At 26.4% G+C, this 72,089-nt stretch overlaps 2 protein-coding genes and 1 long non-coding RNA gene across 6 annotated transcripts in view; 1 reads left to right on the top strand and 2 right to left on the bottom strand.

The window, feature by feature from the left end:
• LOC135926227 (leukocyte receptor cluster member 8 homolog) overlaps positions 1–13,990 on the bottom strand; it is a 15,182-nt gene extending 1,192 nt beyond the window's left edge. For 3 of the 4 annotated variants that reach the window (XM_065462018.1, XM_065462019.1, XM_065462021.1), the window contains exons 1-16: positions 13,782–13,990; positions 13,698–13,737; positions 13,557–13,656; positions 13,473–13,511; positions 13,238–13,430; positions 13,005–13,193; positions 3,561–3,973; positions 2,666–2,854; positions 2,350–2,523; positions 1,802–1,952; positions 1,353–1,512; positions 1,065–1,181; positions 883–1,017; positions 765–833; positions 585–717; positions 1–159 (exon numbers count right to left, since the gene is read on the bottom strand). The exon at positions 1–159 is cut by the window's left edge and continues 52 nt beyond it. In XM_065462018.1, the coding sequence (XP_065318090.1) occupies positions 1–159; positions 585–717; positions 765–833; positions 883–1,017; positions 1,065–1,181; positions 1,353–1,512; positions 1,802–1,952; positions 2,350–2,523; positions 2,666–2,854; positions 3,561–3,973; positions 13,005–13,193; positions 13,238–13,430; positions 13,473–13,511; positions 13,557–13,656; positions 13,698–13,737; positions 13,782–13,942 (2,422 nt within the window). In that variant the 5' untranslated portion in view covers positions 13,943–13,990. The remainder of the gene's footprint in view (positions 160–584; positions 718–764; positions 834–882; positions 1,018–1,064; positions 1,182–1,352; positions 1,513–1,801; positions 1,953–2,349; positions 2,524–2,665; positions 2,855–3,560; positions 3,974–13,004; positions 13,194–13,237; positions 13,431–13,472; positions 13,512–13,556; positions 13,657–13,697; positions 13,738–13,781) is intronic. The other variant, XM_065462020.1, reaches the window with a different exon arrangement.
• A 20,395-nt stretch (positions 13,991–34,385) lies between these two features.
• LOC135925678 (uncharacterized) lies at positions 34,386–34,848 on the bottom strand. Its single transcript, XR_010571708.1, has 3 exons — positions 34,762–34,848; positions 34,524–34,682; positions 34,386–34,478 (listed from the first exon to the last, which is right to left on the bottom strand). It is a non-coding gene; the product is annotated as an uncharacterized LOC135925678 (long non-coding RNA).
• Positions 34,849–44,003: 9,155 nt separating this feature from the next.
• Positions 44,004–69,523, top strand: LOC135926556 (cell death abnormality protein 1-like). The gene is made up of 10 exons (XM_065462476.1): positions 44,004–44,068; positions 45,096–45,170; positions 53,125–53,220; positions 53,287–53,373; positions 56,564–56,659; positions 60,528–60,614; positions 60,670–60,765; positions 60,857–60,961; positions 61,018–61,085; positions 69,429–69,523. Exons 1-10 carry the CDS (start codon positions 44,044–44,046, stop codon positions 69,459–69,461), a joined length of 768 nt encoding a protein of 255 aa, XP_065318548.1. The 5' UTR covers positions 44,004–44,043; the 3' UTR covers positions 69,462–69,523.
• Positions 69,524–72,089: the final 2,566 nt, after the last annotated feature.

Here is a 72,089-nt window from a genome sequence, read left to right as displayed (position 1 = left end):
CTATTAAATAGGCCGACATTCTCAGCGCCTTTTTGGAGTACAACCTAAAAAACCTGTGATAATTACCTATGCTCCAAGCAGAATGCAAATGTATAACAAATTGAATCATAGGATTTTGGAGGATATCGGGAGATATAGTGCCCAGGGTTATGTTGAGATCTGAGTGTTACATTTTATATTTGAATATTAAAATTAGGTAAGGCATTTTTTTAAATATAACGAGTGGCTCAAAAAACGTCACATTTTGAAATCTCTATACTCTAAAATATGTCACTTGTTTTTTTAATGAATTTTGATAAAGAATATTAAATATTCTAAATATTTTGTGTTAACATATAATTCGTTTTTGAAAAAAAAATTGATGGTCTTGAATTTCCTGTTAAATTTTAACATTTTTTATCTTAATTTTCTAAAGTCAGACATGATTGAATTCTATAAAAAAATTGAGGATATTTATAACGCGTTTTTAGTTATATTTTATGGTCGACATTTATCTGTGACACCTGGTAAATGGTTTCAGAAAGTACTATCATGTTATTCATATTAATTATGTAAAAAGTTAAACAACTGAAAGAAAATCAAACCTATAGCACTATTTGTAAACATGTGATATATTATCTGGTAGGCAATAAATTCTTCTTTAAATTTGGACGTTTGTCCTTCTTCATATAATGCCTGTAGTTGGGTTTGGCATTGATTAAATTCTTCCCTATCGGCCTATATAAATAAAATTAAGAATTAACATTATTATAAATAAAAGTAACCATTTCTAATGCTATACGGCAATGAGTTTCATAAACTGCTACTGATAAAGAATCTCTTATGTTTTGCACCTATAAAATAAAATATGAGATTGTAAAATAAAATGAAATAAATTAAAACCATCAAATCCTGTCTTATAGATTTGAGCTGTTCACAGGCGTAATGATAATTATGTTCAGAACACCATTTGCTTTGAACTAATAACAGGGATTTGTAAAGGATACTGGCAGGTCTAATAATTTCTGGATCTGGGGCCTATAAGAATAATTATATATTTTTGTTCGTTTTTATAGGAATATTACGGATGTTAATCTAAGGTAAGGTCTTTCCAAATTTGTCGATGTACCAACCACGTGAATTTTGGTCCAATCAATAGAAATATTATCTGTAGTATCAAAACTATTCTCATTGAATTGTATCTAAGAAAAATATATAAATTAAATATTCTCTACAAAAAGTATTATAAATGGGTTTATAAAATAATGTTCAAAGCAAAATATTTATAATTGTTGAATTCAAAACTAATTTTTTTAAAAAATACCACACCAAAATGTAGTTCAAACATTACAAATGTATCGGAGTAAATTTACTCCCATTACTCCGAATCTGGCGATGAAAGCGTCGTTATTAATAGCGTCGAACTTGTTAACACGTCTACCCATCGATTCTTGTTCCTCGTTTAATTTAAAACGATTTTGCCTCTTTTCCAGTAGTTCTTTATTGGAAACGACGTCACCTTGATTCACTTTGCTAATATGAGGTATGAGAATATATTTCAGAAAGCGTAAAAAAATTATTAAAATGAATTATCATATTAGAGGCCTAAAATAATTTTATTTTAAAAAATAGCAACAATTATTTTAGCTCCTTAAAATATGTTAAATATCATCAAGACACATTATTTAAAAATTCAAGTTTTGAAAGGCTAGCCGTTTTAGTCCGTTTAGAGAAGGACTTTCTTAACTAAGTTAAACATGGTCGCATTCTGTTATATTAAATAAACAATTATAACTTATAATAAATTTTAATATCAACTTACAATGCCTCTTGCATAGCAAAACCATTAGCTACCTTCTTGTTTCTGCCTTTCCTATTTTTTTTCGATTGAATACCAGTGGTAATAATCTCAGGTTCAATAAATTGGGTTTTGTTATCATTGGAAAAATTATTAGATACCATTCTATTTTGTCCTATTAAAAAATTTACAATATATACTACTCAATGACATACAATAATTATACTACATAGACTGACGATATATTTGATTAAATGTTTATCTATATAAATCAACTGGTGACACATTATTTTGGGTTCCAGTATAAATTTGCATTAAAAAATCAGATTTTACTTTATGCATAAATTTTCTATATATAAGAAACCAAATGCATCTAGACTTAAAAATGGATTTTAATGAATTATCAGTCTAAGTATCATTAAGGTTATAAAAAAAATTTGATTTTTGATAGATTTTTTTAATAAATCATAAAATATTATGAAACAATGAGTATTTAAAATATAGCAATGACATTCGAATTTAAAACCTTTTCTATTTGATTAAATAAGAGTATAAGAAAATTCATATCATACCATTAATTTCGTTATTGTCATTTTGTATGCGGATCTTGAACTGTCCATTGTAACTGGATTTATCGTTTTCTACATTTTGACTGAAATACCGTCCCTTCTGAACGGAATTATATTTATTGAATGAATCGTCAAGATCATTTTGACGTCGACGACGATTGTTGCCAAAGCCTCTTCCTAGCATATTATTTTAGGAAAAATAAATTTGCTGCATTTTAAAACTCTGTGTATTAATAAAATTAAGTATTTATAAAATTTTTTCTCTTTTAAACAATAAAACTGGATTACATCTTGCTATGAAAAAATTATTTTAAAAAACCTTTTGAGATACGGCTCTCTCCACTTGTCTTGTTAATTTTCATTCGCTTGGATCTCACACTAGAGCTTCTTCTTCTTCCCTTCCGATTTTTTCCTTCAACAGATTTGGCACTAGCATTAGAGGAGGAATATGAAGGGGAACGAGAATCTGCGTCGAATGATCGTGATCTGGAACGAGACGATTTTGAGCCTGAAATAATTTAGTTAAATTTATATAAAAAATTTCAAATGAAGGTTTCAATTATGATAGTGAAATTTAGGCAGACAGCTTCAATTAAATTTATAAAACCATCCTAATTAATTAAAAACTGTCTTCTATGAGGAATAGACTTTAGTGAGAGTAGTATTCATGAGTTATTCCATCATAAATCGATAAAAGTCAGAGAAGGTTGTGTGTCAAACAAGATATATAATCTTCAGAACGATGGATCATTCTTTCAAAAGACGTAAAAGATGAAAATAGTTTTAAAGAGCCATCATTTCAGAAATTAGCCATATTTGTTTATAATGAATAATTATATGTGTGAATGCTATTTAAAATATTAAAAAAAACATTAAGACTTTTCCTATTCTTACTTATATATTTTTACAATGGTTGTCATTAAATTATTTACTAAAAAATATTTAAATTCGTTGTCATTTTATACCCATTATAAAATTTAAAAAAATAAATTGCTCCAATTTATTTAACTTTATACAATACATCATAATGTGTAAGAGCTAGTAGAATTTTGCCAAAATCCTAAGTCATATTTAACTTATGTACATTAAAAAATTCATCAAAATCACAAGGGGTCAGCTAAAAGGTGATTGATTTGGCATGGAATGGGCTTACTAATTTCCAATTTTATTGACGATTTTTTGTACATAAAATAATATATAAAGAATTAGTGTACCAGAAGTTTTGGACTGACTCCTAGAATGCGAGGATGGTGAACCAGATGACACGGTAGAAGTGGTCGATCCTGCTCGTCTTTCGCCTGTTGTCTTGAAAACTGGGGTGGTGGAGAGAAATGGCTTAGGGCCATCCCTTCTCCCTTTCCCTGCTTTAATACCCCGGATTCCCTTACTCCTGTCATGACTCGCTCCACCTTTGCGACGTCCTCCTCCGCCCCGTCGCCTGTCATCGTAAAAGTAGTAGTCATCACGTTGCCTCCGTTCTTCAGCATAATGGGAAGGAAGCCTTTCACCCTTGGGGGGCAAATAAAGTGCCTTTTTAACGGTAAGAGTTGCCCCTATTTGAGCATCATCGGCAAATGCAGGGTTAGAAGGCCCAAGAAGGTTAGGAGAGTCAGAGGTGCGAGGATTGCTTCATTAAATATTTTACATGAAAAAAATGTTAATCTCTTCTGCATCTATGCGCCACAAAAAGAGATTATTTGATTATGTCAAAAACCAGCTTTCTGGTGGTTGTAGCTATGGCCATGTAACAATCGGAAAAAAGTAGTATATTTTTAAAAATTATTTAGTAGCAGTTATATTTTATTACATTCAATTTATTTACCATTTTAACAAGCAAACATGTTTGTCTGAATTCAATATTCTTTGGACTTATTTTTATTGATATTTAAACACAAATGCTAACATAGAATGATTAAAATTAGGGGTGTACCGATATCAATCTATAATTTAACGATATAACTAAGTCAATTTAAATATATTATAATGATCAGTTATCGTTTATCTATAAAATAGTTTCATTGATAAATCACTTATTTATATAATAACATTAATCAATTTAGATAATAAGTAAACACATATATTATGAAATTTTAATAAATTTTTTAAAAATTAAGACGCTGTTTTATGATAGGGAAATTTTAAATTGGCCGATAACCGATATTTAAAAAAATGAAATATCGGCCCGATCCGATTCTATAAAAAATATTCGTACATCCCTAATTAATATATTTACAATTGTTTTAAAATCCACAATTAAATATAAATTTGTCATTGCAAACGTATCTTTCATTTGCATGGAAATATTTTTAACCCTTAATATTAAAAACAAACACCCTTTACAGAGAGTTTTCTATAAATTTTTTCATCATATCCAATCAAATGTTAGCTAAAAAAATCAGTTACTCTAACCTAATAAAATACATATCAATAAAATTGGGTTTATAATTACCTTTAGAGAATTTTGCATTCTACAATTATTTATGAAAGAGAGTAACAAAATATTTTTGCTGAACATTAGATTCATTCTAATCGATTTTGGCAGAGTCCCTTGTAGCTTTTACATGTTTAAAAAATGTTTCAATTTTTCTCAAACACTTTTACATGACAAGCATGTCCTCTGATAGGTGCATCAATGTACTGATACTTTTAGAAAAATCTAACATTTAATAAAGCTTATTTATTAAAAAGATAATTTTTTAATATTCATAATCTATCTTGAAATATTCTTTTCCTAAAAAGTTATATTATTAAATATAAAAAAAAGATCTGTACTGAAACATGATATAATAATCACTGATCCAATATTCATATTCAACCAATAATATACCTATGCCAATATTTAGATTGATTTATATTTACCATATCTTTGAATCAATGTCACATAACTACTTAGGCACTTATTAACCCATAAATGGTCAATGTACCATATCTGGAACAGTTGTTATTTATTGATTTTTCACATATTGTACTTTAACATAAAAAAAAATATTTATTTATGAATGTGTGAGATGCCATTGAAGTTCGACAATTTTGTACTATATTACAGTGAAACGTGTGTTAAAAATCAACTAACAATAAAAAGGGGTAAATATAATAAAGTTTTATTTTAATTTAATACATATTGAAATTAAATATGGACAAGTAATTACAAGATTAATCGTTGAAAAGAAATGTGTTGGAAATTTAATTAAAAATAAAAAATGGGTTATACATTTATTAATTTTTTCTTAAATAAGTAAAAAAATATTTATTAATTTTTTAAATTTTTCCTAAAAATAATAAAAAAAATGTTTAATATAGAATCTTTATTATCCAATAGTAATATTAATTTTTCCAATTTAAATGAAAACTCCCAATCTTCGTCGAGAATTCAAAGACCAAAAAGAATACACAAATATTGGAATAAAGAAAAAATAGGTATAGTTACTAAAATGTTATCAATGCCTGAAAGAGAACAGATGAAAATTAAAGACATTGCAAAATACGTCGAAATGTCTACAGCATCAGTTCATAAATTTAGACGGGACACATTCCCAGACATAAATGGAAATCTTTAAAAAAATATAATATTCAAAAAAGAGGAAGTAAAAAAAAAGATACTTCCATAATTGAAAGAAGCATTATAAATTTATTGATGGATAATAATAGTCTTACTATCCAGGAGATAATAGAAAATTTACCTCCTGGTAGTCCAAAAACGAAAACAACAATTAGCAAATATATAAAAAATATAGGTTGGTCGAAAAAAAGAGCTGGCAAGGAGCCTGATAGAAGAAATACTCCTGGGGCAATCAATATTCGTCAAGTCTATTGTGTAAAGATCTAAAATATCTGAAGAGAAAAATTATATTTCTTAGATGAAACTGGGATAAACTTGCACGTTGTACCAATCTACGCCTGGGCACCATACAATGTCCGTCTATAATAAAAATTCCACCCTCTAAGGGTAAAAATGTAAACATACTTTGTACAATTGGAATTGGAGGGGTATCCATTATAAAATAATCGAAGGAGCTTATAATGGGTTGTTATTCCGTGATTTTGTGACAGCTTATCAGTGTCTTACCACCAGATGGCATCTATCCATAGAAGCCATCTTATCGATGCATATAAAGATAGGATTGTATCTACCACCATATTAACCTCAGCTAAATTCCATCGAAAATTTTTTTGGAGTCTTGAAAAATAAATATCGAGCAATAAACCCCCGCCCTAATTCAAGAGATGAAATTATTGGGAATATTATTCAGCTATTACATGGATTTATTCCTTATGATTTTACTAACTTTTACAATCACATGCAAAGCTATTTGGATATCGCGGGCCATTGATTAATTAGGCAATCCTTTTAATCGATTTGTATTAATAATTTTAATAGTAACTCTTTTAATTTCGAAAAAAGTACAATCATCAAATTTGTGTAACAATAGAATATTTTGATAAATTATAATTATATTTTTTATGTATTAATTATTTTATCGAAGTTAATAAATTTATAGTATTATCATATTTTTATCGAAATAAATGGGTGCAAAATTTAAAAATAGATTACATTTAAGAAATTCTAAAATATTTTCAAATATAAAAAAGACTTTTTACAAAAAATGATTGAATTTTTGATTTACTTGAACATTCTCAAAGAAGATCAAAAAAAAAATTGTAAAAAATTCCATTTTTTATCACAAATTATATATTTACAAACATAATATCTTTTTATTAATTTAAAAACGATTAATCTTGTTAATTAATTGCTTGTCCATATTTAATTTCAATATGGATTAAATTAAAATTTTATTATATTTATTGTTAGTTGATTTTTAACACTCGTTTAAATGTAAAACACCATATGTTCTAGGCTCCCTCGTTGATAGAGTATTTATTTTATAAAATACAATTGGCATCTAATTAATTTAGGACCATCATTCTATCTTCTCGGATTTATAATCATGAGTTTTTAATGTACCATTTATGCAACGTTGACCATATAAGGGTTTTAAAAAAATCAATTTTTCTAAAAAATTTTATATAAAAAAAATTTGGCTTGTTATTCTCATTATATTTCTTCGTATAAATTGAATATAAAAATTATTTGTAAAATATTTTTTTCATCTTATTTTAACCAAATTTTTAAATAATATTAAAATATTATTATGAAAAAACAATTTCTAACGGTTGATGAAGCCTATCCATGCTTTTTGATGAAGGACCTAGTGATGTAACAGATGTTGTAATTATACCTCCTAATGCTGCTTTAGTTGGTGATAAAATTTTGATGAAAACGATCTAACCGACAGACCTAATCTTCCACTAGATAATGCAGAAGAGATCGAAATCCATAATCCAGCAAACCAGAATCCTCAAAATCAAGAAAGCAAATTGAATTTACGAAATAATTTAAAATGGAAAAAGTTGACCAGATATAAAAATTGAGATCTACAGATAATGATAAAGAATTTTTATCGAATCTTCAATTTGATTGGATTCGAAAAACTCCAATAAAAATATTTGAATTATTTTTTGATCAAGAAATGTATACATTGCTTGTGGATTAATCAAATATTTATTCACAAAACAATAGACCAAATTTTATTACAACCGAGTCAGAGATGAATTTATAGGAATTCTTTTGCTGACTGGATATCATTCTTTACCCCAAGAAAGAATATATTGGTAGAATGACAATGATATTACTATACCAATCGTTAGAAATTCAATGACAGCATACATTGGCGATATCAAAAGGAATCTACATTTATCTAATAACTCAACTCTTGATGAAGAGAATAGTTTCAACAATTCGATATATTTTTGAACAATTTATGCATAGAATGATACCATATAGAGGAAGACATTCCTGTAAAAATGTTTATCATAAATAAACCCATTCAATTAGGATATAAATTATGGACCCTTGCTTCCTCCGATGGATATATATTTGCATTTAATATATATACATCAAGGTAAAAATAAAGTGGAATGGCTTAGAATAATGGATTAGGAGGGTTGTTACAATTTTACTCAAAGCTGTCCAAGTACTTTCTTTGCATTCTATTTACTTCGATAACTTTTTTACATCTCTAAGCTTTTATTGCATCTAAGCATCTTTTGATTTTTCGCAATTGGGACTATAAGAGAAAATTCTCCCCTAGAAACAATTAAGGATATGACAAAAAAAAGAGAGGGGCTATTACGACAATCAATTTAAAAAGACATGAAATATTTGTAGTTCGATTGAATGATGATAGTTCAAGAGGTAACAGTTTCATCAATATGTAAAACTCTAGCCCTCTATGCAAAGTTATCAAGATTCTTTTGAAAGATTTTCTCAAAAATAAAATTACACAACCGAATCTTATAACTTTATATGATTCCCAAGTAACCTAGTGTCAACATATAGAATAAATTCAAGAGGTAAAAAATGGTGGAGGCCTATTTTTAGAAATTTTATTGACGTAGCAGTGTTAAATTTGTGGAGGTTATGGATTGGAGTGCTGAATCCTGATAAAAATCATTAATAACTTTTCGGCGGTAAATAACTACGAAACTTTTGAAACCTCCCTTGGTAAACAAAAAGATGAGTAGTACAGGTAGAGATTCTAGTCACCTCACTAAGTGATACACCTGAAAATTTTTAGCGTCGTTATGTAAGAACTATTATTGATAAAAAAGGCGACGTTGTAAGTTTTGCCAAAGTCAGACAAGATATATATGTAACATGTGTCCATATGCCAATACATATTGATTATTTTAAAAAATTTCATAAAATATTAAAATTACAAAATTGTATTTAATAAATGTAAAATATATCAATAAATTTTAATTTATTTATCGAATTTGATTTTACCAATAATATAATTGTAACCTATTTTTATATTCCTAATGGTCAAAGTTGCAGACATGCAACGGTTCAGATTTCCAATTTTGGATGCTTTTTTGTGCCGATTTCTTAGCTATAAAAAGGCTGGAAAAAGTGTGATGATTAATGGGTTAACAGAAGAAATAAATGAAAATAAGCCCATGGAAATTGAATCTCAATTTGAAATCGGAGAAATCGAGTCATTTAATAACACTTATAGAAGATATGATGTTGCCAAATCAATTGACGATATATTCTTTTAATATTAATGTTCAGACTTTTCCAAGCTGCTAAAATCTCTTGTTTATTAGAGTCTAAGAAATCGTAAAAAAATCCGCATCCACCCAAAAAAACATCCTAAATAAGAAAACTGTACTGTTGCATATCTGAAAAGTTAACCATTAGGGGTATAAATATAAGATATGATATTTTTGTTATAAGTAATTATTGTTAAATAAGGTCTACAATAATTTTCAGTCATTTCAATTAGTAAGGAAAATTGGCGAGGGTTGCCTATACTTATACCCCTTTTTTCGTTTACTAGAAAGTTATTAAAAGTGACAGTTATTTCCCAAAGAAATGTAATGATTTTTTCATCAGGATTAACTCGATTTGATAATTCCACATATTTACCACTGCTACCATTAATGCCAAAAAGTCTAATTTTTGTCGATTTTTATAAACTATTTTAAAATAATACATCATGTAAGCACCGAGATTTGGTCAGAGGTTCAAACCTTTCTCCCATCTATGAGCAAATCTCCAGGCTTATATAATATTATTTTGGCTAAAATCTTAAACCATTTTTAAAAATAGACCTAATCGGGGTTTTTAACAATACTAAATCTGCTAACAAAAAATTGCTAAAAATTTGCCACCATATTTTTTACGTTGAATTAGAGCCCTGTAGGGTAATTTTTCATGGCTCAAGCTAGAATTTAAAAAAATTTGGTATCCGAGCCCAACCCAAGCATAAAATTTTTCTTCCAGCCTGCTATAAAATAGGAATTTTTCCTGTTTATTAAATATAAGTTGAAATTTCTTCCATACTTCATATTTTTCATTTGTATCTTTTTTCCTCTAAATTCTTGAGTTCTTATCTTTTCAGAAATTATTTTTAATTTAGATCCATACTATAAACAATTTAAATATAAAAATCTGAGGCTATTTATTGGATAGATCTTAGATAAAACAAAAATTATCATGAAAATATTTTATAACTGTTATATAACAGATTAATATTTTATATTATATATTAGCAAAATGTGGAATATAATTAGAGCTGTGCCAATATTAAATATCAGATCGGCACCAATATTTAGCGTTTTCCAAAGATATTGGATCGTGTCGATACCTGTTAAAAACCGATCTGATCTTTTTAGTTTTCTTTTCTTTTTTTTGTTATTTTATATTATGTATATTTATTTTACATTATTAAAAATTTTTTTATCTATTATAATATAATACTTTTTTAATTATAAAAATAAAAAAATTAAATTAAATGCATAATTCGATTTTTTACATAAAAAATATTGATCTTTTAATTACATATGGTTCAAAGGGGGGTGGTGAAAAACCAATATAAATATCGGTAACAGATCGGTTTACAACCAATATCAGAAAATGTCAGATCGGATTGGTGAAAAATATGTGGATCAGCACAGCCCTAAATATAATATATATTTTCTATATGTTGGCACTATATCCATACAGATCAATACCTTAATAGAGGAATTATATTTATTTTTAAGATAAGATTATTTTGATAAAATCTTTCAAGAAAATCTTGTTTTTCACGTTTTAATTGTTTATAGGGGAGAATTTTTCAGCACAATAAGTTGAACACAATATTTCTCAAAAGCATTTTCTCCAACTTATATTTTGGAATACACGTTGTGCTATAATATATCCTTTGCATAAAATTAACTAGCTGATAGCCCGTCAAGAATTACGGGAATGAGAATTTTCTTATTATTTCAATGATGGATGATTTCTCTTATAGTCCCAGTTGTGAAAACCCTATGTTTGAAGTAAAATATTTAGAGATGTAAAAAAATTGAAGTAATGCAAAGGGGGTACTTTGGCAAGTATGTATTGTATTGTAACAACTGTGTTCAATGCCATTGGGATTTTACAAACTAAATATCCATCTGAGGTAACAAGGGTCCATGACTTATACCCTAAATCGAATGTATTTGCCAGAGTTGTTAAAGGATCTAGATACAAGTATCTAGATATAAAAATGTGGTATCTGTATCTAGATAGATTTTTGATTAAATAATATGTATCTATATATTATTTTAGACGTTGTATCTGTATCTAGATCCATTTAAAAGGTATCTTTTAACAACTCTGGTATTTAGCTTTGATATAAACATTTTACAGGAGTTTCTTCCTTGATATGGTAATATTTGCTCATCTATTTGTAAATTGTAATAAAATATATCGAATTGTCAAAACCTTTTATTTTAAATTTAACGGATTTTATATTATAAAGATTATCATCTTTATTAACTGTTAAGTTATTAAATAAATGAGATTTCTTTAAATATCGTAAAGCGCCTGTTATGTCATTGAATTCCTAATGATTAATATCATTGTGATTTGACCAAAACATTCTTTCTTGTAGTAAAGAATGATATCAGACAACGAAAGAGTTTCTAAAAATTTTCATCTCTGACTCAGTTGTAATAAACTTGGTCTATTATTTTTAAATTTTGATTGATTTACAAGCAGTGAATATATTTCTTGATCAAAAAATTCTATTTGAGTTTTTTCAATCAAATTAAAGATTAAACAATATTACTTTTTCATTATCTGTATGCCTCAATTTATATATTGCATCAGGTTTTCTCCTTTTTAATTTGTAAATATTGAAGATTCTAAGAAAATATCAATGTTGGCTAGATTATAGATTACAATCACTCCTGCAGTATCTAGTGGGAGATTAGATGTGATACATCAAAATCATTTTTATCACTACCAGCCTTAGAATTGTAATTGGGTAAAATTGAGCTGCTATCTTTTTTATAAAACCCTGAAGCCAAAGTGATAGTATTAGACAAAAAACTTGGTTCCACTAGTTAAAAAATAGTAATTACCCAACTATACTTAGGAGGCATGACCCTGACATCAGTTTTATCACAATGGCCATCATCAAAAAGCATGGATAGGGCTTCATCAACTGTTAAAAGTGGTTTTGTCATGATAATATTATTTAAAAATATAATTAAAATAAAATGACAAAAAAATTTATACCAATTTGTAAAAATTTTTTAAATAAATAACTATAAAATTATGAATGTCTGGTTTTGGTTCAGGTTTATATACACAGGCTAAGCCAGACCTAAAATAAAAAACGAGCTCACATTGTGATCCAGATGAATTTTTTTAAAATATTTTTGTCTTTCCCTAATTTTCATATTTTTTGTATATGATATCAAATTAAATATGGATAATCTAATAAATAATATAAATATTTAATTTAAAAGTAAAATTCTTTTGACAAGCTTTTGTTTTCATAGTATATTATAAAATAAAAATGAACTAAAAAAAATCACCAAAAATAACTCCTGTAAATAAAATAGTCCAATCCAATTCGAGTTTAAGATCAGTAGAACTAGACTGTTAACTTTAACTAGATGTTTTGGACAAAGCCTTAAGTAAAATAAGATAAAAAAAATTACTATCACAAATTACATTTTATTTTAAAATGGAAATATGAAATAATAAAATAATTATATCAATATTTGAAATTGCATGATATATTAAATTATGTTTGATTTATAATAATAGAAATAACTTTAGCTTTGAAGGCAGGGGCTCTTGATTCCAATCTTTTGTCCAAACTGATCCATCCTGAAATGCTTTAGCAATAATATCTTTAACTCTACTAAGCTCTTCCTGACCTTTCAATGTAGTTAAGCATTTGTTGACATATTCTCTTAATGAAGGAGGATAATTATTTGAATCATTTTTGGTGTCTTTTGTACTAAAATGAATTTTTTAGATTTTGACTAATAATTTTATATATACGTTTGTAAATTAGAAGCCATGTTTATGTTGGATGATGTATTAATTGATTCTTCATTAAGGGTAGTCTTTTCTTTTTCTTCATCTATAAAATTTTTATTTAGAGAGCTATTATATTTTACTGATGCCTTAAGCATCTTAACATTAAATTTTTTTATATTTGATCCTGAATCCTTGTTTTGTAAGTCATCTTGATCTAATTTAAAGGAATTAACATATAAATTGATTTAATATTTACTAAGATCATTCAGAGGTGTTTCAGGCAAAAACGTTGCAGCTAAAAAAATAAAAATGTATTATTTCTAAATGTATATATATTTACCTTTTCCTTTAGAATCATTATATAATGATGGTGGCTTGACCTCATTCCTTTTAATGCCACCATAAGGGTACATCATGTTTGTGTAAGGATAATAAGGATTCTAATAATGAATTATTACTTTTATAAAATATATATAATTACATAAACAGAAGCCCCTCCATATGGATTAACTCCTGGGTACCTAACATTAAAGGTAATCATATTATTATAACAAAAACATTTTACATTATTCCTGGAATGCCATAAGGTGATTGATAGATATTTAATGGGAAGGAACTGGCTGACTTCCCATCTGTATAATTGTAGGTTGGTTGAACAGGTTTGGGTTTGGTCTTTATAGCTTCTAAAGCTTTTTGTGCAGCTTCCCATTCTGGTCTGTTGTCCATTGGCAAATATTAAAATTTAGCAAAAACTATTTAATTGGGGAAACTCGGATTCTGAAATTAAAGTTCTAAAATATATTTATTATGTGATTTATTATATCAAATATTTATTATGTGATTTATTATATCAAATATTTATTATGTGATTTATTATATCAAATATTTATTATGTGATTTATTATATCAAATATTTATCAATAAGAAGATTATTGATAAAGTTAACTATGGCTAAATTTGATGAAAGATTAATGCACTATATAAATTCACAGGACTATAATGATTTTTAGAAATTGAATATATATTTGGCAAATTTTTTAGCAATCAATTGATACTAATTAATATCTTTTGCCGTGATGCCATATTGTACAACAATAATTGTAATTTGCTAAATAATAATAGTTGTAATAGTAATAGTATACACCTCTTTTTGCTAAAAATATATCTTAACCCTACTATCCAAATTTAAAGCTGGCCAGTACTGTGAATTCTTATATCAAAGATACAAGATCTTTTTGTATCTTGTACTCAGTATCTTTTTGACATATTTAATAAGATACTAGTATCTGTATCTAAGATCCTTTATTCTGAAAAGAATATTGTATCTTTTTAATCTTCTTGGCAAAAGATACAGATTCTTTTTAATATTCATGTTTAAATTTTTATATAATACAGTATATATCTTATTTTCTTCGGGAATCTTTTATTAATTTTCTTATTTATTTTCTACCAATTTTGAATATATTGACAACCAAAATTAGTTGAAAAATTTCCAACTCATATTAAGATAGATAGATAAAAAATATAAACACCAAAACGAAATAAGTAAAAATATAATTTATGCAACTCGATTTTTATGTAATATATTTAATTTGTAGGATTATGATTAACGTTCATAAGAAGAAGGTAGCGAAATATAAATTATTAAAATAAGTTCCCTTGAATAAATCCCAATTTTAAAATTTTAGTTGGAAATTTTTTTAAAATAAAAGTTATAAAAAATATAAGATAATGCACAGGATAAATGTAAAACCAGTATAAAAAATGATAAAGTTCAACAGAAATTTTGTCAAACATATTTAAGTATATCATTTATATGTAGTTAAAAGGGGCATAGGTTATCTTAAGAATTCAGGTTTACAATATTGTCTACCATTTTAAAAGCTGCCCAAGATGGTATTGACAATAAATTTTAGAAAATATTTTCCTATGATATGAATATGAGGCCTTTTTTGCATTTAAGATTTTGAGATAGAGTTGGATGATAAAAGAATACTTTCGAAATATAATGTAATGCCAGAGTATATAATCAAGCTCAAACTATAACACCAATAGATTTAACATCTAATAAAGAAAGATGATTATTTTTCTTTTTGCCGAGTTTAATATTACAAATAACATTGAATTGTAGGTTTTAAATTCTATATAGAAAGTCGAAATACATTACAAAATTCTTCCATTAAGTTAATGTTTTTAAAATATAATATTGTAATACCTTTCAGCTCCTATTGAAAGGCTATTTATTGTCACAATGTTAAGTACGCCAAAACGGCGAAGGTCTAAGGATAAATTATTTTAAAAATTTGATTATCTAATAAAATAATGAATTTATTTTAAATACCCTTTACAAATTAATATTTCAACTCCAATTAAAAATATTAGTCTATCTTCCCTATCTATACCAAGAATGGGCTAATACTAATATTAAAATGCCTGATTATTATAATTAATTCATCATTATTACGTTGTGACCGTCCAAAGTTTTTCTTATTCGATTGTTAAAATTTTACACCACAATGATTTCGAGTAATCCCAACTTTATTTCAATAAATTTATAATCAAACCAAAAAAAAACAAACAATAATTTTATAATAATCAATAACGGAAAAAATTAACTGTTAAAAAAAAATTAATTATAAAAAAATGAATTAAAAAAAAATGAATTCAAAAAAGAAATGAATTCAAAAAAGAAATGAATTCAAAAAAGAAATGAATTCAAAAAAGAAATGAATTGATTATTTACAATTTTCGCTTCCCTTTTATAGGGAAGCAATAATCATCACAAATAAATAATTAAACCCCATCATCATAATGACTTTACAATAATTAACTTTTATAAATCTAAAAATAAAATGTTAACGCGATTAAACTAAAACATAAAATTATAAAAATAACAATGACTCACCAATTTAACTAAAACATAAAATTATAAAAATAAAAATGACTCATCAAACGCAATGCATACAGACTTTACCAAAAATCAAATTTTACAAATCAAAGTCTCCCAATTATGACAATCATTAAATATTTTTTTCATTTTTATTATATTTGTATGTTATGTTCTTCACAAAAAAATAATAAAAACTGTATTTTATAAACTTGGTTTTGGTTTGGAATTTCAAAGTATCTTGTATTTAAGATAATCTAATTTAGCAAAAGATACAAATATCTTTTATCTTGTATCTTTTTGATATTTTGAAAAAGATATTAGTATGTATGTAAGATTCATTTTTATGAAGAATCTTATCTTTATATAGATTCTTTATTTCAGAGAACCTGCCAAATTCTGCCCAAATTAAATATAAATAAAAAAATATTTTTTTAAAAAATTTTAAATTTTTTAAATCATTTTTTAAATATAAACATAAATATTAACTCTGCTTGTAAAAAAAGCTCTATAACGCGTGTATTCTAAATCAAATTTTTGAAAGTAATCTAGCCATTAATTAATAATATTTTTTGAGTAATATATTATCAAAAATTAGATTATTTTTATGTTTTTTAAATTCATTTTTACTAATATTTTTTTTGAAAAAATTAAATATATTAAAAAAACGTAGTGGAATCCTTTTTTTCTATTAGCCTTTAACTAAAATTTAAGAACATCGAATAGAAATTTGATTTTCATTCATAATTCTGAATTTTTTTAAAATGGTTTTGAGGATATTGTCTGAGAAGAAATTACCAATAGATATTACTAGACTAAGTTATAGCAGTTATAAATTAAAAAAAGGAAATAAAAGAGTATGTATAGTTAATTTTATTTAAAAAAATAATAAACTTTATAAGTTCGCCATTATTTTTTTCAAAAAACTAAAAAGTATGGAAGGAAATGTTTTATAGCAAATGGAATTGCTCAGGCTTATCAAATAATTAATATTTAATAGAATAAGCAAGAATACTTCATGGCATCAGATCAGTCTTTTTACCAGATCATATACATTTAAACAAATCATGTTCCCTCATTCTATTACAGGATTTGGCCCACCTTTGTAACACCTTAATAGTTAAGGGGGGGGGGCACATCATACATTCTTTTCCACTTTTGGAGCCCGATTGATTGCCTTATAAAAACCAAACCAAGCCGTTAACTCAATTGCTATAGGTTGGGTTTTAAGAAAGATTATCTCTAAAATTATATTCAAACATATCAAAGACTCATTATGAGAATTGATAAGCATAAAAGGCGGATATGAAATAGCAGCTGCTCAGCGACTAATAATCTGACTAATCTACTTTTAGATAATGGATTTATCAACCCTGATATTAAAAAACGCATTTAATACATTAAATCGTATTTTTTTCAATTAATAACTTTTTATAATTATATTCAATTATTTTAATCTTAACTGGAAAACAAACAATTTTATCAACACGAGGGATACAACATAAAGATCCACTCAAATCACCTATATTCTATTAGTAATAAACAATATAATCCAGACAGGCGCGTACGCAGCGAGGGGAGAGGGCAGGGGGACAAACCTCCCCCCCCCCCAAAAAAAAGCTAAAAATGCAGATGCCGGATATATTTTTCAAATATATTATTGTTTATATTAATTTATATTTGTTAATATTTATTCTTATCTCATATTAAATATATATTTAATTACATTTATTGTTACATTCTTAAGTTAATTTATCAATTATTTCGATTTCATGTTTTCCGGCGTAATATTTACTTATTATTTTCAAATTTTTAGTGGCGTAATATTTATCTACCATTTTTAAATTTCTAGTCAAATAATAATTATTTCTGAAACTTCTTGTCCAACAGGGAGAAAGAAATTGCAACCTTGTCCAACGAGATAGAGTCTCCGCCATCAGGCAGTAACAGCTTTTATGGAGTTAGAAGAGCCAATTATTTGCTATTACTGAAATATCACAATGGCCTGAAAGAAATATTTCCTCAGAAGCAAGAAAATTATTGGATTCAATGCTTATTCCAATTTTTCTTTCTCGTTAGTATGTATTATTTAATTATACAACTATTTTATGTATTACTTTTCAAAAACATGACATTGACTTGATTAAGAAGATGAGAATAGCGGAGAGCATTTTATTAGAACTCAAGGAAATTAGGGCTAATGTAAGAATTTCATATTTTATATGTTATTGTTGATTCAAAAGCAGAGCTATACGTGTTTAATATTTGTCTCCCTCGACTTCAGTGGCGTAGCTACGGGGGTGGTTTTCGGGTTTATACCCCTCCCAGAACAAAATTTTTTTTTAGATTATACGTTCAAAAGAATTAAAGGTGACTTAATATCAAATAAATACCATTAATATTTATATTTCTCTGGTCTTGATGTTTGTGGAAAGATATGATATTACTATTGAAATTATTCTGGATAGTATTATTATAAAGTCATTGAGAATAACCTACTAAATTATAATAACATATTATTGATGCATTTAAAATATATATTTATTATATATTTTCGAAGATATAGTTATGATTTATAAGATAAACCCGGCCGGGCTAAAGGGCCGAAGGCCCGTTAAAAGGGGTCTGGGGGGCGAAGTCCTGCAAGCTTTTATATGTATGGACCCCCTCTAAGGAAAATTCCTAGCTACGCCACTGCTCGACTTGTAGCAAGGTAAGCTCATCGTTAAAACATTAATATAGGAATAGTAGACGAGTATATCTGGGATACAGATACATTTATAACCCAAATAAATATGGTTTTTAATTCATCATGCAGCACTTACCAATCTGCAAATATTACTTCCACAAAAGCCTTCCCAACCTTTTTCAGATTGTGATAGAAAAAAAAATAATTGTTAGATTTTTATCATGAAGATGTTAAAGTATCTTATGTTGCCTTATTAACTGAATAACTATGTTTATAAGATTAACTATGGTTAATATAGTCCCAAAAAATGTTATGGATGCTCTGCATTATTTTAAACACATTTTTGATTATATTCCCAATGTATTAAAAGGGATATATTAGCAACTCTTCCCATTAATAAACTAATGAGAGAACACTCTCTTTTTTAAGAAGAATAACAAAGCCCTGCAGAAGTACCATTTGCAGGGCACGGCTTGAATTTTTTTTAAAGATTTTTTACGGCCCGGCCCGAGTTTATTTTAAAAAATCTTCAGGCCCGGCCCTTTCCGGCCCGGCTTTTTTAAAAATAAATTATATTTATTTTTGATTATTATATCTAATAATAACGATTTCAAATATAGGCTGTTTTAAAATATACAGCCCGGCCTGGGTGTTTTTTAAAAAATTCAGGCCTGGCCAGGGTGTTTTTTTAAAAATTAAGGCCCGGTACGGGTGTTTTTTTAAAAAATTTCGGGCCCGCCCCGTTTATATTTAAAAAAAATTAAAATACGGTTTGGCTCGGGGCCAGGCCTGCGGGTCTCTGAAAAACATATGGTTTGGATCTTTTGAATATTCATAGGCATTTGACGACTAGCAAGGATGAGATAATTGGAAAATTAGCTCAATTCCAGCGAAGATTGGATTTTACATTGTAAATATATAACATACAAAATACACTTATTCCTAAGAAACTTTTTGTGTATTAATTTATATTTCCAACATTTAAATTTTTTATAATTTATATATAAATTTTAAAGGCTCAAAAAATTCAAATTTCTATTTTGAGTCATTTAACTGATTCTTATAGTGTTTATATTCACTTTTTATTTAATTATTCACATTTATTTTATAGTTTTTTATATACCGCCAGTTATATCCGTTTATTATTTTTTAATTCACATTATTTTATAGTTTATTATATGCCAGTTTATACATATAATTTTTTATAATTTAATTTAAAATTGTGTATTAGAAATAGTTATTAGTCATAATAAATTTATGCTTGATATTTAAAAAAAACAATAATATTTCTTAAAAATTTTTTTTTTCCCCCCACCCCCCAAATTAAATTCCTGCGTACGCACCTGAATCCAGATTATAAAATGAATTGTAACTCAACCTTTAATAATGATATAATTGTATAATGCCACAATATCGAATCCAGCCTTGTTAATGTAGCGAGATAATCAGATGCGATGGCTTTAGCGCGCTACTTTAAAAAAAATAGCGATAGCAGTAGCTCGCTACTTCAATTTTATATAATAAATACAAATAAAAATTATTAAAAATCATCTTTTTATAATTTAATTTTAAAATTTATATTTAAAAATCTGCATTATAAACCTAGTTTTCAAAATAACTTAAAATGTCGACGATAGAGATTGATATTTATTATATTATAATTTTCCGATGTCCTAGCAACGTCATGTTATCGTAATAGTCATTTCTTCGGTATGTTATGTCATGTACATATTTATTTTTATTATTTTTTTGTAAATAAATTTTTTTATATCAGGCCAGAGAGTTATATAAAAATGGTAGGAAAAAGACTGAAATAAAAAATAAAAGGACACATATTTTATGTTAATTATTTTAAGTATAATGATTTATTTTGTAGTATTTATTATGAAATATTTTATAATACAAGATATTTTAGGGTAATGATTATCAGTATATGGAAAGTGATATTATGTATAAATGTTAATGATGATTTAACATCTTATATTTAATTTTCTTTATTTAATTTTATTTTTTTCCTCTTTAGCTTTCACCTTTTCTGGTGGTAAGCTCCTTCAACATCTCTCTCCACTTTATGTTATTCATACAATCTCTTTTATCTAATTTATACTTCTTTATATTGGCTCTAACTTTATGGCCCCATTGAAGTTTTGGCCTTCCTCTTTTACGTTTGCTCATCACTTCCAAACTCTCAACCTTATTTCCTATGTAGTTCATAGGCCTTCTCATTGTGTGCCCATACCACCTAAGTTTGTTTACCATTAACTTAGTCTTAAAGGGCACTACCTTTAAACTACTTAGTATTCTTGTACTGCGCACTTTATTCTTTCTCTCAGCATTCTCATCTCCATAGTTTGTAGACTTCTCTCGTCTGATTCCTTGGTTGGCCATGTTTCTATATAGAATAGTTGGTTGTACTATGGAACTGTAAATTTTTCCCTTTAATTTGTGTGGGATTCTTTTGTCAAATAGCACTCCAGATAAAGATCTCCACTTTAACCACCCTTGATTAATTTTACTCTTTATCTCTTTTTCTATGCCGTTTGTTGCATAGTGGAGCCCAAATATTTGCAGCTTTCAATTGCCGATATCTGCCATTCTTTTATATCAATACTCTCTGTTTCATCTCCTCTAATCACCATACACTCCGTCTTTTCTCTATTTACTTTTAGTCCGTGCTTTTCTAGGATATTTATCCAACTCACTAATCTTTCTTTCATTTCATCCTTGGACTCGGCAAGTATCAATATCATCTGCAAATATCATATTCCACGGGACTGTTTGAGGTATATACTGTGCTAATACATCTATTACTGTAATGAAGAGAAGTGGGTTGAGAGCCGACCCTTGATGAACTCCTTCGGCTATTGCGAAGCCTGCTGAAGTACCTGTTGTGCTACGGACCATTGTATTATTCTTATATATTTTTCGGGAATCTTTTTGTGGCGTAGCGCCCTCCAGATAAGTTTTCTTGGGATTCTATCGAAGGCCTTTTCTAGATAAAGAAAGACCATGTGTAGCATTTTGTTCTTTTCCCTGTATTTTTCACTCATTTGCCTAATTGCATGGATAGCATCAGTTGTTGATCTTCCAGGTATAAAGCCAAACTGAGTCTCTCCTATTTGAATTATGTCTCTTAACCTTTTTTCTATTATTTTTTCGTAGAGTTTAAGACAGCGTGACATTAGTTTTATGCTCCTGTAATTTTGACAATTGTGTGGATCCCCTTTATTTTTGAAGATAGGAACTAGATAGCTCGGCCTCCATTTTTGATGGATCTTTTCATTTCCCAGTATTTTATTGTACAGATTTGTGAGATGTATTCCATCATCTTCTAGTGCTTTAAGGCTTTCTATTGGAATATCATTTGGACCCCTAGCTTTGTTGTTTTTATGCTTGAGGCATATGATTATTTCTTGTTTTGTTAATGATTGTACAAGAGTTTGACATGGGGAGTGTTCATCTAGATGTAGTATGTGGGGATTAAAGTTGAGAAGCTCTTGAAAATATTCTTTCCATCTATTCATTATTTCTTTTTTCTTTATTATCAATTTCCCATCTTTATTTTTGATTACTTTCGGAGCTCCGTTTATATCCCTAGAATTCTTTTCTCGCTGTTTGGCTAATCTGTATATTTTATTTTGCCCTTCTTTGGTATGTAGTTATTCATACATGTCATGGTAGGCTATAGCTTTGGCCCTAGCCACCGCCTTTGTAGCTTTTCTCTTGGATTTTTTGTAATTTGTCTTGTCATTTGGGTTTTTGGATTTGTACCATATTTTATATAAGGCTTTTTTCTCCCGTATAGGGTGTACCTCATCATTTAACCATCATAGTTCTTTGTATGATTTGTTGCCTCCCCTTGTCAAGCCTAGTGTCGATTTGGCAGTGTCTATTAATCTGGATGAAAGGTCTGTCCACATTTTTTCACTGACTTGTGAGGAATCTATTGTTTCAATGTTTGCATTGATTGCAAAGGCATCTGTCATTGTTTTTAATTTACCCCATTTGATGCATGGTTCCAGTTTTATCTTGTTTTGAGTGGATTTATTTGTGATGTGTAAATCCATGACTAGTAGCTTGTGTTGCACGGCTATATTTTCTCCTGGGATGACAGTCTATTACATCTTTTAATCTTCTACGAGAGATTAGCATGTAATCTATTTGTGTTTTCCTTGTACCACTTCATATGTTATTAAATGACTGTCTTTTTTCCTATAGTAGGTGTTGTCAGTACATGCTTACCTTCATCATTTCTTTCTCCATATCCAAAACCACCATGATGCCTTTTGTAGCTATCTCTTGCTTTTCCCATATGCGCATTTAAGTCACCACCTATTATGACTAGGTCATCCTTAGGGATTTCCATTACAGCTTCATCAAGGATAGCTCTAAATTCATCTTTCTCTTCTTCCTTGAAACCCGTTTGAGGAGCATATCTGAAAGGATGTGTAGTATTGATTGACAAATGCAGAGTTTTATCTTCATTAATCTATCAGAGATCCTGTAGACCTCTATTACTGAGGAGGTTAGATCTTGACTGAGGATGATACCTACACCGTTCCTAATACTAAGAATTCCATTATAGTACAATTTATACCCATCTCCAATCATTAAAGTTTTCTGACTTTTTCATTTTGTCTCTTGTATGCACGCTATATCAACTTATCTCTTGTTCAACATTGATGCCAATTCTCTCGTTTTACCTTTAAGTGTACCAATAAAAATGTATAATATTTTATCTTTAAAAATATGTTTTAATGAATAAAAATTTTAATTATATAATATTATTTTGAAAGTATTTTTGCCTTGTTGAAGATAATTTTGCTACAGATCATTGATAAAGTAATTTTCCTGGAAAATGATAACAATATGAAATTTTCTTTTACTGAGTTCCCAACTCAATAGAAAAATTAACACAGGGTACATATTTCATTGTAAGAAAACTGGAAAGTTTTATAACCAAACAAGACTAGTAGATTCAGCCGAAAAAACATATAAAAGTATATCAGACAAATTTGGTGGGAACAACTTGATATTTCTCTTATTTTTAGCTATTTTTAAAAAACTCAATTTAATTAAATGTTTTTCTTAGCATATATTATTTTCAATAATATTTTTAGAATTTTCTAAGGGAGATTCCCATTTTATTTAGCAATTTAGAATTTAATAAAAATAAGAAAGCTTTCTTTCTTTCTTTCTTTCTTTCTTTCTTTCTTTCTTTCTTTCTTTCTTTCTTTCTTTCTATATATTAAATTAAAAATTACAATAAATAATTATTATTACCATTTCATTTTATCATCTGTTGATAGTATTTTATAAATTATTATCGGGATGTTAGTAAACATGCTTAAAATTAATTACTCAATCTATTTATAAATTTTATCAAATACTAAAAAATAATTATTTCAATTCTTTCACATTTTAACCATTGAGAGAAATTGGTTCAATAGATAAAAAGTTAAAGGGTGGTGGCCTGGACAGCAGACAAACAACTTCTCCCTTACCTAATTTTTATTCTAACTATTACAATTATAATTTTAGACTGACCCTTACCAGATCAAAAACGCTACCTACATATAGATGATTTTTAAAAAAAATATATATTACTATTGAAAATTCTTTAGACGCATTTTTTAACTAAAAATACTCAAATGAATATTTTTGATAATTTTTCTTATATAAAAAGTATGTTATATTTAATTTGATACTGCATTGCGTGCTAATGTTGAATTTAGTCATAGCTTATACATTCTGATCGTTGCTCTAGACTTGGGGATGACATTATGAAAATGTTATTATTGAGATGCAATAAAAAATAAATAAATTATAAATATATTTGAAATTTTAGGCATATTTTTTATTTGTGGGAATAGAGATACTTAAAAAAATATTTTTAAAAAAATTCCAAAGTAGAGTAAAAAGTAGCTAACGCGTTACATTTTTTGTAAAATAACGGGAGCGATAGCACGCTACCTTTATAAGTAGCTTTTAACAATATAGATCTGATCACATCAGTAAAATAAACAAAGAAGTAGATATAACTTTTTAAAATTTCAACAGCTCAACTTAACTAAATTATAAAAAATATGAAATTTACTCAATTTTAAAATTTTCCCATCTATATGGATTTTGTTACCCATATGATTAAAGATAAAATAGTTCTAGGGTCACCAATAGGAGGATCTACAGATATTCAATCATTTTTAGAACAAAATCTGATATTTAAAGGAAAATATTCTTATATATTTGCCTCTCAGATGGCGTATCATTTAAAACTTTTTAAATATTCCTAACATTCAATTCTGCTTTTGATCAACCGGAGCCTTTTTATTTATTTCTATTCTTCAAAAATATCTAAAAATTTTCTGATCGATACTTGAGTTATAGTCAGCCTAACATTAAACTAAAATATCTGGTTACATACCCCGAAAAAGCCCATGGACTGACTTGCCATCACCATTATTCCTATCATAATATCGTCCATAATTCTTTATTTAAAACCAGCTGAATAATATCATTTATAATTCTTTCATGCTCCTTTATATCTAGATATAAACAATAAGCGACTTTATGGGCATACTGTAGGCACCTGGGATATGGGGAAACACATGTATTGGGAATATACATACATAATTTTTGCCACCCTCCAATAGTATTTATGATCCACCCGGAACTGCTGAAAAAAGAAAACCGACAAATATTCGCACTTAGTTGTACTTGTAACTAATGTATTGAAACCCATCGTGATTTCAACAAACTACTCTTTCTGAAAAGAGGCGAAATCCCTAATCATATTTATGAACCAAAAGAATCCTAATTTGACAATTTCTAGGGCCTTTCAAACAAAAAGTTAGCTTTATAATCCGATGCTGAATTTTAAATTATATAAACTTCCTCCCATAACTCGAAGAAGATGATTATTATTCATTTTAAAATATAGTTCATATTTTTAAAGTTAAAAAAAAATATAATTGCTCAATTTATGGGGCTCTCTTAGATTTATATATATTTAATAAAAAATTCGCTACAAAAATTTACCAAAAAGTGGAAATCCAAATTATCATACACATGCCCCATTCTATCCGTATCCAACCCCGATCTTACACCTATCATGCACCCCTACAATTTTCATGATTGTGTCTTACCCCATTTTTCCTCCTTAGCTGTCTAAATTTTCAAATTTTAATAGAAAATTGATTATTTTTAAGACTACACATTGCCTAGTAGCCATTTCTACACGACCTTAAGCCAATTGCAAACCTCCCCCGTGAAATTTTTATTATTTTAAATCTCCTCCCTTAAGTTTTACCCATTACTTCTTCCTGCAGAATTAAAATTAGCAAAAATGGAAATGAAATAAAAATATGAATCCAAATAAAAACTACCCCTTCCTCTACTCACCCTTCCCCCTCCTTTTTAATTTTATTCAAATAACAATACTCCTTCCCCCTCCATTTTCAAATATGTTTTTACACACTATATATCTATCTCTCTCTCCTTAAGTCAATGAGCCACTATTATATCCCTCAAAAAATTTATATCCTGCCATAGCAACATTTTTATAGTGAATTAAATTATATCATAATAAAAGTATTATAATACTGAGTTGAAATTTCTTGATTAACTTAATTTTATTTTAATATTAGATATCGAGATTACCTATGTTATATAAGGTTCTCGTTAACAAAACTCTTTATTTGTTAACTTTTTTAATTTCAACATATTATACAAAATATTTTTTTACTATAAAATAAATTTTTTTTGAATTCCAAGTTAATTATAAAATTGTATAATAATTATTAGCGAGTCAAGCAATTTTTAATTAAATTTACATTTTACTTTATTATTAGATATCTAGATTACTAATATTATTTAAGGTTCATAGGTAATCTGTACTCTATTTTTGTTAACTTTTCCAAGTTAAACAAGAAATATATTTTTTTCAAGTTAAATTTCATAACTAATATGAAAAATATCTCGATATTTCTAATGTATGCACTCTTAATTGGTAAAATATTTTTACATAAACCCCGATATATATAATTTTCTAATTTTAATTTTTGTTAAAAACTAGATAGCGGTTGTATTACTTTAAACTTATTTTAATAAGATTTGATCAAAAAAGGTTAAAGGATATTCTTTTAAATGCTAAAATTACTTACCTTAAGATAACTCCCTATATAGTGAAACTCAAATGTAATAAGGTTCTTGTATCGTTTAAAGATATCATTTTTGTAAGGATGATATATATGATATAATTATTATCATAGATAAGTTTAATCATTATTGAAAATTAAAAATTGGAAGAAAATTAGAACTTAATCGCATATCACAATGATGTAAGATAAAATAATTTTAGGCATTTAATATTTATAAATATTGCGGTAAAGAATTTAATTGTTAAAAAATTAATATTAAATATTTCTGAAAAAACTCAAGGAAAAGAATTGCACAATAAAATGTTGTTTCTCTACATTTTATGATGTATTTATTAATTTTTTTGCAAGTTCTTTTAATTATGTGGCATGGAGGGAAGGGACAGATATTTTTTGCAATTAGGCTTAATCAATGAAGCGGGGTTAATGATCTATTATAAAGCTAGGCATTCACTCTATTCTAGCCATCAGATTCACATATAAAAGGCATGAAAAAATTAATAAAATCATTCAAATATAATTATTTAAGGTCGATGTTCCTTCATACCTAGAACCTCTTGACACAAGTTATTTATATAATAATTCGCAGGATATACTTAACCTGGGACATATTTTGGGAATTCACATGCATAGACACTTCTATCCCTTCCAATAATAATTATGATCCATTTAATTGCTGAAAAGAAATCCCATAAATATTAGCACTTGGCTGAAAATAATGTATCCAAACCCATCGTGGTTTTAACAAAAAATCAATTTTTAGAAGAGGCAAAAAAATTTTTTTGAAATAATAGGCTAAAATTTTAAATTATTTTAAGTTTCCTGGTCATCACCTAAGGAGAGGAGGATGATTATTATATCAAATATGCCTCACCCTACCCACTTCCTCCCTTCCCCTTTAATCTTTAGGACAATCTTATAACTCTATTTAAATTCAGATTTTACAAAATCAAATTTTCCTAAAGAAAGTTCATTATTTTTGAATGGCCATATGGACATATATTCTTCTTTAGAGAAATGGCATGCCCTTTCCACTAATTTTATGACTACCTATGCCTAGTAAGTTTCTACATCGGGACTTCTACACTTCATAACCCAATTTCAATTTTACACCTTATACCATCTCAAATTTACCCCCCCCCCCCAATTAAATTAAATTCAGCAAACCAAATCTACCAACCCTTCCCCCACCATTTACCCCTCTTCAATTTCATTCAAATATATAGCGTTATCATAACTACTAACCCCTTCCAATTTGAATGATGATTGCGTTATAACTCCCTGGAGTAGAGGTTCCCGCTTCTACATGGACTAGGCCGAATATCGGACAAATGGGGTTTAAAATTTCAACCCCCCCCCCCATCTTATTTGAGATAGTTCTTTGTAGTACCAATGCTATTGGTATTTCTAAAAATAAATATATAGTCGACCATAAAAATCTATTAACACTAAAATACTTAAAAAGATATTTTAATGTTAAGCGAGGCATATTTATTTTCTGCAGACCCTTATTCCAAAATATTTTTTCCATAGTCTTTTATTTCCGGGATTTATAATATATCATCAATTCCATGTAAAATCGACAAATTAGTGCGTTTTCGTGAAATATTTATTTGTTCAAATTTTAGATTTTCATTTAGCATGCAGGCGAAGATCTGATCTCTTAAATTTCAAAAAATTGAAATATAAACATTTTTAATCAAAAATATTCGGGGTTAGATGTCTCATATTAGTAGCTATCAAATGATATTTCAAAATTTTTTAATAAAAGAATCATGTCATACCGTTTGAAGAAATACGATCTATCTCAATAAAGGCACTTTGAATTATTTTAAAAACTTGCAAAATTGGCTTGTTATATTATCTATGTAGGTAAATTTCTCTGGAAACTATAATTGAGAGAAATTTCCTAGGATTAGGAAAAAACGGAAAATCAGTGGAATAACGGGATAAAAAAAAATTTCCAAAAAATATTTTATAGGTCAATATTGATTTTTTTCTAGACTATTAATATAACAAGTATGATATAGTTTTAATTATTTAATTTGTTATCTTCGTATTAAGTTGAAAACGATTCCAAATCTCTAAAATTGAATTTGTCATTTATCTCGCAACATCTAAATCTAGGTATCCTGAAAGTTGATTTGTAACATCTAATCCTTTATCAACTTTATTGTCCTCAAAATCAAATCCACAATATCTTAGGTCAAGTATATGAGCAGCGTAATGTATGTCCGACAACAAAATATTGTTCCAGTTTTTTGTGATTTGTTCGATCCATATAATTTATTTCTATGGGACATCTTCCTGATATATATAAATACTTGAGAAACGTCAGTAAAATTTGATTTATCCGCTTTCACTATTTGTTTAGAAATGGCTTTATAAAATTGCATAGCTGTGCAAGATCTTAAAAAACCTTCATTATTAAGAAAAATAAGTGTCTCTTCTCTCTATCAGTAAAATATGGTATGGCTAATGCTATAAAATATTTCTATTTTTCACCAGACTATTAATTATCAAAACTATATCTATCCGAGTTGGGCTAGGCAACTTTATAGGAAATTATCCTATTTTTATCTTTAGTTGTTTTTCCTTAAACGTGTAAAAGAATGTTAAATTTTACATATAAAATACTTTGGGATATTGCTACTATTTAAATTGGCAACGATTTATGCTAAATCTTTTAAAAGCAAATGAAACTATGAGATACAGACCCAATGCATATGATAGTTGTATATTTATTCCTCACCAGTGTGACTTTTTTCATTACTTGAATTATCCGTTTATGATGTTAATTTTTGTGTTTCTTATATCTTCATAATGATGAAGTAGGTGTTAATAGATTGGGATATATAGATGTTAAAAGTTCCACGTCAATTCGGCGCGGAAAATTTGGCGCGGCGTCAATTCGGCGCGTATTAAATACAGCTACAATCTATTATAAATTTATTAGTATAAAAAAAGGATGATTAAATAGAAGTCATTTAGAATGTTAGTCCTATTAATTATTTCTTTATATTTTTTTTACAAAAATCTTAATTTTATTTACTAAATTTTGTAATATCAATAAAAAATTTAATAAAACAAAAAAAATTGACAACCAATATTTATACCGATTTCTTTGGTAGACCAATTTACCATATTATAAGGTATGTTGATTAGTAGCTAATATTATGTAACCCTGGAGAATTTGCGCATAGAAAAATGAAAGAAATAAAGAAAAAGAAAATTTTCGACCTCTATCTCTAATCTTACATATTATTTTGGCTAAATCATAATTGACCGTTTTTAAAAATAAGCCCAAATCGGCCCGACGAATTAATGCGCAATTTTTTTATTTATTTATATTATAGGTATTGAAATTATAAATATACTAATTGAAAATAAAATTATAAATTTCCAGTGTCATTAAATATGAGAAATTTGACATTCCAATTATCATGGATAAAAAAATATAAGTGACTTATCATGACATTGACTTAAAAAATCAAAAAAAGAAACTAAAAAGATTTTATCCGACTAGATTCATTGAAAGACAAGAGTCGGTGAAACTCTCTATTGAACTATATGATGTTCTATTTACAGCACTGGAATTTTATATATCAAGCAAGGAAAAAGATTCAGCAGATACCTAGAATCTTTTGCAAGCTAAGCCATAATTTTTAATATCTATTCGTTGTGTTTATTTTTTATTATATTATACATATTATTTTAGCAAAATGCTTCCAAATATTGATCTGGATTTAAGGGAGGTTATGAATAGAGCAAAGGAGGATATTGTTGAAATATTAACAAATATTAGAGAGAATGTGGATAAAAATTTTATGAAATATGAGAAAGCAAAGGAGATTGCTTATGTTTGGGATTGAAATTTTTAAACCTAGAGTAGTTTCTAGACAATCCAAATATCAAATATTGATGCATTTACGATTGAGGATTTTTATAAAATAAACATTTTTATTCATCTTATTATATAAATTAAAGGAAAGATTTATTAGTCATATTTTTATTTTAAAGAGCTTTTTTTTTCTTTTGCCGGTTGAGTCTAAACTGTTGATTACGCTTGAAGCACGAGAGGATATTAGGAAATATAGTAGGCTCATATGATAAGTTACTTTGTGATGTCTGATTTTCCTAATCATGACAGAATAGAGTATTCTTTGAGACCAAAAAAATGCTCTGCCCCTTTCCATGTGTATTTGCACTTTAGGTTTTCAATATCAAAACATTATTAATTATTTTAGCTACATTACCAATTAGTACCTGCACTAATGAAATATCTTTTTCAACTTAAAAAGGATATAAACCTATTTAAGAAATACTACCGGTGAAAAATCCTTGAATTAGCCCTATTATAATTTATAAGGAGATTATTCTTAATAAAAATTTGATTCTAGATGAATTAGCAAAATCTCAGAGAAAAGTAGATCTCTCTTTATAAATTCAAATCAAAATGTTTATCGACCGATTTGGGTCTATTTATAAAAACTTAGCCAAAATAATATGTATACATTATAATGTGATAAATTGTCCACCAAAGAAATCGGTATAAATATTGGTTGTTAATTTTTTTTGATATTATTAAATTTTTAATTGATATTGCACATTTAGTAAATAAAATTGAGATTTTTGTAAAAAAAATATAAAGATATAATTAATAGGACTAACATTTAAAATGACTTCTATTTAATCATCCTTTTTTATACTAATAAATTTATAATAAATTGCAGCTGTATTAGATATACGCCGAATTTTCCGCGCCGAATTGGATACTATGTTATATATGATAGACAATTTAATTCAAGTATGCAAATATCATACAACTAATATAAATCTAAACAAAGAAAAAGTTATATTCATTGAGCGTCACATTATTGCTGTCCGTTTGTTTCTTTTTACAACCATTTATATATGATATTTATTTAATATGTTAATATATAATAATAAAAACCAGAGATGTGAATCCGGACCCGGACCCTGAACCCTCATATTTTGACTGTACCCGAATCCGGACTCGGACCCTTTTTAAAAGTGGAGGGTCCAAGGGTTCTAGGGGTCATAAAAAAATAATATAAAAGCCTAAATAATAATCACTTTAAAACTATCATTGATAGAGAAAAGGTTGTTGCAAAATATTTAAGAACTCTCAGAATTGTAAAAATATTAACATCAATAAAAAGGTCAATGACAATATTAGATTGCACAACAAGTTGGTCCTAAATTATAATGCTAGAACGATTATTAAGTTTGAAAGATTTCTGTAATGATTTTATTATAGGGGCATGTGAAGTCATTTTGTCGGAAGATGATTGATGCCAAATAAAGGGCTTTACTAGTATATTAGTTCCTTTAAAAATAACAACATGAGATTACGATCAGAACAATTATGTTTATCTGATTTTTATGGCATATGGATTAGATGCAAATTAGATATAGAAAGACGTCCTTTTTCATACGAAATATTAGAAACATGAAAATTCGAAAGCAACAATATTTGCAAAATAGTGTTGTATACGTTTCTATATATTTAGACTCTCAATATCAAGTTGTGTTGAGTATTGAGCAAAACCAAATGGCATAAGACCATAAGGATCCATGGCATACGCCCACTGCATTATTTACAATATTTAGGCTACGACAATAATCCTACTGGTTGTAGTGATAATAATGATAATGATAGCAACATTGATGATCTTGAAATTTTACTTTTAGATAGAGAAAAACAAACAAATTATCATCAGATAGAAAGGAGGATCAAAAAAAGCCTATTGCATTTTTAATAGAAATATTCTTGGAAGTTAAGAGAATAAATAAGACAAATATTTTAAAATTCTGGGAAATTCTTTAATATATCCAGAATTATATATCTTGTCTAGAATCGTCATGGCTGTACACAAGTACAAAAATTATGTATTATAAATATAACTATCTATTATAGGTAAGCGTATAACGTGGATTTTCAAGTTTGAAACATCCCTGATAAAAACTATCATTTATCAACGTTATCAATTTTAGGTTAATCGATTAAAATATTAACAAAACTAGTAGAAAGCCCGTCAAAAATGACGGGGAATGAGATTTTTATTCATTTTTTTACTATAAATATCATGCCAGGTTCCTCACAATATTAGGAGGAATATAATTATAAAAGTTTATCCAGCACAGCTCAACCCTTAATAATTTGAAAATCCTTTTTTAGACATTTTAAAATCTGGGCGGTCGTTTGGGGTCTGATGAGGAAATAGTTTACGTATTTCATCCCATTTAGGGTTGCAGGTGAAAGTAATGAATAATGATGGCTTACCAAAGCAGCGTACAATAGCCATTGCGTCCTGATAAAGCTGATGCATATGCCTTGGGTCACCGGTAAAAGAAGAAGGCAAAATTATTCTTCTGCCAAGATTATCAGCATTAGTATCTCCCTCTAAAATAGCATCATGTATGCCTTGATAGAGTTCGGCGCGTAATTTGGATTGATTATTACGTATAAAATTTAATAGAAGCGTTTCCTGTTTGGCATAACTGTGGACGATAAATTGGTGATAAAGACGTTTGGATCTTAAAATAACATTCTCATCATCCTGCCTGACCATAAAGCGATAGGCATAGTACTCTCTGCAGGTAACATATTTATTAGTTGGGTTTCTATAATGAATGGATGGGTGGTACAATATCGCCTCGGGGAAATAGAAGAACATATTGCAAGGGATCGTATGAGGAATGGAGCTCGTTAATACGTCATAAAGGACCAGATATAGTTTTTAAGATAATATCTCTATGGGCTATATGATCACTGCCATCACCTAATAATACTGCTATTTCAGATGAGGTAGGTTTATTGCGATAACGTATGTCAAAACTTGGAGTAGATTTTAAGTTTAAGGATATGTTAGGAACGCCATTAGCGATCATAGAAGATAATCTCAAAAATTGAGAAGCAAAGAGGTTGTAGGTGTGAACAATATCCTGCAATTCCATTAAAAGACAACGATCTAAAAACGGAACCTGGTTATGTCTGTTTTCTATCTCACTTATACTATCATGTATATATAATTGGGAAAATTTAGGTGTTTCCCCTAATGTTGGTAGGAGTGAACCAATGCGATGATGAACCTGTCCATTAATTTGAAAGGTATAATTACCTGATCGCGAATTGGATACATTATTATTTATATTAACTCCTAGTGAAGTGAATGACAGTGATGAATTATATGCTCTTATGTTTGTTAAAAAGTGGGATGATGAACAATGATCCCCCGGTAAATAAACGTAATAAATTTGGTGGTAATTGGGTAATTTTAAATAAAATTACCTTCCCATTCAAGCAACATGTAGAAAACTGAATATTTTACATGAGCTTTTTGATAATTTTCTCCATATTTTAGCATTGCAGAAGGCGCATATTACTGTCATGTTTCCGATATCTAATATAGGTGAGTGGTGGTCATCAAATATATGTCAAAATATGCATGGTAGAGGTGCCATAGGGAATGTAATAGTTTTTATAGAAATATCAGTTGAAGGTATCTGGATGAATATAAAATAATCCTATATATATAAAACATTAAAAACCTGCAAGGGAGTTAATATCAGGTGTAGGTCCTTATTATCCTGCATACATGTAATTCTAGAACGGGTAAGGCGTTTGTTGAGTCGCCATTTTTTTCTTTGCTTATCTTTAATAGAAATATCATGTTTTGTAGCTATGTAAGGGATCAAGTTTGGGTTAACCTAAAAAAATAAGGAAATCAGGCAAAAATATAAAACATTATTATTGAAATAAATCGAACATTAAAATACTGTACTGAACCTGTAAAGGGGTCAATATATGCATATCTCTAGTAGTTGGGAGGCTATCATCAAAAAATAAAATTTGTCTAGTTGGGGACTTACCAAGACTATCATGTTTTTCTGAACATTTATTTTGTATTTGTTGATTATTAATGGTAGATATATCAATATTTAAACAATTATAAGGAGGAAATAAAGCAGGGTTTGTTATCTAAAATAAAAACAAATAAAAAATTTTTAAAAAATGAATGCGTTAAACTTGCAGAGGAGTCAAGATTAGGATCAACTCCCTAGAAATATTGGGAATATCATCAGAAGCTAAAATGGATGAATTCTAAAAAATAAAAAAATATAAGAACATTTATGCCTTTTTAGTATATATATATACACTAACTTTATTATGTGTTGTTAGTATATATTTTGCTGGTATTCACAATCCCTATAGCTATTCTTTTGTTGATTGACCTGCCATCTTTTTCTTTCATTAATGACGGATAAGTCACCATCTGTACAATCATTAAATGAGGTTAAGACAGGGTTTGTTATCTAAAATAAAAACAGAAGAATAATTTAAAAAATATAAATGCATTGAACCTGAAGAGGAGTCAATATAACGTTCAACTACCTAGAAATAGTGGGAATATCATCAGAAGCTAAAATAGATGTTATCAGTAAATATTCAAATAAAGTAACCCATGACCGGAAAAAAAAAATTCTAAAATATAAAAAAATATATAAACATTTATGCATTTATATATATATATAAGGCTAACTTTATTTTGCGTTATTAGTAGATTTTGTAGGGTCTCACGATCCCTATAGCGTTTCTTTTTTTGATTGACCTGCCATCTTTTTCTTTTATTAATGACGGATAAATCACCACCTGTACAATCATTAAGTGAGAGACAGGGCTTGTTATCTAAAATAAAAACAAAAGAATAATTTAAAAAAATAAATGCATTGAACCTGATGAGGAGTCAATATACCACCTGTACAATCATTAAATGAGGGTAAGACAGGGAATAATATAAAAAATATAAATGCAATGAACCTGAAGAGGAGTCAATATTAGGTTCAACTCCCTAGAAATAGTGGGAACATTATCAGAAGCTAAAATAGATGTGTTCTATAATATAAAAGAGTATTAAAAAAATATATATATAAGGCTAACTTTATTTTGCGTTGTTAGTAGATTTTGTAGGGCCTCGCTATCCCTAGTGAGTTTCTTTTTTGATTGACCTGCCATCTTTTTCTTTTATTAATGACGGATAAATCACCACCTGTACAATCATTAACTGAGGTTAGGACATGGCTTGTTATGTAAAATAAAAACAAAAGAATAAATAAAAAAAATAAATGCATTGAACCTGACGAGGAGTCAATATTTCACCTGTACAATCATTAAGTGAGGTTAGGACATGGCTTGTAATCTAAAATAAAAACAAAAGAATAAATAAAAAACATATTAATGTATTAAACCTGAAGAGGAGTCAATATTAGGTTAACCTCTCTAGAAATAGTGGGAATATCATCCATCAGAATCTAAAATAGATGTATTCTAAAATGAAAAGTATAAGCATTTTTAGTATATATAGATGAATAACTTTATTTTGCATTTGGTAGATTTTATTGGGATTCACGTCATATGACCCAGTATAATTTTTTTACTTGAATATGAGTTGAATTAAGAATTGAATTATATTTATTTTTTGATAAGCCCAGCTTTCGGCTGGAGTGTGTAGCCTGAGGTAGAGAAATAAGAGAAAATTAAATGGAAAGAAAATAGGGAAATTAAAAGGGAAAGGAAGGTAAAGATAAAGAAAAAGAAAATTAAAAAGTGAAGATAGGAAAGGGAAATGATGAGAAAGGGGAAGTTAATAAAAGAAATTAAGAGGGAAAGAAAGGAAAAGAAAATTTTAGTATTTTTTAAATTTTGATTTTTCCCATATTATTTGAGACTGTTGTTAAAATAATGAATGTTAGTGATATCTTTAGTAGGGATACATACGTTGTCGGCATAGCATAATTAGTATACATGTTGTATGTTACTGAAAACTATTCTTTGAGTTAAAATATATATCTTTATAAAAATATTAACATAAGACTAACATTCAACATTAAAAAATCCCAATATAGGTTCAAGCCTACAATATCTGGAAAAAATATCCAAGCATCCAAGATCTTAATATTTAAAAAGATTTTCTCAAGCCCACCTCAATCCCTAATAATTTTGAAACCAGATATTAAATTTATAATTAATGAAGGGGAAATATCTGATTTACCAATTAGTCTACGGGTAAAATATATTACTTTATAAAAATAATAACATTAGACTAACATTTAACATTAAAAAATCCCAATATAGGTTTAATTTTGAGAAATATTTTTTAAGCCCAGTCCAAACCATAATAATTTTGAAAAAATCTTCCCAAGCCTAGAGATATTAAATTTATTGAATTAACTCAGTTATGAATTTCTATATAAAATAATAATAATTTGTACAAAGCACTTATTAGAGAATCATGACAAAATAACGACTGCCCTTATATGTGAAGAGAAATTTAGTTTAATTTAACACAATTTAATAGACTTATAATATTTAAAATTTTCAAAACAGGGAAATGTGATTGAATAAGGCAATTTATATGAAGTAGTTTCTTGAAATTTTGTGATATTTAGTGATAGAGTGAAAGTAAGTGTTAAAGAGTAACCCAGTTTACATTGGTCATAATGTTTTTGAACCACATAAGATCAACCTGCATTCAAATTTCCTATTTTTTAATTAACACTGATTAAATTTACACAACGCTTTAACCTAATTAAAGAGTCTTATTCTTAATTTATAAAGTAGATAAAATAATTAGTATAATTAACTTAATTTAATATTCTTATTTAAATATTTAAACTTCAGAAAACAAACAGATATAAGTGAATAAGGCAATTATAAGGATAAGTTGTCTGAAAGGTTTTGTGATATTATAATGAAGAGTATGGAGTGAAAAGTGTAAGTGATATGTAAGTGATATGTAAGTGTTAAAAGAGTATATATCTTTTCTTTTTTTAAAAAAGAATTTAGCTTAATTTAATAATCTTACTTCTTCTAAAATTTAACTTATGAAATCAGTGAAAAGGAAACTTTGATTTAGTCTGTTTTAGAGTGCCCTTATTTAGAGAATTTTTTTAAATAACTGGCACTCCGATTTCAGGAATTCAAGGAAAATGATGATCTTGTTGAACCATCGTCCAATCAGTATTATTTATAGTTCTAATTCGCTAAAAGTAATAATCGCTAAAAATAATAAAAAATATAATATATTTAAAAATAAATTCAAGGAAAATGATTAACTTGTTGAACCATCGTCCAAGCAGTATTATTTATAGCTCTAAATCGCTAAAAGTAATCATCTCTAAAAATTGATAGGATCATCTGTTTGTATAAAATAAATAAATAAAATCAACAAATAAAAAAAATAAAAATAAATACGTACCGATGACATGACGTCACGATGACGTAGTTAGGACATCGGAAAATTATAATATAGATAATAAAAGAAACTATTAAGTTAATAGATAATATTATAATATAAAATAAAAGAAATAATAAAAAATCAATCGACAAAGTAATAGGTTATTTTACGGTTTGACTAAACTACAAATGCTAAGGTAAACTGCAAATGACAAGGTAAACTGCAAATGCTTAGGTAAAAATAGCGAGGTTCATTTTCTTATTCTATAAATAACTTATAAAAAATTATATTCTCAGATATATTCAATAATAAATGAATAGACATTAATAGTTGTATTTCCTTTTATCTTATAATAAAGAGTTTAAATCCTTTATTATAATATAATAAAAATAATTATAATTACATTTTAAATTTCATTAATATTAATTTTAAAATAAAATAAAATGCGAAAAAAGCAGAAAAAAATTAAAAACTAACGAAAAATTTTAATGCCACCTAATACTATAATACAATACAAATCAAAATAGGGGGTCCTAGTTCAAATACATTTAGCCTATACTAAAAAGCAATTAAGTATGATTTTTATGAGCTCGATTTTTCGAGAATCTTAAGCTTAGATAATATGATGAGATAACGGTTTTGTTGGATATTAGGAGATGGTGCGAAGTAAATTAAGAATCTATCCACTAATTATATTTTATCCATCAACGGATAAACTCTTATAGTTAGCTCAGATAATATTAATTGTAACTCTGGTAAAAGTCTTCGTCTCCATTATCGGTTTTTGTTATAATGTGACCTAAATCCTTAAAAAAGGCTATGCGTGAGTGGAAGTTAGCGTATTTGGTAAGAATACATTGATATAAGACAAAGTATAATCATATTTGGTAAATTTATTTCGTTCTGCGTCGGCTATAGCATTATCGTTTAGGTTGGAGGGTGCGAGTGGATTTGAACAGAAAACTTCTAAGTTAGGAACACATCGTTCTCTATTAGGTGTGGATGGTCCATTAAGAAGTTTACCATTTGTGTTGCAAGGTTCAGTCGACACAAGGTTAGAAGGAATTCCAGTAGATTTAAATCCCGAAATATAGTATCATTGAAATATTAAAAATAATATATTACAGTTTTGAATAATGTTTTTGATTTTTGCCGCGTTATTTTTTAAAAAAACTTACGGCTGACATAAGTTTAAGAGAAGAGATAACTATTGAAATAAAAATATAATTAATTAATTTAGAATATAATTTTTTTGTCTCGGCTATATCAACCAGATTCGAAAATAATTCGAAAATATTCTTGTAAAATTTCCTACAGTCATGTTAAGCCTTTAAAGTTATTTCCCATAAATATCTAAAAGCTGAGAAAAATGTTTTAAGGCATACTATAATTTATTTAATTTTCCTTTAATTACTTGAAACCTTTAAATTTCGAGGGATAAATTTAAATAAAAATTTCAGATTTAGATTTATTTAAGGCAGAGATGTCGGTCAGGGCAAAAAATGATATAATTTTGAAAATCCGGACCGGTCATAATTAAAAGATGAAAATATTTTCCAAAAAGGATTTAAATTAGCACTTTTGTTTTTTTGAGGAGACAGATTAAAGTGTTTTTGGTAAGATGATTCAAGCTGGGAATTGCTACCTATGATATAAATGACATTAGACGAAAAAAATGTAGGGGAGACCGGGGTAAAGCGGTTGACGGGGTAACAATGTTAACGCGAATAACTTTTTAAACATTGAGTATAAAGACCTTAAATTTGGTGTGAAGATGTATTTTTATATCTAATTTCTTACCTATGTTCATCTTTTAAAAAACTTACCTGGTTTTATATATTTTGTCAAAAAACTGTTTTTTACCCAAAAAATATAAAAATCATTCTCTAGTATATTTTGCTTTTAGTAAAATTTACATATCCTCAGGATTCAAAATTTGGCACACATGTTCCTTAATGTATTAGCTATAAAATAAAATTTATCTGACATCTTTAGCTATATTAGAAGTCACGCAATAACGATATTTATAATATATGTCACCTAGGGGTAAAGCTGTTATGGGTAAAACGGTTAAAATATAAAATTATTCACATTAATTTTTCATTAATTCATTTATTATAATTTTTATTGTATCAATCAAATAATGAGAAATTATAAAAGAAAAACCATATACAGAGATGTAAATATAATAAATGAAGCCATAAAATATAAAATAACAAATAATACTTCATTAAATTTGTCTGCTAAAAAATTATACAACGTTGAGAAGGAGATGTAAAATTGGTATTAAAAGTTCAGATCATCATAAACAAATATTTACAAATGAAGAAGAATCTAGATTGTGTGACTACATATTAGAAGCAAGTAGGTCATTTATGGGATTAACGCCTAAACAAGTAATTAAATTATATTGTTTGTATTATATTGTATTTCATATTAATAAAAATGCTCAATTGAAATTATATTGTATTTCATAATTTTAATAATGCTCAATCTAAATATCAATATTAATTTGGTAACTTTAATAAAAATGCTCAATTGAAATTATATTGTATTTCATAATTTTAATTCTAAATATTATTAATTTGGTGACTTTAATAAAAATGCTCAATTGAAATTATATTGTATTTCATAATTTTAATAATGCTCAATCTAAAAATCATGTGGGGCAACAATTTCAGATTTATGATATTCCAGGAGTGTTAAAAAATGAAATACCAAGGGCAGTGACATCAAATAATATATTAAATGGATTCTTAGCATGTGGCATATTTCCTTTAAACCCAAATATATTTACAGAACAAGATTATATCTGCTGTAATAATTCAAATGCTAACTCAAATATTGAATTTGAAAATAATGATGAAAATATTAGAGTGACTCAAAATCTTACAGTGATTCAAAATCTTACAGTGACTCAAAATCTTACAGTGACTCAAAATCTTACAGTGACTCAAAATCTTACAGTGACTCAAAATAATGATAGTGATTTATCTATATTATTGAACGAAAATGTTCCAGATGATATTGATGAACCTTATCATGATATGTTACCATCATGCTCAAAAAATTATAATAAAGTATTCAATCCTTCATCTATAATACCTATTCCAAAATTATTCAATATTTCATCGGATAAAATATCTAAAAAAAAGAATTCAGAAATATTAACATCTACACCTTATAAAAAAAAATTATTAATTCAGAGAAAAAAAAGATATCAAAAAATAATTGTTTATGTGTTATTTGTAATAAAAACTATAAAAATAGTCGCGAGGGCGATGAATGGCTAAAATGTACAATGTGCCTTGAATGGGCACATTCTAAATGTGCTAATTATGATAATTATTTTACATGTCCTTATTGTATCGATTAGTTTTTAAATAAAAATCATAAATAAATCTTAAATTTGTAATATTTGTTAAATAAAACAATAAATATGTGTCAAATATTATTTTAACCACTTTACCCTAGTGCTTATCAATTTTACCCTGTACCCAGGGTAAAATGGCGAAAATGAGTAGTTTTACATAACTAATCATAGCTCCTAAGATATTATAGGTAGAGGGCTACACTTTTTTTTATCTTGTAGAAGAGAGATGAGGCTACACATTGATCTATAATTTGTTGTGTTTGACTCTTGTTTAAAATTTTTATGGTAAATATGCAAAATGCCTATCGTTTTACCCCGGTCTCCCCTAACTAATATATAAAAGGTAGGTTAGGCTTAAGAAGGTTACATATGTTTTCAAGAATTGACCCCTACGTACAAAAATGATATTTTAAATAACAATTAATAAAATTGAGGTTTATAATTTATTTTTTTTTGTCTTTAGTATATCGTACTAAATATTACAAATTTAAGCAACTTTTTTTCAAATTTATATGATTATAATATAGCATAAATAATACCAAATAATATCCAAATACCCCTAGCAGATATCTAAACTTTTACTTAAAAAAATTATTATAATAAAATAGTATAATAATATTACTGAGTTAAGCAAATTTTTAATTAACCTTATATTTCTTGATAATAGATATCTATATTATTTAAGGGTTAGTAGTTTGAACTTACCCTTGTTAACTTTTCTAATTAAGATTAGCATAGATTTTTTTTTTAATTTCAACAAATTATCAAAAAAAAATTTTTTAAATCTCAATTTAATTTCCAAAACTAACATGAAGAATATCTCGATTTTTCTGATGTATACAATTGGTAAGATACTTTTAATTCACATAAACCCTCTATATAATAATTTATCTAATTTTAATATTTTTAAAACTAGATATAAATGTATTTATTTAATTATTTACCTTAAAATATCGCCCTTTATCCTGGAACTGGAATTTAATAAGGTTTTAAATTGTTAAAATTATAATTTCTATAAAGGTAATATACATGATGTAAAATCAGGGTTGGCAAGTCGGTCAATTGACCGAAGGAATATTTGACCTGGTCAAATACTCTAAAAAAATCTAAAGAAAAAAATATTAAAAATATGTTTAAAACAAAACGATATAAATACATGTGATCACAATGTTGCTTATTACCAATATCAAGAGGAGCATCTCACCAGTCGTGAATTCAATGAAGTATATGAAATAATTCAAGAATTAGCCCTTTTACAAGGTTGTGATGACCAAAATATTTTAAGTAATATAATTAATTTCAAAAGCAAAATCAGCATGTTTAATAGCGAATTATGTGGAAAACACTAATTTTCACAAGAAACAATCAATTCCGACCTCAAGTTAATTGATTAAACCTTGCCATCATGCCCATTAAGAGACTAACAATTCCTAGTTCTTCTAAAGAAATATGTCGATTTGGTAAAATTCTTTTGAAAATATAAATCGAAAGATCTCGGCATCAGGAAAATTGATTAAAAAATATTAAAGAAAATGATAATATTGATGAGTCAGAACAAGACTCTGCTACAGAGAGCTAAACGTTAGTTATTCAATTAAAATGAATTTAAAAAATTAATATTATAGATTAATTTTATATTATATTTAAAATAAAGTTAATATTGACTTAAAAAAACATATATTTGAATTTGACCTGTCAAATATCGGTCAATTGACCGAAACGTATTTAACCGGTCTGCACAACCCTGTGTAAAATTATTATCTTTATTGAAATTTAAAGTTTTTGGAAGACAATTAAAACTTATCACAATAAAGAAAATCAAATAATTTTAGGCATTTAATTTTAAATATCGCCACAAATAATTTTAAGATTGAAAAATTAATATACATTGTTATATTCTCATAATATAAATAATTTTATTTTTAACAGCTGAATTAACGTTAAAAGATCTATTTGATTATTATTATTATATTAAAAAATAAATTGTGAAAAAACTATAATTCAATCAAAATTTGTTTATTCTTTTCTTTTTATTCGATTTTTGAAAGATATTTTTCTCTCAAGGAAATGAATATTTTTTAGTTTATTTAAATTATATTTTGGCATGTTTTTTTTAAATAACAGGGATTGCCGTTGTTTTTGAACAGAAACTCTTATTATGAAAACACAAAATACGGAAAGACATTTTTTATGTTTTGTTCTCATTCAATTCGATCCCCGTATAAAAAATAATAATAAAATGTCAAAATCCATATTATATCGTTGTTTTGGGCAAATTCTCAATCAAAACGAACATTTTTTATTTAAAAATTTTTTTACTTAAACTTATAATTTATTCATTAAAAAATTATAAATAAATTTATTTGCTTAAAATTTGTGCATCAATGGTATTGCATAGAAGAATATTATAAAATAATCGAAAAAATTTAAAAAAATATATAGCTAAACAATTAATAGTTAAATGGAAAAAGATATGAGCGTCATATGTAAGCAAGGATTTATATATTCTTTTACATGATAAAAATATCCTTCACAATCTTGAGCTGATACTTAAATTTAAAAGGAGAAAAAAAATACTATGAAATAATTTCATCAAAAAGTATTTGAGAAAGTTTCAACTAATTATTCATGTGCGATAAGTTTCAACTAATCATGCATGTGCGATTTACATTTTTTAATTAATATTTTTATATCAATGAACATATTTCTTATTAGCGTTTCAAGATGACACAATGATGATTATTTTAGAAAAGAAAATTAGTTAACGTCATTCTTAATCTCCTTCATTAAATAAATTTGATTCTATATTACTTTTTAAATCTTAGCAAAATTGTACTTATACATGAAAATTAAGTATATTTGAGTACTCTTTTCTATTTGAAAATTCTTTTTATAAAAAAAATCACAACTTTCTATACGTTTATAGATATTCTATTTTTTAAAAAATAGGTTGTTTCGTTTATTATAATATATTTTTATACAATATTATTGATGCACAAAATTATTTCATTTAAAAATTTTTAAAAATAGTTTTATAGATATTCCGCTGACTTATAAAAAAATTTTAAGTTTAGTATAAAGAATTATATTTTTGATAAATGTTCGTTTTGCATGAGAAGTTGTTTGAAAGAACGATAAAAATTTGGGTATTGACATTTTTTAATTATTTTTTATATGATGTTTCGAACTGAATATGAATAAAATCTAAAAAATTTTCATTAGTCTATAATGAGATAAGATCAGTCCTGAAATTAAATGGTATCAATTTAATTATTGAGATAATTAACTATTAGAATTTCTTGCAGCAGTTGTGAAATTTGGAAGAATTGAATAAATTTACCTTGAAAGTTAATTTAGAGATTTGTGTATTTTATAATTATTAATTACCTGCTAGTATATAAAGGAAATTTTGATTTAAGTATTACAGCAATTATGTTCTTATTATCGTTATTTGTTTAAATTTAATAATTTACACTTCTTATAATATTAATAAGTTTTAAATATTTATGTTAGTATTAACTGTAGCACAAGCTGAAGAAAGTCTGAATAAATGTAAATTGGGCAAGTACGGAACTAATTGTTTAGCAGGTAAACATTATTATTGCATAAATTAAAAATGGCTTTAGTAACTTTGAATCTATTATATTTAATTTAATATAGAACTTTAAATATGACAAATGTGGTTATAATTTAATTACATCACAGTATCTCAACACAAATAGTATATAATAAATGTTAAAAAAACATAATTATAATCAGCTTTTATCAGAGATATAAACTTGAGATATCTTAATTTTTCTTTTGGTTGAGGATATAATTCGTTATCAATATCATTTGTAAGTATTTCATTCAAAAGTTATACATCCAATCAGAGACCTGCAGGCCCGGCCCGGCCCAAAATATAACCGGGCCGGGCCTGAATTTTTTTTAAAATACCCAGGCTGGGACAGGCCAGGCCAGGCCGTATTTTTTTTAAAAATTTATAAAACATGAATTATTATATTCGTCAATTAGATAGGGTTAAAATGATTATATATAGTTATGATTAATATAATGTTTGGTGAAAGTTAACACTAGCTAACATTCATAGTATCTATTACATAATATAATTAAAGTTTTCCTGCCATGGAATAAATACGCTAAGGATTAAATACATTATTATATAATATCTGTTATATTTTTTATTAATTAAAATATCAGTTTTATTTTTTTTTATAAATACAATTAATATAGTATATTCTCAAAATATTATTTACACAAATTTTTTATAGTATCAATTTGTAATATACTAAATATCTGTTTAGAATAAAAAAAATAATGTGTAGTAGTGTTGTTAAACGGCTCGTTTTGAGCCGATTTTTAAAAACGGCTAACTCAGTTTTTTATCCAGAAAAATATTATGCAAGCCTGAAAATTTTGCTCATAGAAGGAGCAAAGGTCTAGACATATAATATCGAAATTTCGAGGCTTAGTCAATATTTTTCTATTTTTTTTATATAAAGTTTACTAATCAAGTGGCACAATTAACGTAAAAAATAAAATTTTATTTCAACAAATTTTAAATAATAAATATAGATTAGTAATAGCGCAATTAATAAAAATTATAAAAAGATATTATTAAAATAATATATTAAAATATTAATATTATCAAAGTTTTGTACATTACTGGGGTTAAAAGATGGGGAACATTTGCTAAATCTTGTATTGCTATAATTTTTTTTAAAATTCTTGATAAAATGTCAAACTAAAATCAATAAGTTTATTTGTGAATGAACCGCCTAGATCTTTGTTATATTTATTTATTCACAAGATTTTTCACTATCGTGTTTCTTTAGACAGATTTATTATAGATTCTTAGAATTAAAAAAAATGTAATGTATATTGATAATAAATTTATATTTCGATCATCAATATATAATCGATTTAAGCAATATAAATTAGAGAGCATAGGTCCGATATTATCCGAAAGCTCGGCCCGTGTTTAAAAATTAAAACGAGCCGGGCCGAAATTTTTTTTTTCAAAAAGATTATGACAGGCCGGGTTGGACTGGGCAAAAAACTTAACGGCTAGTCCGGGCTGTAAAATTTTTAGCTTAAATGCAATTTTGTTATATTTTATTGAATTTCAGGTCAATATTTTGATTTTGATTTACAATTTGAAAAAATAAATTACAATCTAATATATATAATCTCCATATTTTTTTGTATCCTTCATTTGTTTATTGGACAAGCATCCTTAGCACCCGGCTGTCTAAGTCTGTCGGTGTGACCAGGGCGTCATCTCTAAACTCCGAAATTCATCTTACCATATATCTATATACATCAGTCATCGAAGAAAAAACTGAAAATCTTTACTATTCCTTGCCAGAATTGAACCTGGAACCTTCGGTTTCCAAGCATACATCATAACCCACTAGGCCACCCCGGCGATATACCACCCCCCCCCCTTATTTTTATTCACCTTTTCTGGTAGTAAGCACCTTCAATATCTCTCTCCATGAATAATAAAGTGGAGAGAGATATTGAAGGAGCTTACCACCAGAAAAGGTGAAAGCTAAAAACAGATTAATGATAGGTATTGCCTTAAGGTAGTAACTATCAAATGTATATTTTTAATTTGGATAGGTACTAGCAAATTTATTTTAATATATATTTTAAAAATAGCGTTGTGGCCTAATCAGGAAGAGTTTCGCTTACCAATAATAAATTTTGGTCGATATTTAGCAAATTAGGTTGGTAATTAGAAGACCCCTATACGTTGACTTGGTAGTATCTATCTGAAAAATTTTTTTTGCAGACATAACTAGCCCGGATCAAAAACCAAGTCTCATGCAATTTTCATAAAATTTTGCCATTAATTTCGATTGTAATTTAACAACAGTCTTAAATTTAATTTTATATTCCATTTATTTCTATTGTAATTAGAATAAATTTAAATTTGTGATAGAATTTATATTGGGTGAAAAAAATGATAAGTTCAAGATGAAAAATCCTATGAGGTTGGAAAATAAGGATTTCAGGATTTCTATCTGATGTATTTGTCGAGGGAAGGTTTGAGAAAAATTTTTTAAAATTATAATGGGTCGTATGGGCTTAAATATATTTTATAAATTATATTGGACTAGGCATGGGGAAATTTTTCAAAGTTATTATCAGCTTGTATGTTTTGGAATTTTTTTGTTATTAACTATGGAATGGATCAGACATTGACCTAAACAAATTTTTGTTTGCAGACCTGGGCTCGGTCTGATCAAAAAACCAAGGCCCATAAAATAAAATCTGATATTATTTGTATTTTAAAATTCATTATGATATATTTGATTCGAGTTCTCAACTACCAAAATTATTATAATTTTTGGTTGAGGTTGGGGAAATTTTTTCAAAACTATTATGGCCTTGGACCTTGCTTGAGAATTTTCAATATTAAATATTAGGCATAGATGATCAGTAATATTTTAACAAATAATATTGATATGGGTATCAAATAAAACTTTAAATATATTTTAACTCAAAACATAGTTAAACTTAGTTTTAATGCTGAAGGTGGGAGTAGGTTTAAAGAATAAAAATTGGATATTATTTTCAAATAACAGGTAACCACTATCATAAAAGTAAGGAAAAAATTCTCATTCCCCGTCTTTTTTGACGGGCTCAGCAATGCTGACTAACGGGAGCTCTGGTACCCTTAGTTATATATTTTTCATTTTGCCTTTAAGACGGGTCATCATACTTTTCTCCCTTATTCGATAATAGATGAATCAGAAATTAAGAATATTTTATGAGGTGTGATTCACGAATTTACCTCTTTTTCGCCTAAATTTTAATATTTTTATAAAATATATTAATAAAGTATATTTAGTACCATATACACAAACTAATTACCCATCAACCCCGTCATTCTTGAGGGATTATTTACTAGTATATATATACTATTTATAAAATGACATTATATAAAAACTATATTAAAATAAAATCTAAAGAATAGAATGCATGATTGGCAAGTCGGTCAATTGACCGGAGATGTATTTGATCTGGGCAAATACTCTAAAAGAATCCAAAGAAAAAAATAATAAAAATGTGTTTGGAAAAAGAAAGACAATATAAAGATCACAATGCTGCTTATTTATTGGGTCACCAAAATCAAGGGAAGCCTTACTAGTGAATCTAATGAAGTCTGTGATATAATACAAGAATCAGGCATTTTACAAGGTGGTGATGACCACATTTTCTAGTGATATCAAAAATTTCAAAGTAAAGCCGGCATGTTTAATATCAAATTATGTGGAAAGCTGTAACTTCCATCATAAATAATCAGATTCCAGCATCAAGTTGGCGGAAATTGCTTTGCCCACAAGGCTAATTAAGAGAAGTGGCAATTTACTATTTCCTAGCTCTATTTCTTCTACAGAAAGAAATTGGTCGATAATAATCTTACTAAAACAGAAATAGAATAAAGATCTCGGCAACAGGAAAATTTATTAAAAAATATTAAATAAAATTATATTAATGAATATGAAGTAGAACAAGACTCTGCCACGGAGTGCTAAAACATTAGTTGTTGAATGACAATGAATTTAAAAAATATTATAAAATTACAGATTCATTTTACTATTATATACAAAATAAAGTTAATATTGTCTTAAAAAACATTTATTTGAATTTGATCATATTCGACCCGTCAAATATCAATCAAACTTTTCAGTTCTCACTTTTATACTGATCCCAAAAACATATATATTTTTTTGAGTGATATCATGAAATTTTCCGATTTCAATTGTTGAATCTCCCACTTACCAATTCATTTACCAATCTTCATTTAATGGTTAATATTTATTAATTTACCAATCTCAATTCAATGTGTAATATTTACTATCCATATATTTATATAATGTATCCAAAACAGTCATCTTATATATCTAAAACAATCAATATATTATCAATATAATTATATAATCATTTTGTTTCTTCGTTTAGTTTTGATATCCTTGTCCTTTCTTCCCAACAACAATTGCATCAGGTGATCTTCCCCAAAATCCTCCCCTTTCCAATCCCCATCCCCAAGGAAAAATTAAATTATTAATATCAGAAAATGTTTAGTATATTATATTAAATTTATTTCTTTTTTTTAACTGCTACAACAACTAATATTATTATTCGCATCATTTAAAACTTGGTTCAAATTATGGGCTGTACATTGTCTACATCATTCAGGCGTGCGCAAATATTCGCTTTGGAGAGGGGGGGGGGGGGTTTAAAATTTTAAAATAATTATTCTAGGAGTTGTTTAAGAGTATCTGTTTCAAAAATTTGTTGGGACTAATTACTATAAAATAGTGACAATTTTTAATATACAAATTCAAATATAAATTAATGAAAAAGATATTTTGTATATAATTGGCATATGAATAGTTATAAAATAAATGTCTCAAAAAAAAATTTTGTAAAAAAATATATACATTTTTTATTTAAAATGATATATAAATTTTAAAAAAAAAAATGTTGGAAATTACACGAAAATATTATTAAGAATTATTGTATATGGAAAATAATATGGTGTATTAAAAAATAAGGAAAATATAATTAAGAAGCATTTAATCATTAATTGTTCTTTTTATATACGTGATACGTGATATATAGCGCTTCTGCCCTCTAGCGTTGAAGGTTCAACAGAGCTACGCTATGTTTTCCTCATTTCCATCTATTTGGAATAGTTTAATTTGGGTAAGTAAAAATATGAGGAGCCCTCTACACGTTTGTGGGCAAACCGCACGTACTTGTAGGCACAACATTCCGAAAAATATTGCTTAAACCTCTATAGGCTTATTAAAAAGGAGTGGGGAAAAAAAGAGCCTATACCCGAGAACTACAGTATAATTTAATTACTTTAAAGGTGGGTGATGGCTGATTTTAGTTTAATTTCTTTAGTGTAAGTTATGATTACTATCAATATTGAAATATAATGTTCATAGAATCTGTAAATAAATATGATTAAAATAAAAAAATATTTGCCTGAATCAACCCATACAATACAGTTCTATCATTATGATCTTTGTTTTAAATTCGTTTTTTAAATAATAATAAGCAAAAAAAGAGAATCAAAAAGATAAGAAAAAAAGAAGAATATTAAATTTATAATGCGAAATTCAACTTCTTTGGGATCGAACTAATTTTTCAATGATTTCACCAGTACTTGGTGCCAACTCCATATGTATTGAGCCATTCACATTTTCAGAGATATTACTTCTCAGTGGTGTTACTAGACGGCTCGATTTGGGTCGATTATTGGTAGAAGAGTACTAATATGTAAAGTCTAAAATATATATATTGATTTTAATATATTAGGAAAATAGTTTAAAATGTGTTTAAAATTATGCAAATCATATATAGCATTTTTTGGAACTAATCAAACATATTTAACTTTTTTCACTATAGTTTGCATTCATGCGCAATGAGATACCTTAACATCCTCTGTGAAGTTCTCCTTCTACATTTGCCTAATTTCCTGAAGTTTCAAATGCTATCAGCTATTCTCATAGCCTTAATCAATTCTATGTCATTTTTTTAAAATTACTTTAATTCTGCAATGCAAAAATTTCAAATGATTTGGTTGCAAATTTTAAAATGTTAGATAAATTTAACGCGAGATAAATTGAAATCAATGTTTATTTATAGAATAAATTGATTACGCATTTATTTCTATTATGAATGTATGTGATAATGTAAATCGGAATGGTATCGGGAAAATAATTCCCCGGAAAAAAATGTGCACAGAAAATAATTCTCCTGAAAAAATTTCCTTAGAAATAAATTACCCCCCCCCCCCTTTTTCGATTTTAAAAAATATAAAGTGGAAAATAATTCCCCAGATAAAAAAGTGAAAAAAAAATAATTTTTTTTTAAATATCAAAAATAAATTGATCAAATTTTACAAAAAATTCCAAATAATTTTATAAAACTTTTTTTATATATTATACAATTTCGTTACATAAAAAATCTCTTAAGTTGAAAAAACACAATTTATAATAAAAAATTAATCCTCAAAGATTTTCTGAAGATTTTTTTAAAGCACAATAAAGTTTTAAATATGTTTAGCATATTGATTTTAACAGAAAAATGCCTCAAATCCACCTTCGTATGCTATTCAGCGAAGACCATATGGAAAATTTATTCTATCAGAATTTACCGAGATCTCTTTAGAGCTAATATATAACAACGAAACTTTTATCGCCACTCAATAAATCTGGTGGTATCTTTGATGCCTTATAATTTAGCAGCGATAGCATAAAAGTATTCAAATATTTTTTACATTTTGGAAAGAAAATATGACACCAAGTTAAGATGGAATGGCTACGATGAAAATATAACGATTACAATATATTATTTTTACAATGCTCAGATAAAGAATTATAAGATAACTATTTTATAAATGGGAATTGAGAATATGAGGAGTAAATTTATGTCAAACTAACCCTTATTATTTTCCAGCTAATTGAAAAAAATCGTATGACCAACCATTTTTAAAGGTAATTATGAAAATCCTCAATTAAAATCTACCAATTGGATATTTAATAAAAATTCTTGATGTTTTAAAAATTTGATAAAAAGAAAATTTTATTAAGAACGAATATGAAGGTATTTTTTAATTTCTTCCAGCCATTATTTTGGTAATGGCGAAATGTCGGATAATTCGCTTAATCTACATGCGCTTGCCGGAGAAAATTCGTTATCATCGTTTTAATATATAGTTTCAGTCTGGCTAAAGCTGTAAAATGATAAATTTTAATTAACGTCTACGCAATATAAAAAGATATTTTTGAGCAAAAAGGTACATTAATAAGTCGTTTATTTGGAATATTTTAAAAATAGTTGCAAGGAGAGAATAATTGAAATATGTTCCTAATATAGGAACCCTCCCTCAAAATGTTCTATTTTGGATAATTTTTTTACATTCTAGTATTGTATTGATTATCATGTAATTAAAAGTGATGAATAGATGTCAAAATTGCAATTTTTTAATAAAAAATATGTCCGATTATATTTTACCCATTTTGCCCTAATGATTGGTCATTTAACCTTGAGTATGAGATATAATTGAAGCTGGTACACTTCACATAATTAATCATAATTTATAAAATATTAAGGTAGAGAGCTACAATTTTTTAATATATATTTTGATGAGAAATTTGGCTACATATTTGTTTTAAAATTTTATGGTAAAAATGCTATATCAATTGTTTTATACACATCTCCTCTTTTTAGGATGTTTACAGTTTATTCACATCATACTTAATATCTTTACATTTTTTCCCCTTTTAAATAGAAGTAATTTTAATTTGCAATTTTTTTTTATAAAAAATTCATTTTTTTTGAACCTCTTAAATTTTCAACCTTGAAACTCTTTTACGCCATGGAATTTAGTGGACCCTTGTGTTATGCCACTAAGTTTGAATTTATGAATTATAAAAATAATCAAAAGTAAGACGAAATTTGATTGACTATATAATTATTATTTTATATTATGCACATTAATGCTAAAACCAAGATTGTGAATGCAACCCGATGGGATCAACTGGAAAGTGTAACTTTTATGGGCAATGTGATTGTCTCGATGGCTATTGGCACTATAAATGCAATAAAAGTAGAAAAAAAATTTGACTAGACTTATTTTATAATTATGAAAAAAAAAAATCTTTTATGATAAAAGAATGTGAAAAATGCCCTTCAAATAAATGTCATTTTTGGGGTGACTGTATATGTGAAGATTTTAAATATGGAAAAGATTGCGAAAAAGGTACAATTTCAAATATGTATATAAATGAAACTATAAGTTTTAATAATTTTTCAGAACGAATATATAATTGGTTAATTTTTTAGATAATGTCGTATCAGGATATTAGAGATTCGAAAATAATTTCGCAATTTTTAAATTTGATAAATCTAATTGACCGAATGTATATTCAACATATTATATAAAGTATACTTGAAAATATTTCATCGCAAAACCTTTGTAATTTTTTTAATTTATATAAAATTAATATAAAAGAAATCTTTCAAAAGTTTGCTTCTGAAAATCCCAGTGGTGGTTCTCCATAATAATGACATATAATTACCTTGACTGACGACTCATTCATAATATTGAATTTTAAAGCGTCGTTGATGCAAACTATTGAAATTATGCAGGGTCATGACCATGTGTGGGGGGAGGGGCTAAAGAAGAATTTTTTTTAGCCTCCAAACCTGGCCACTAGAAAAATCTTTAAAAACCAAATTTGAAAAAACTATTTGGTTATTAAATTTTAATTTACCATTAACGATAAAATCTAAATTAAAATACAATAAAATTTTTAGAATATATTATTTATACAAATTAATTAACAGTGAAAACCTGAGCATAATTCTTAGTTTATTATAAAGAAATCCAAGGAAATTTAATAGGAATCATTAATTAATGTTTTTCTACTGTAAGCATTACTAATGGTATTATTTTAAAGCAACTTTATGAATTAAATATTAATACAATAAGCCAGGCATATGATGCACAATCATGTCTGGTCGAAATAGAGGATAACCCTGCTTATAAAAAATTAATAAAAAAATGCTTTATATACATTGCTATACACAAGTTGCATCTTGTGGTTCAAAGTAGTATATTTTCAATTTATCTAATGTATTGTATAATTTTTTTAGGCATTTTAACTTATCCTGTAAATATACAGGCCATATACTTAAGAGACTTTTAGAGGACTGGTCATTTAGAAACATCTCGTATTATTTATAAATTTTAAGACTATTGGTGAACTATTATTTTACTTTTCTAATAGAACTTTTAATTCAGAGGTTACAACTCATGATTTAGTCGAAGCCTCTGGTAATTTACTTTATATTATCCATTTATAGGGTATTAATAAGAATAGATCCACTAAATAAGTATCTACAATCAATAGGTAGTAATAAAGGGATTAAAAATTGTATTGATACCACAATTAATATATTTTAAAATAAAAGAATAATTCTTTTGATTTGATAGGAATTTAGGCTGAGAAACTTATATCAAAATTTAATCTCATCCCTCAAAATCAAGGGTAAGTAAAACGCCTACAAATTTTCAAGATTTTTTAGTCGATACCAAATTTCAATTTGATTGTGAAAAGGATTTCAATTAGAGTTCTTTAAAAATAAAATTATTGATTATTTTGTAGATTGATTTTTAGATAGATTTACACAAAATGATTATAATCTTTATCATGTTCAAATACATTGCCCCCCCCCCTGACCCTGATTATTATATATCCGACAAAATGGTCCTATTAGAATTATTATTAGACTTAAATATGGAAACGTTGTATCATGAAATGAAAATGGCAAAAGGATTATTAGCTGCAGAAGGTAAGAAACGCATAATTTTGAAAATATCCTAAATATTTTTTATAAAAAAAATATCATCTTGCAATTAAAAAATTATATAAATGCCACTCAGCTGCCATCATCATTGGGGCATCAACGGCTTCTTGTGAGGCGTCATTCTCTACACTAAAGAGAGTTCTATCGAGCACTATGAAATAGATAAAGATAGATGTAAACAAAATTTAATATTAATGGCCTATGGGAAAAAAATATTACAGAGTTTAGCTTTTAATTCATTTTTGTTAAAATTTAAACAAAAAATCGTCGTTTACAAATTTACCTTGAAATCTTATCTTATCTTATCTAGCACGTTGGTCATAGACCTGCCCAAAATGAGCGAACGTGAATTTTATGAAGGCTCACCTTTCGTAAAATTATGCCGATTTTTTTCTCAAGGATACCAACAAACCATTGTAATTGTAATTTATAAATTAATAATATAAAGACATATATTTCTTATTTGTTTTTTTAATCTTGAATAGTTATATTCATGATAAGGAATGAGTTAAGAATATTTGAATCCATAGATATCAAAATTCCATTTCATTTGTTAGGTTATATTCTTCCAAAAGATAAACCGGAAAATCTTCGCCATTTGGGATGGATAGATCATTTACCTTGAAATAATTATGAGTAGGACATTATTTTACTCAGGGCTGAGAACCCTTCTCCTAAATAAAGGGTTCAGGTTTGTGTTAAGGTCCAGGGAAATATTTTTGAATCAGGTTAGGATTTGGGTAGGTGGGTTCAGGGTTCCTGGTCCAGTAAAATAAAGATTTATAAAATTAGTAAAAGTAAGAAACATTTTTTTTTTATAAATATAATTTTTTTTACCATAAAAATAATTTGTTATTATAATTAGAAAATAAGCGAATTACATTATATCTCCCAAAATAGAGATGTTAAAATAAAAATCTCTATTTTTTGTGTCTAACTTTGACGATATACTCCAGCTTACATTTAATATTTGGTGATTATGTTCTTTTCTTCGGTCTTACATTTAATTTAGTATTCCAACATAAAATAAATAAATTTTCAAAATATATATTAATTATTATATTATACATTATTTATTATAAAAAAAGTTACAAAATATGCCGGTAAAACTTTTTCATAAAATGGAGTACTCTAAGATTTAATATAAAAAGTATCCAACCAAAATAATTTACGCCAAAAAATTGTGTTTTTTTATGTTTTAAATAATTTGCATGCTTTTATATATTTTAATTTTAATAGTTTTATTTATGTTATTTTTAATATCCTCAACCCATAAATGCTGGAATACATTTTCGGTCAGATAAAATTTTTCGAATTAAAAAATCACCCTAAACAATTAATTTAAAATAATAGATTCCTAATCCATATGGATTCAACTCTCCCCAATACGACATTATGTATATTTAAAAAATTTTCTAATCATTTTTAAAATTTATAAAATTTTGCTAAATTTATTAGATTGCTAAATATAAAATTGATTCTTATATTTGATTAAAACATTCCACCAAACACAAATCGAGAATCGAATGACAATATTCATCGTAATTTTTTGATATAATTTTTTCAAATATACTTATAAGACTGCAAATGCGATATTCGCACTTCATCTGGGTGTGATCATGCAGGCAAATGTTTATGCAAGGTTATCCCTGACAACAATCAAACGTTAACTCTGAGTAATATTATACATTTGATCTTATATTTTAAAAAAATATTCAATATGTGCAAATTTTCCATTAAATTTAAAAACTTTTATGGATAAAAAAATCATATTTATTCAAACATTAAGTTAAGTAATAAATAATATTATCTTTATTGTTAAGGTGAGCAGGGAGTTGTCAAATAGAATATTTATTAATTAAATTTATCTAAAAATATCACTCTACAACTATAAATTATATGATTATATATACTTTTACAATCAATCAAATTCTTAATCTTGTGTCATGTGAATGAAATAATATAATATAATTGTGTTAAATGTTTAATATGTTAATAACGAATGAATGAAACATATAACAATTTGCTACACAACAACCTAGTATAATTAAAATAATATAAATATAAATCCATAAATATAAATCCATATTTAACATTTCACACTCCAAAGGAATCCTTCCTAGGTTCTCCTTGGGGAAAAAAGTTCTAAGTCTTTGATCTTGTGCGTTTGTTGTTCAATCTTTGCAAAACGGTTTCGTTTGACATTGACTTTGTCATCCTTCTGTAAATTATTATCATTGTTTGTTATTATTTAATACATGCTAAGATTTACAGTATATGAATGATTTTAGAATGTAGGAATTTTGAATAACGTCGGAATAGAATAAGAATCGTCGATTTATCGAAATAGAATTAATTTAACGAATATTGAATTTGATTAAGAATAATTGAAGCAGAATAAATTTATCAAATATTGAATAATAAAATAAATAATTGGTCGGGTTTTATTTTTTTTATATTATATATATTGCGTTTTAAATAATAGCGTTTTATGTTTATCTCAATTTCGCGTTTTATAAATAGATATTATTTTATATTTATTTTTTAATTCCGCGTTTTTATAATACATCATTTTATGTTTATTATTATGCGTTTTTTTTAAAAATCAATATTATATTATATGTATTTTTTTAATAAAAGATGATATATAAATTTTATATTATATGTATTTTTAATAAAAGATGATATGTACGTCTGTACATCCATCTATCTCTTTAGAGATTTAAACTTTGTGCCTTTGTTTTTTAAAGCAAATAATAACTCAAAACTATTGTTTTCTTTTAGCTTCAATGAAAATATATTTTAAAGTAGTTGTTATTACTTACATATGTTTTGTCCTTTAAACATGATTTAGATTCCATTGTTTTTAAATTAAAAATTTGGAAAATTCGTCCACTTTATCATTAATTATATAAGGTAAATGTTTTTTTTGTATTGTCTATTCTCTTGATATTTTTATATTTGTAAGTGTCAAGCTTTAACTGTGATTTGAATTCTATTTTTTTTTTAATTTTATATATGGGAATTCTACTTCATTTTCACTAATTTTTTACTAAGAATCATTATTTTTACAGTCATAATACTCTTTTAAAATTTCACCATGTGATCTTATGGGTATATTTATAATATTATCATTTTTAACTTTAGATACTAAAAAATTTTTAAATGATATTATGTCAACAAAAATTTCCTTTAATTTATATGTATTAATTTTATGTTTATCAATATTTTTATTTATAAGATTTATATCATTGTTTTTATAAATTAAATTGAGCCTTTTTAGCAAAGCATCTGGAGATTGAAACTCTTCATCTGTCGATATGGCTCTAACTAAGTTAAAGATGTTATCAGGTAAATTAATAGTTAATAGCATAGCCTCACATCTACTGTTGAGTTTACTGTCTTTAAAAAAATTCTCAGCCTTAGAATATAAGATTGCATATCGCCGCTATATTCCGGAATAGATAATTTCATAATATTTATGTGTTTATTTTTTTACAATATCTTTATTTTATAAATATTTTATTTTTTTTTACTTTATATATCCAATCTGATATGATAATTAGAATTCAATGAATATAATATTTTAGAATCCTCTTAAAATTAGTTTGATCATAATCGTTTCCATTTGTAAAAAATTTTAATTAATTTACATTTTATATAAATTTTTTTTAAATAATATTTATGTGTTTATTTTTTTATAATATCTTTATTTTATAAATATTTTTTTTACTTTATATATCCAATCTGATATGATAATTAGAATTCAATGAATATAATCTTTTAGAATCCTCTATAGTTTAATTTGATCATAATCATTTCCATTTAGTTTAACAATTTTCCTGCCCATAGTTGATTCATCCATTTGATCATATTCATTTCCATTTGGTATAACGATTCCAGTGTCATAATCTAATCATTATTTATTGAAAAAAAAAATTAAAAGATTTTAAAATTATAATTTCCGCTGCCACCATGTTAAGTTAGGCAAGGAATTGGGTATAAATGGAAATTAAATTTTATTAAAAATAATACAAAATTGCAATCTTCTTTTTTGTCTAATAAAATAGCTATATATATATGTATTTTTTTAAATTAAGTGTTAATTATTTAATATATTAATAGATAATTATTTTATAAAATACAACGAATAAATGAAATAAATTGCAATTTATGCTACACAACACCTAGTATAAATAAAATAATTATAAATATAAAAGTTTGAGATTTCTTTTTATTGATAATTTATCTAATCAAATTTGGTAAATGACTTGATGTGATTCTTTATTCAATCAAATAAACTATTTATACAAATAATATTGATCATAATTAATCCGATTACAACATTATAATAATACAATCATAAACTTCCAATATAAACATCCTCATCCCATTCCATAATCCCCAGAAATCATTCTAGAACTTTCTTCCATCCCCAAAACATATGGTGTGAATTTATTGTTCTTGTCTGTCAATCCCCGTGTTTGGTGAGCTAATCACTACAGTAAAATTATACTTTTGAAAAATGAACATTTCACTTGCAGCTAACATGTCATATTTTGCAATAGGAAGTAATATTGGCAAAATTTATGAATGATAAAATCAATTACATATTTTCAGATATTATGCTTTTTAAATAAAATGATAACGACTATATATATTTTTTAATTAAACTGATTTTTTTTTAATTTAAAAAATGAACCATTTATTCTCTACAAGGTAAAGTGTAAAGTAACATCTGAAACATAAATTACTATAACACCCATTCCAGAAAAACTGTAGAATTTATTAAAATATTAAAATACTCATAATAATTTTACTCCCTTAATTAGTATCTACTTTGGGTAATTCTAAAAATTCCTTCTTAAAATTTTTAAATATAAGGTAGAAATTTTTTTCATAATATTAGAGTAGACATGAAGAGCTTCTATATTCGATAAAAACTTATTATATTAAGAAATGATTATATAATATTCCTTTTTTGCAATTTGAAATGTAATTTATTTGAAATTTTTTATTTTAATTTATATTAAATATTTTGCTATTTATAATAATAATTCTGTATGCAATAATATAATCATGCTCCGTAAAACGATGATAAGATATTTCTAAACTTTACTTAATATATTATTTTTTATTTATAATGTTTGCATTACTATAGGAAATTTTCAATAGGTGTTATTATTTACATAATTATCAGAATTTTAAGTTGTTAGTAAAGAATAATAATTAGCGATACGATAAAAATCGATTTGCAAAAAGTTTCGATTCACTTTTTTTGAAAATTTCTTATGAGTATTTAATGTATAGCCCCCCCCCCCCAATAATTTATCCTACCCCTAGCCTATTATTTATATTTTAAATACATTTATTCAAAGTTTTTTTATTTATATTCAAATACTTTTTTTAAAAGTGCAATTGTATCTATATTCGAATTCACATTTTTAAAAATTCAACTCTACATACAATTATATTATCTTTGTGATTCACCTTTCTTCCAAAGTGCTCTTCTTTATTTGAAAAGTATTATTTATTTGTTTATAGAGAGTTTATGTTTGGAGAACCAATTTTGTGATACTGATGGAAGTTGTAGATGCAAAGGTTGGAAATATAGACCTAAATGTGATCGAGGTTTTTATCCTAATAAAAATAAATATTTTTTCATTTAAAAAAAACAATAAAATAGAGTGCTCTTGTAATAAAAACAATTCGAAGTTACCATGTGATTACGAAGGAAGATGTACATGCAAAATGGGTTATTATGGCCAAAAATGCTATTCAGGTATATATTTACTATTTGAAACAAATCGAAAGAACAGCTTTTTTAAATTTTAATATTTTTTAAAAAATTAAAATATCTCTACATATAATAGAATGCCCAAATGATTGTCAAAATTCCTTCTCACATAATAGTTGCAGCTTAGATGATGGAAGATGCTTGTGTAGAGATAACTATTATGGATTGAAATGCGAAAAGAGTAATAAATTTAACTATTTGTATATTTATATAACTTACTTTGAATATAAAATCTAGTGTGTAATTGTGAAAAAGGTGATTTTTGTGACATGACATCAGGGAAATGCCGAAATTTAGAAGAAATAGTAAATATTAACATAGTGACATATCCAGAATTTGATTCTGAAATTCTTTCGAAGGCTGCTCTAGGTGGGTTTTAATCAAGCCCCACTCTTTGGTTTATATTTTTTTAACCCTCCCGACCGCTCATATATGGTTTTGAAAAATAAACCCACCCGCCGCCCGCCCATTATTTATTTTTTTAACCCGCTCGCCGTTTTTTTTAAATTTTTAACGATCTAATAAAAAAAATTGTTTCATATATACCTTTAAAAATATTTTGTAATTTGAGAAAATACAGTGACAATTTTATTAATCATGTCACAACACTGTAAGAACATAGAGAACCAGCATACATTATATAAATGCTTTCTAATATTTTATACTTTATTTTTAATCTTATGTCTATATTTTATTCTATGATTTTGCCTAGATGTTTCATTTCCATTTTTTTAAAATATTTAGTCATTCATCAACGATTTTGCAGTTGACAAAATATTGCTTACCTGGAGTGTATTTTTCAAAATAAAATTTTAAATGTATTGCTTAGAATTAGGTTCAACATATGAGCTGAACAATTTAGTCTAATATATTCAGTATTTTAAAAATAAAATATTTATGTAAATATTTTTTATTTAGAACTCAAAAATCAAGATGAGTTTTATAAAAATTTACACTTCCAACGTCTTTTTATATTAGCTCCTTGATCTGTCACAAATACAATAAAAGATATACTGTATTATGTATACAATTATATTGCCAAATAAATAACATGAAATTTAATTTCTAAGAAATTTTTATTTATTGAATAACATTATATTTATTAGAATAGATTTTATCTTAAAAAGATTTTGTAGATATGGGTAAACGATGACAAAAACATTGTATATAATATTTAAAAAAAATTGTATAATCATGGATGTATATTTAAAATTATATTATACCAAATAAGAAAAATGGAAAAGATTTTAATTTCTTTCTTTAAAAAATAAACTGCCCTCCTCCTGTCCCATTATGTAATAATTACTTTTAACCCGCTGGCCAGTCCCCTTAAAATTTATTGGCCCGCCCGCCCATGGATCAAAACCCACCATTGTAAACCTTTATTCTAGTCCATTTATTTAATGAAAAATATAATCGCGCTATGTTTTCCATGCCAATCAAATGCTGAAATCAAAATAATTGAAAATTATCAAGTTTTTTAATAATTGAGTTTTAGTCGCTAAAAGAGTGGAGCAAGTCAGGGTAGGATGAAACACAAATCAGGGAACATTGAATTAGTCTTTAATATAAAATTATTTTGCACCAATAATATATATTTAATAACAAATATATTGAATTTAAAAGATAGCTAAATATTTTCTACTTATAATATTTTTTATGTTGAAAATCGATTATTTTAAAATTAAAAAATTATTAAGATAATTGCTTCCCCCATCCCTCCCCTGGATACGCGATAAATAACTTATTTTCAAGTTTAAAACTATCTTTTCTACACATATATAAAAATTGGATCATCATAATTTATATAATTTATAATTAAATAATAATACAGGATTATCTTTCGACCTAACTATATTGTCAACCTCTAATTACTCGTGGCACGATGAGTCACGGTGGGTCATGGCAGTAGCGTCACTAGGGGGTGGGGCTCGAGCCCCCTGAAAAATTTGAAAAGCCTTCTCAAAATTTTAATTTTTTTATGTTAGCTAAAAAATGGTAATTTTGAAAATAATTTTAAAAAATTTCTCACCTGAGATTGTAAAGGTTAAGGAAGTCTCTGGGCCACGGCATAAGCGTAAATAAATGTTACATTATTAGGCGCTGCAGGACGTGCTAGCCTTCCTAAACATTTTTACCGGACGTGAACATAAATTTCCCATGAATAACGGAAATTTAAATTATTTTATATAATTTTTTTATGAATAAAATATTGCAATTTTAAAATTATAAATTAATATATATGTCGTATTGCGATATGGAATCTACAGGAATTTATGATCTCTTAGTCTGAATCATTTGCTGAAGGCGGTTTTTAAATTTGAAAAATCTGATTTGACCGTTTATTCCAGAACGTTTGAGTACCCTAACTGTAAAGTTCAGACAATTTTGCAAACTTTTGAACCACTCTTAATTTATATCCATTTATATAAAGGATTAATACCCCAAATTTAGGTTTTCCAAATTTAAAAATTGCCATCAATAAAAGATATAAAATTGAGATTCCGAATACCTATGAATTTCATATCCCAATAAGATATATTTCCTAATATAAATTATCCCTTTTTGAAAAACAGATAATTTTTGAAAACTAAAAACTTACCACATTTTATAAACAACATTTTTTCCCCGTCAAATTATAAAATTTCAAATTGCGTGAAATATGATATTTGCAGATGATATTGTGATACTTGCCGAATCTAAGGATGAAATGAAAGAAAGATTAGTGAGTTGGATAAATATCCTAGAAACGCACGGATTAAAAGTAAATAGAGATAAGACGGAGTATATGGTGATAGGAGAAGATGAAACAGAGAGTATTGATATAAATGAATGGCAGATATCGGCAATTGAAAGCTGCAAATATTGGGGCTCACTATACAAACAAACGGCACAATAGAAAAAGAGATAAAGAGTAAGATTAATCAAGGGTGGTTAAAGTGGAGATCTTTATCTGGAGTGCTATTTGACAAAAGAATCCCACACAAATTAAAGAGAAAAATTTACAGTTCCATAGTACAACCAACTATTCTATATAGTTCGGAAACATGGCCAACCAAAGAATCAGAGGAGAGAAGTTTACAAACTATGGAGATGAGAATGCTGAGGATGATTGCTGGGGTAACAAGAAAGGATAAAGTGCGCAGTACAAGAATACTAAGTAGTTTAAAGGTAGTGCCCATTAAGACTAAGTTAATGGTAAACAGACCTAGGTGGTATGGGCAATGAGAAGGCCTACGAACTACTTAGGAAATAAAGTTGAGAGTTTGGAAGTGATGGGCAAACGTAAAGAAGGAAGGCCAAAACTTCAATGGGGCCATAAAGTTAGAGTCAATATAAAGAAGTATAAATTAGATAAAAGAGATTGTATGAATAACATAAAGTGGAGAGAGATGTTGAAGGAGCTTACCACCAGAAAAGGTGAAAGCTAAAGAGAAAAAAAAAATTGAATGAGAAATATTTCAAAGTCTCTCAACTCTTGTCTAACAGTACAAATTTGTTAATAAATAAATAAATTTTATTTTCATTTATCTTTACTATATATTAATAATAATTTACACTTAAATTAGATGTCATTCATTAAAAATCCTTAATAACTTATTTGTTTAAATATTCTTTTATTTACCTACAAATATGAAAGAGTCTTGAATATTTTTAATTAAATTTTTCACTTGTATAGAAATATTTTTAGAATCTAACATCCCACGAAAACTTTCTTTTGATGGCTGAAATTAACAAAATAAACAAATATTCAAAGTTAAAAATTTATATAAGTTCCAGTTGTTGAAACAACTCTTGGAAAACTTCGTCACGAGGTATTTTTCTTGAAGAAGATAGATAGAAAAGTTACCCAATTCACTAGGGATCCTAAAGTATATTTCAACTTTCGTCAGAACATAGGTTTAGAAATTACCGTTCCAATTTTTTATCGATTCCCTATCTGCCGTTTTTATCTTATGTATTTATAGCCTTTTTAGCAGTCATATAGTTTTTATATGTTTTTCATGTTTGAAAATATTATTATAAATTTTAATTAAAAAATACAACAAATTGAAATAAAAATATATAGGGTGAAAAAGTATAAGGTAATTTAAAATAAATAATAAGACAAAGACTTTAATAATAGATAATTATTATTTTATATGTATATAACATTTAACATGCAAACTTAAAAAGTTTAATAGCCTGTAATTTAAAATTTTTTCTCTTATTATGTGCAAATTTAAGGTAGTCTAGATTTTAAAATTAAATTTTTATTATAAATTCTTTTAAATTTAACCGTATTATTTTATAATAAGAAACTTTAATACCTATAAATAATCATTCATTGCTATATTATATTTAAATTAAATTATAAATCAGTCTAAGAAAAATTTAATTTTTCTTGCTGCTATTTGTAATTATAATTCAATTATATTTAATAATTCTTTCTTTCTTTAATTATTAAGGTATACATGTGTCTTAGAAAATAAAAAAATTATTCTAATCAGACCATAAAATATGTTTAAGAAACAATTGTCCCACAAATCAAAAGCAGTTTTTGAGAAAAGTCAGCTTTATTTTATTTCTAAAGATCTTCGACCTCTAAATGCAACACTTAGACCAACTTAAGAAAAGATTTACCACTGACGAAGTATTAATTCATGACCCAAATACTTTACCAACGATTACATTTTACAAGGAGAGAAATGTTACTCAACAAGATAAAGATTGTACAGCTGACATTACGAGGTCTAACCGGAATAGAACATTACCCGCACGATATCAAGATTATATTTTGAACATAAAATATTCACATACAAGAAGAATTTGAGGGGAGTTTGTTTCTTAAGGGGTGAAATGTTGTGATGTAATTGATCTATTAATTTACCGCGATCTATTAAATAAATTATTGATTTTTTTTATTCTTTATTTTATATTAACTTTAATCTCGCGGACTCGTTTTATAAAATTAACTCAATAATTCGACATAAATTACTTGATAGATTTTGTAAACTATATAAACTTAGAAAATTATTGTACTTATCAGTTTTAAATATATTTTAAAATAAAATTATTAAATAAAATTAAGTATCTGTTTTTTCTCATTTTTTGCCAACCGATGCAGAAAAGGTAGACATATTTACAAACATTATAAATGTTAAATGTTTTCAAATTCGATGATCTACAACTAGTGAAAGTTGTGAAGATGAATAAAAAGATCCATCAGACATAAACAAATAACATAAAATATTTTGAAGTTTTGGAAACAGGAAACAAAAAAATTCCTTTCCCTTCCGAAGAAAAGTAGCCATTAAAATTATCAGCTTCGGCAAGTTTGACTTCCAGTGAAAGGTTATTTTTTAAAGCCAAACACTTATTAGCGGAGAGAGGAACATATTTAAAATAAAAATATTCGTTTGATATTTAGTTTTAAAGGGAGACAAAATAAAGAAAAAATTGTATTATTCGTCGAATAATTTTTTATTTGATCGAATTATTCGATTAAGATAATTTCTAATAGTATTAATAAATATTGAAAAATATTCATATATTATTAGTAAGAATTATTTTAAATTATTCCTATTTAAATTTCCTAGTGGAATAATGAAGAAACATTTTATATTTCTAAAAATGTTGTTAACTGCTGTTTTTATTCAAATAATTCATAATAAAAAATTTACTTCCGAAAATTGTTTTACAATGTACGAAGAAAGTATAATAAGCTACTAGCTATCCCGTCAAGAATGACGGGCGAACCAGATATTTCTCCTTCATTTTATGATGGAGAAATCATAAATTTGACTTTTAGCCTAAAATTTTTACCTTTTTATTTGTAAAATATTGCTAGATGTGAGTTTTGCATACCTTATTTTAGATTGCATAACTTTTTGACGACATCTCTCATCAAGAAAAAAATAAATTTTTGGTTCACTCATAAGATAGGCAAATTTCTATTTATCCATCATTAAAGGAAGGAGAAATATCTGATTTACCAATCATTCCACGGTTAACTAATGAATATTACACAACACTATTTCAAGTTTATAAATATTTAAAAAGATTATTACTTTGACTTATATTTTATATTATTATAGTTTATGTTAATAATATTAACAATAATTAAATGTCAATGTATATGTTTATTCTAAAATTAAAAACATGCTTTTTAATAAATAGATAAAAAATACATCATTAAATGGGGATAATTTTAAATAATTTGAAGAAAATGTTCGATGATTATAAAATAAAATATGATGTATGAAATCAGACAACCATTAATACAATCAAATATGGACGTAATTTTTAAACAGAATGTCTTGTCATTATCTATAGTTGAAACATATTTGAAAGAAGCGAGAATCACGAATAAAGGCCCACTAGAATGGTTGAAACTACACGGATATCCTTTCCCGTTTTATCTAAAATGGCGAGAGACATTATCAATACAAGGATATTCAACACCATGTGAGCGGAGCGCATATAGTTACCAAATATAGAATGTCGTTAAAAGAGGATACAATCTGAAAAACTTTGTGTTTAAAAATAAATACTAAAAAGCATCACATTATAGCTATATATAAAAAAAATTACTAACAAAAATAAATTTAAAAAAAACATAATTGTATACCTATAAAAAAAAAATTTAATTGTATGTTCTGCCTAAGGAATAAGAATAATAAGAATTCCTTAGGTTCAGTGCAATTTAATTTTTTGAGCTAAATTTAAAAATTGGAAGTTGATAGGAACAAACTGTCCGTTGGTAGAAGTTGCAATTGACGAGAATATAAAATTGCCGAGGTTTTCTCCTAGAGTAAGCAGGTTACTATTCAATTAGTGGGGAAAGATGAGACGCATGTATAATTCCCCAAAATTTTTTTTACCCATGACCCAAAGGATAGTGGCCAGACCATTAGGACTTAGGCCATTATCTGTTGAAATTGCAAGATTCTAGAAGATTAAATTTACTAGTCTTTTTAAAAGGAGTCTTAATAATTTGATCAATAGTTTTCAAGTTATTAAACAGAAACCAGTTATAAACAAAATAAAAACTACAAAGGCGCCTTAGGTTGTGCTTTAAATATCGATATTTAAATTGTGAAACAAAAATCAATAACGTCTCTTTTTCCTCAATTGAATTTCGATATACATATTTATTCTTTTCGGTTTATTTAACAGATGTAGAATTTAAATAGTTAAAATTTCCTTATATATATCGAGTTATATTTTTAAAAATATTTTCTCAGTAAAATAACAAAGTTATTAATATATTAATTTCATAAGTAAAATGATAATATGTTTTCAGCGTCTATATTGAAAGAAGAAAATTTGGAGACAATATGCCTGAATTTACGCCCCCCCCCCTCAACCTAAAAATATTTTTTATTCCATGTCCTTCTGGGAGCCTCCTTCAATAATGAAAGCATTTGTCTTCAAACCCCCCCCCCCCAGTCACGTAAACACTGTAAGTATATTAGGGTTCAGTATTAATTTTTTAGCAAATATATAGATTTGCCAGGATATATTTTTTCCAGTGTTCTAATTGATTTGTCAATAAACCTTATTTTTTTCTTTATTTTAATTGTATTACTAGTAAAATAAATATATTATTAAGGCTGATAATAAAATAAATTCATTATTAAAATTAATAAATCTGAGGGAATATTTTACAATAAATTCCTTCAATAGCCAATCTAACATGATATCCCGAATAAATATAAATACAAATAGATATAAAATGTATATATATCAAAAAGCTAATTATTCATATAACCTTTTCCAAAATTAATTAAGAATTTGTTCCGAAATATAAAGTTTGTAGAGCGGGGAGGGAGGGATACGGGGCGCCATTTTGTAAGCTCTGTTTTCCAGGAATTAGCATAGAACGATGGAATGATGAGATAATTACTAATTATATCTAAATATTTAAATTTTTATCATAAAAATATAATTGTTATAATATGAATTTTAAAATATGGTCAAGTTGGCTTAGTTGATATTAGTTTATTTTAAATATAAATATTAAATATCAATAAATTATAGCGATTGAATTTTATAAATTATATATTATTATTCTTATTATTTTTAATATAATTTAAGATTAAAAGTTTAAACTATATTTATTTTATAAGAATATATTGAATTAAAAATTAATTAATAGAGTATATAAATAATTTATACGTGCACTATTTGCAGTTTACTTAGCATTTATAGTTAACATATATTAAACTTACCCCGTATCTCTCTAACTTATAAACCTTATTTTAGCCTCGCCAGGAGGTTGTCCTCCGGAAAAATTCTCTCAGGATGCCCATAAAAGTAAAGTTAGTACCAAAGGACCACTTTATATTTAATTTAGGTGTAATTTAAACCATAATGATTATTTTCACTAAATAAATTATCTTTTTAATTATCTAAGTTTTATTTTTTAACCGATCAATTTTGTATTTAACACAGATATTCTATTATTTATGACTAAATATCAATTTAATACTGGTAAAAAGGGGGAAAAAATATACTGATAAAAAAAATACTAAATATTTCGTTAAAATATTGAAGGTTTTAATTATTCGCCTATATAAAATATTACTTCTAATAAAGAAATGTTAACGCTTCAACATTTATATATGAATGAGTTAATTGAAATTATTATATTTATTTTATAATAGGTTAAAGGAATGAAGAATTATGGTATTTTGTAGAAAATTGGAATTTATAAAATATTATATCTATGTTAAAAATTTCATATATATCCTAATTACTTATTAATGCTTATTCAAATTATTAAAATATATCATAACAATTGTTTATCAATTTTTTTCAAATTATTTGCTATTATATGCTTATTTTAGACTAACTTAAATTTGTTCAAAATTATATTATTTTCATAATTGTTTAAACTTACAATAGTAATAAATTCAGAATAAAACTGGCATTTTTATTGTTTTTATAAGGATTGTTAACTAAGAGAGATAATACAAGCTTGTGTTGATATTTTTAGATTTAGAATATAAATAAGTACGTGTAAAAAGTGTTCACTCTGAAAAAATACAATAGTAAACCAGAATCGCCATATCCCTTTTGCAAGTCTTGACAGTCTTTTCCCTGGTCGTTTGGTTTACATTAAGGAGTGCATCCTTTTGTTTTATATCACATTGGGCTCAGACTAGGTCCCAGACTCCCTTCTGCAAGAAGGCTTTTTGTTCGTATAAACTAAGTTAGCGCGATACTCTTCTTGGGAAAAGTTAGAAAAACCAAGCTAATATATTACAATGAATCTTAGCTCTAAGACTTTTCAACAGTTTTAATGTTTTTTTACCCAAATTTTTAAGCTTAAAAAATTGAAAAGTTAAGAAGATAAAAATAATTTTTCAAAAAAATCGTGATTTCATCGTGCAAGATTTTTATGCTTATAAATTACAAAAGAATAACTTATAAAAGATTTGGAATTTTACATAAAATTTGATTAAAAAACTTCATTGAGCATTCTAAAAAAAATCTTTGTTAGAAAATCTTCAGTGGTCAATATCTTTGAAGATTTTTTATTTTGAAGGGCATTCCAAACTCTGTGACAACAATATTTTATTTTACAGGTTATAAAATCAAGTTTATAAGTTAAAGTGAGTTTGAAACCTAACTAAATCATTGTTTAATCAAATAGGTATATGATTAGCAATGCTAACTTTCGTCAAAAATTTTAATAATTTTAATTTTACTTTTTTGCAATACTAACAATCGTAATCCTATTAAATATAAGTTTTCAATATATCGACCACAAGTAAACTAACTAGGAATGAGTGGCTGGACTACAAGAACAAGGAATAGTAAATAATACAAAAACCTATAATAGAAATAGAAGGCAGTACTTGGCCCGTAAGACGAAATAAAATCAGGCATGAAAAATAATAAGTCTCATAATGCTAAAAGAAGACAACTTTAAAAGTAACACACATTAAAATTAAAAAAGGTGAAACGCGCTTACAACCGTTTTAAAATATGATTCCCTATTATCACGATCAAAAAGTGATGATCCTGTATACCCTTATTCTTAAAAATTGAGATCTTGAAGGGATATTTTTAAATCCCATGATCATCCCGGATAGTTCTAATCCCTTTAAAAATTACTAAATATATTATAGATTTATCATGTGTTGTTAGATTTTTATAAAATAAATAGTGTTCACAAATATAAACAAAACCTTCTTTTACATTAGCTAAAAAAAATAAATCTTACACTAATCTTTAAACTAACTTATTGTACTGTTTAGGACCATCACATAGCCACGAGAAGTTCAAACAAAATAGTTTTCGTTTATTTTATTATCAATATCTTTAAATATATTAGAAAAAAATATGATATAGATAACTTCGCTTTATCCTGAACCATTTTAAAAATTATTTTACCAAATATTTATCCTGTAAAATTCTGAAGACATTTTAAGTTAAATAGCATAACCGAAGAATCAAAAGTATAATTATATTTTATATAAGCTGTAATGATTAGCTATCTAATTTTGGGAATAGTTTGATATATTATCCATTGAAAGATTCTAGAATCAATATGTTTTGATAAATTATATGTTTATATGTTCACTTATCCTTCTAATAATGGAAAGGTTTTTCAGGTTGAATCTTCAAAATATAAAATAAATGCATTGTATATGTTATAATGTGGGTCGTTTTTTGTGTTTAATTGTAAATTCATTTAATTTTGGTGGTGAATATTGTTTTGATTATCTTGCGCAATCATTATTATTTATAAAAGAAATAAAAAAGAGTAATTATAAAAATTGTTTATGTCACATGTTTTTAAATTAATTATATTATTAATCAATTTATATTTATTTGTAATAGATATAAAAAAAGGAAACAAAATAAATCATTATTATTTTTGTTTCCAAAATTTATTCTTTTCTTCTTCCAAATTTATTTTGAGTATAGATAATTATTATGTTTTGTCTCAAAAAACTTGTAGAAAAGAAAACACATAAAAAAAGAAAAAAGTAAAAGGGAAAAACAACGAAAAAGAAAAAGAAAACAATGGTAAAAACTATGTGTTAATCTTCTAAATTATTGTACCACAAATAAAGTGGTGTGGTAGCCAATACAGTTTTAGAATTTAATAAAAGTTAGTTTATTTATAATCTTTATGTCAGACGTTTCAATTAAGAGTTAGTTAAACGTTGTATTGGATAATCCAGGTGTCGGACGTTTTTATTAAGAGATAGTTATGCGTTGTATTGAATAATCCGTGTGTCGGACGTTTCAATTAAAGCGTTGTATTGAATAATCCGTATGTCGGGCGTTTCAATTAAGAATTATCTACAAGA

This window comes from Gordionus sp. m RMFG-2023, chromosome 3, assembly GCF_954871325.1.
Source record: "Gordionus sp. m RMFG-2023 chromosome 3, tfGorSpeb1-WG-v2, whole genome shotgun sequence".
Lineage (NCBI taxonomy): Eukaryota > Metazoa > Nematomorpha > Gordioida > Chordodea > Parachordodidae > Gordionus > Gordionus sp. m RMFG-2023.
This window is presented reverse-complemented; position numbering and strand designations above follow the sequence as displayed.

What these genes read in the sequence shown, in the direction of transcription:
- LOC135926556 (XM_065462476.1), top strand. Translation starts at nt 44,044, where the DNA reads ATGGAAAAAGATATGAGCGTCATAT. An exon ending in AAAAGATATGAGCGTCATAT is followed by an intron (nt 44,069 to 45,095) that starts GTAAGCAAGGAT and finishes TATTTATGTTAG; the next exon opens with TATTAACTGTAGCACAAGCT. An exon ending in CAATCAAACGTTAACTCTGA is followed by an intron (nt 56,660 to 60,527) that starts GTAATATTATAC and finishes ATTTGTTTATAG; the next exon opens with AGAGTTTATGTTTGGAGAAC.